We start from the raw sequence: 72,089 nt of genomic DNA on the forward strand, positions 1-72,089 counted from the left end.
TTTTTTTCTTTTTAGGACCACACCTGTGGCATATGGAAGTTTCCAGGCTAGGGATCCAGTTGGAGCTGCAGCTGCCAGCCTATGCCACGGCTTGAGGCAACACCAGATCCTTAGCACAGAGTCAGGCCAGAGATCAAACCTGCATCCTCAGGGATACTGGTCAGGTTCTTAACCTGCTGAGCCACACGGGAACATTTTAACATTTTGATGTCTTTTTTATCTTGATGTCTTTTTTTCATTTCGTTTATCTTTTTGCTGTTCCTTGTGTTTATCATTGCTTTCAGATAGATTTATTTTTCTTTTTGATCTGTATACTGTCTAAGTGATTACTTTCCAACTGTGATTTTCTATTACTTCCAACTGTGATTTTCTCATCCTATATCTTTTTTCCTATTTGTAGGAAACCTTTTAATATTGCTTTTAGAATAGGTTTAGAATTGCTGTAGTTTTTGAGAAATTCTTTTATTTCTATTTTAAACAATAATCTTGCTGCACATTTTTCCCTTTCAGAACTTTGAATATATCTTGCAACTCTCTTCTGGCCTGTAGTGTTTCTGTAGAGAAATGAGCCGATGGCCTTATGCGGGTTCCCTAATATGTATTTCTCTTGCTGCCTTTAGAATCCTCTCCTTTAACTTTTGCCATTTTTACTGTGTCTTTGTGTAGGATTCTTTGGGTTGAACTTGTTTGGGGATCTCTGTGCTTCCTGTACAGCTGAATTCTATTTACTTGTGCCTTCTGTTGTTGAGCTATGTTGTCTTGAAATATGCCGGAAAAATCCAATCTCACATACAGATGTAGCTTTTTATGTGAACACAGGAGTGTTTTCACAGCCTTTTCAGATAATCATGCATTATTCTTCAATACTGTGCCAAAAGTTGACAGTTCATTTCCTAAAGATTACTTGCAATGTGGAAGCAGATAACACAAAGAAATCTTCACTGTTCTATTAAAATCCATTGGCCTACGTGGCATTTTGAATGGTCATCTTGCATTGGTCATCAGAAATACTGGTTCACCACATTAGATCTTTGAAATATTGACACTTTTTAGCATGCCTCAAAAATAATTAATGTTTACTGATATTCTCACTGAATTGATTACAGGTCCAGGTAGTGGGGATACCATCAAACTCATGGTCTCAGACACAAATTTTCCAAAATTCTAATTTTTCTTTGAGAGCTCTAGGCTTATTATGAGCAACAAGTATTTTTACTCCGGATGAAATATAAGGACGATGTCGTTAGAGACAGGTGTCGATGATTCCTTCAGGTAAAAATATTCCATGGGACTTCAGTTTATTGTGAATCTAACAATTACATGCGTTTCATCTCAATGACCATCACACACAGAGAAGATACATTGCTTCTGTTATCTCTCCTTGGTTCGGATCATTCTGGAATGCAAATTTTTTATATGTTCTTGGTATTTCATTACTTAGGATACTTAAATATGTATACTCAGAGATTGAGACTTAGTTGACGACTATCACTACTTTATTAAAGACATTCTTAAGTGAGATTTTTTTAAATTGAGAGATTCCATCAGTAAAGAACACAATGACCAATATAACAACCACTAATAATTTGGAACCACGGCGATGACCTGACTGGTGCTAGGGCATCAGTAAATGAACCTTCTATTTACAACTAAAGCATCAAATTCTTTGGATAAGAACAGGTGCTTTCCCTATGGAAGCATGGTGCTTAATACTTTGGGAAGCCCAGCCTTCTGAAATCGTCAGAATGTATTTTTAAAACTTACAATAAAATATTCATGAGTTACTATCTTAGGAAGAACTTTTAAGCACAGTTCAGTTAGTGATAAGAATATTCATTAGTAAGACTCAAACTACACACCCATTAAACTCCCCATTTCTACTAGTTTTAAAACACGATATATAACTTATAAAACATTAAAATTTTGTACGAACCTGAAAGGTTTTACTTGTGACAGCTTTATCAAAAAAATTTTTTTTGGGAGTTCCCGTCGTGGCGCAGTGGTTAACGAATCCGACTAGGAACCATGAGGTTGCGGGTTCAGTCCCTGCCCTTGCTCAGTGGGTTAAGGATCTGGCGTTGCCATGAGCTGTGGTGTAGGTTGCAGACATGGCTCGGATCCCGAGTTGCTGTGGCTCTGGCGTAGGCCGGTGGCTACAGCTCCGATTGGACCCCTAGCCTGGGAACCTCCATATGCCGCGGGAGCGGCACAAGAAATAGCAAAAAGACCAAAAAAAAAAAAAAAAATTTATTTTCCTTTACAGCTACAGCTGTGGCATATGGAAGTTACCAGGCTAGGAGTTGAATTGGAGAGCCTAAGCCACAGCCACAGCCACACTGAATCCGAGTGGCATCTGTGACCTACATTGCAGCTTGCAGCAACTCCAGATCTTTAACCCACTGAGTGAGGCTAGAGATTGAACCTGCAACCTCAGACACTACATGAGGTCCTTAACCCATGGAGCCACAACAGGAACTCCAACATTTCTCCTTTTAAAAACACCTTTCTAAAATGTGCTATTGTGAGGGTAGGAAATCTAACACAAAGCATACCATTTTGAATATATTTTTTAAAAAATAAATGTTTATTTCAAGTATGAAAAGTAATGTTGACATTATCCAAAAATTGTGTGCAGTTCAACAAGTATAAAACAAGACTTCTGACAAAAAGTTTACAATTCAGTATAAAATACTTAAGAATATACTTTTATGTTCACAGTGAGCATTTCTGAAAAATATGTTTTGCTACTAAGTTTTAGAAACAAAAATATACAGTCCCAGTGGAAATAAGTCCTTAAGGAATAGGTCTCCCTTAGGATGAATTGTTAGTATTTCAAAACAAGATTAGTATAAAAATTCCTTTTAAAATAATGGTAAACTTGGTTCAATAATGTCAGAATTCAATACCTTACAGTTCCCCTGACAAATATCACCTATTTCTTATGTTTGCAACTCACAAATAAGGCTCTCTAGCCAATTTAGTTAGTAATTTCAAAGATACACATAACCTAAGTGGTAACCAAACTGAGAAATGTTATCATGGCACACTTAGTATTTCCAGAAAAATATTCTGAACAGAAAGTGAAATCTTCTGATGGCAATTACAGACCATGAGAAGAATTAAGTCTCAAAATTATTCTAAAGGACTGCTACCAAGACTTCTGCTCCTCTTCTCCATGTACATCTTTTTGTAGGTTTGAAACATTGCTTTTGAATCTTTTACTTGGTTTTGTTGTGTCTCATATCCATCGGCACTGAAGCTTCTCTTGGAGAGTCTTGAATTAGCCAACACATCATCTAAGTAAACAAAAATGTTATTTCTTATTACTCTTAATGTTAGTCAGTATACAATCAATATAAATTGTGAAAACATGAATTCTCTGGGACAGAAAATTATGACAAGAGTTAACTGTGAGAACCATGGCTACAGAATTATCACGTATATACACAAGACATCTTGCCTCTCTCCCTTTGGGGGCTGTTTTCTAACCTCCCCACCTTTACTTCTGTTCTACCTATACCTTGCCCAATAAAAACCTCTTATGAATGTTATTTATATGTATTATAAATGTGGCTTTCTTAACAGCCATCTAAACTAGCAATATCAGGAGCACAAACACAAGCCATTTCCAAAGAATGAATGCAAAGCAGTTTACAGATTCTGGTCCTGCTATGCATTAGGTATTCTAAGAAACATCTGTACTTTTGTTTCTTTAGACCATTTCAGTGCTGTCTTTAGCTTCACTATCCTTTTTCTGATGGGCCCAGCCAGCTTCTTCGCTTTCTGTGCATGTCTAGATGTTCCTCTTTATCTCAGAAGCTTTTCCAATTCTAAATTCCCACACTTTTCATTCCTGCTCTAGCCATTCCTTTCTAGAAAAAAGTCTCATTTTACCTTTCTGTCTGGGTGTGTCAAGTACCCTGTTTCATTTTTATTTATCTTGTTAGCAGAGGATGGTTACTCTCTGTTTCACATTCTTCTCCATCCACTTTAGCTTTCTGTCATGAATGCCGATGTTTGAGCTGGGACACTAAACTGCTCCCCACTGGATTTCTGTCACTTCTGCAACCCCATCCTTATCCACTTCCACTGTTCATTGCTCATGCTGTCTGCAGCTATCTCCATGTCTGTTGTTTTTTTGAGGGGCCATGCATATAGCATGCATAAGTTCTGGGGCCACAGCAACAACACCAGATCCTTAGCCACTGGGCACCAGGGAACTCTCGTGCTGCTCCATGAGCCTCTCTGGTCAGTCTGTGCACACATCTTCAAAGTATATTCAGATTCAGATCCCGGAGTTCCCATCGTGGCTCAGTGGTTAACAAATCCGACTAGGAACCATGAGGTCGCAGGTTCGATCCCTGGCCTCGTTCAGTGGGTTAAGGATCTGGTGTTGCCGTGAGCTGTGGTGTAGGTCACAGATTCGGCTTGCATTCCAAGTTGCTGTGGCTGTGGCGTAGGCCAGTGGCTACAGCTCTGATTAAACCCTTAGCCTGGGAACCTCCAAATGCCATGCACCGGCCCTAGAAAAGACCAAAAAACAAAAAAAACAAAAAAAGATTCAGACTCTAATTATGCCTCTCATCTCTCTAGGAGGCAAAACCTATGTCCCTGCTGTTTTCAAGGGCTTTTCTTGTCCCAACCTCTACACCCATTTCCATATCTCTCATTTTTCACTTCCTGTGCTCCAACTGTGAAGTGTTTTCTACTCTCTCACTAATTAAATTTTCCCCTCTCTGGGCTGTCTTCCTGTTCCAGCTAAGGACGCATTTCTTCTGATTCTTTGATTCAGCCAAGTTTTTTTTTTCTACATGCCTGCTCATGTACATTTGTTTTAAGTTCTTATCAACCTTTCTCACACTTCCTCTGTTTCAAACAATATGCTTGTCTTTATGGTTGATTGTGGCAAAATTCTGCACCTCTCCATTTTCAAAGGAGTATAAACTCTTGTCTTTGTGTATACATTAACCAAAAGTAACATAAAATTCCTGAACCCTAGGCTTCCAGTTCTCAATGCCAAACCCTAAAAAAAAAAAAAAGTCAACCCAGTAATTAAATCAGACACTAAAAACTATGGTTTTCCTGGCTGTACTTCAACCCAAATCCCTCCCCAGCCACAAAGAGAGAAAGAGAGAGGGGGAGGAAAAGAGAGAAAAAGGAAAAGAGAGAAAGAAGAAAGAAAAGAATAATGAGGAACACCAGTCATCAACAAAATAACTCAGAATTCTACACTTAATGAAATGACTTTGATCTAAATTCTCTCAGTGATAAATGGCAATATCTTTGCCTGCCTGGTCTGATAATTAAATGAATTAATTGCAAATTATCTTATCTAGGGGTTGGCTATTAGGGTATGGCCTAGAGCCCAGACTCTAGCAAATTTTGGTAAGTTTAACTGGAACATAGCCCATACCCAGTCGTTACTCTACAACCATTTTCTCACTACAATGTTGGAGTTGAGTATTTAGGAGAGACCTTATGATACGCAAAACCTCACATTTACTGTGTAGCGTCTATAGAGAAAATGTATGCCAAGCCCTTGTGGAGAGAATCTTCTTCTTAAAGGGAAATGGAATCATCACTTCTCTGTCCAGGGCATAACAGGAAGAAAAGGCCAAATGTCCTCTTACTACTCAGGCATACTAACACCAAATCATCCTTTAAATAAGAATATAGCTAAAAGCCAAACTTCATAATAGCTTCATAAATAGAGTCCAGCTTATATATGACAGAGTGCCAGATGAGTAAAACAAAAATATAGATGGTTTTACCTATTTCTTGATTGGGTTCCGGTATCTTTTTCTCCTCAGTCACACATTTTAACCAGTCTTCTTTTGTACTTTTTATTCCTGAAACTATTTAAATATTCATTTTCAGAGCTCTAGATATTGCTGTTCATCCCTTTTAGTACTGCTATAACCAAGGAAAACCATGTAAGCCTAAAATAGATTTCAGAAGGCATCAGATATATTCACACATAACTTTTTTCTTTTCCTTTTCCTCCCTCATTTTTGGCCATCCCCCACATATGGGAGTTCCTGGGCCAGGGACTGTATTGGAGCTGCCTCTATGACCTACGCCAGAGCTGCAGCAATGCCAGATCCTTGCAAAGTCACAGAGACAAGCCAGACCATTAACCCACTGTGCCACAGAGGGAACTCCTCACATATAACTTTAAAAGAGGCCTAGAAAAATGCTTTCTCCTGTAAGTGCCTGAATCTCATAATTTAAAACTTCTATCTCCCACTAGGGCTGAACACTAACACAGCTCAAGGTATTTAAGGATACGTGAGATAGGGAAGGCACCTCACGCTGCTGCACCCACTTCCAATGTTTCTGGTACAACTAGGCCCTCAGATTCTAAGGATCTAGTTATAAGAACCAAGTGTAATCTCACCAATACTTTGTAAAATGAACTTTGCACTCTTTATATGATTACATACTTAATCACAAATCCCTACCACCTTCCAAGAAAGTCATTTACATTGTAACTTTAGGCACCCCAAGAGACACTGTCTGAACAGCAGAGATTCCATTCAAATCCTTTGGTGAATTCCAATCTGGGTTTCTCAACACAATGTTTCATAGGTAATATCACAACCTCTAAGTGTTTACTACTACAAATACTAAGTCCTCTTGTTTTCTCCTATCTTGCACTACACTGAGAAATTTTTTTTTTTTTTTTAATCTTTTTAGGGCCACACCTGCAGCATATGGAGATTCCCAGGCCAGAGGGTGAATGAGAGCTGTAGCCACTGGCCTATGCCTCAGCCACACAGGATCCGAGCCATGTCTGTGACCTACACCACAGCTCATGACAGCGCTAGAACCTTAAACCACTGAGCAGGGCCAGGGATCGAACCTGCGTCCTCATGGATGCCAGTCAGATCCATTCCTGCTGAGCCACAATGGGAACTCTAACATTGAGAATTTTATCCTTCAGCTAACCAATAGTCATGATTGCAATGCTGGGTTTGCAACACTGGACAATACCGCTCCCACAATCCTCACATTGCATATCTGACAAGTAGATTAGAATGTACCACTGTAACTTTAGTGATAACAGTCACCATTTCAACAATGACATCAAACCACTTGTATACATATAAAAATATTTCATTAACAATCATTACATATCTCCTAATATTTAGACCCAAATTTCAAACTCACAGGGCTTTGAAAATGCAAGCCCAAAGGAACAAAAAACAAAAGCAAAGACATGAAATAATGTATATCTAACACTTTTCTAACTTCCCACAAAGAATATTTCCCACTTCTTGGTACAAAAGGAAATCTGTATTTGGCAAACCTTTTTTTTTTTTTTTTGGTTTTATTTGGCTGTGCCCATGGCTTGGGGAAGTTCCCAGGCCAAGGATCAAACCCCATGCCACAGCTGAAGCAGTGACAACACGGGATCCTCAACCCACTGAGCCATGAGAAAACTCCAAAGCTTACAATTTTATGTACCTCTTGTCATTAGTGTGAATGCAGCACAATTTACAACCAGTAGGACACAAACTTAAATTTAACAAATAGTGCCCAATGAACAATTAACCTGGTAAGAAAAGCAAGTACTAGGTAAAAGCACCATGCATTTAAGTCTTTCTAGCTACCCAGGTGTTAAGAGACGTGCTCACCACTTGCTGACCTACAATGCGTCACAATGGTGTGGACATCACCAAAAAAATCATACTGGACCTTGCACAGGAGCTTGCTCTTTCATAGGACAAGGCTGCAGATCCTTCTGGTCTTCAACAGGGTTTGGATTCTTGAACAGTCCATCTGGACATAACTTAAACTCCAGCATGCTTAGTTTTTCTGAGGTATCTTTCCCAGGTACATGGTTCTTGGGCTTATTTTCTGGTCTTTTTTCTTTATTAAGCTTCCTGGGTGAACCATCTAATTTTGTGAGACAAATGCGTTCACGTTCAGTGCATTTAAATCCAACTCTGTTCAGGTACGTTTTCCTTTGATCCTTTGCTTGGGAAGACATTTGGCTGAATTCAGCTTCATTATTTACATTGTTTACATTCTTGTCTGATTTGGTTTTGTCAATCCACATTTTATCAGGTTGCTTTCCACCAACTGTTCCTTTAATATTCCTCAAAATGTGGGTTTTAGAGTCCCTGGAATGATGGATTTTGAGGCTTTTACCATGGTTGGAACTAATAGGTAATGATTCTTTAGTGGTCTGTACATTGCTGTTTTGTCTCTCGGATGATTTCCCACAACTTCCCACACGCACAGGAAGTTTACTGGACTTCTTGTACTGAGAATCACATGGCAGATTTTTCAGACAGTTTTTCTTTAACGTTTTGCCACTCACTGCTTCTTTATGCTTCTGCCTTGCTAGGTACTCCTTTGCTGTCAGAACTCGATTAATTTTAGATGAACCATCCTTAGAGCCTGAAGACTTAACATTTGAAACTGTCTTTTCTTTAGTCATAGCTCTTTCACTTGGGGTTGAGAAATTGTACAATTTAAATGTACCACTTCCCACATTTTTATTCTGCTCTTGTTTATCATACTTCTTCTTCTTTACTTCTGAATCATGTATGCTCCCATCATCCAACTTCCTTTTTTCCAAAACTTTGTGTTTAGAGCCAGCTGCTTTCAATTTTCTCTTTTCTGGTGTTATTGACTGTACTAAAGAAGCATTTTTCACATGCAAATCTTTATTTTTACTCGTCAAAAACCCCATCTTTGGTTTGAGTGGACGTAAATTTTGTGCCATAAGCTTCCTCTGCAAGCTCTCTTGACAAATTTTTATAGTTTTATTAGTGGACTGAAAAGTGACCTCATGAAATTGCAGGGGTTTCTTTTTGTGTCTCTGCAATGGATCTCGTCTTTTACCACCTTTACATAAAAACTGACCAGGTAATTCTTGCTCTGTCCTTAGTGAGCTGTTCTGTTCTGTTTCTGATTTATCATTTATGTTCCGGCCTCCCTCTGTTTCAGGAAAATGTTTTTCCTCAACTGGAAAAGTCAGAGGAAGTTTCTGATTATCTGGAGGATTCTCAAATGTGACAGAGTCATCTCCATCAGAGGTCCTCTCGCCTCGTTTATAACTGTTGGCGTTGGCCTCCAGAGAACACGGATCTTTCCCTTTTTCTTCCTTTGAAGCTGAGTTCTTAATGGAATTACACTGGCACTGAGGTACTCCTTCATAAACCATAGAGAGCCACCCCAAGGCACAGCAACGGACATCATCTTTTTCCGAATCCAGTACAACAGACTCACAACTTTCTTCAATGGTACGTGCCTGTGGGTCACACTGGTTCCCTTCTTTTGTGACAGGCTTTTCTTCCTGAAGTTCTGTCAATCTGTCTACCTCATTGGGTGGACCATCCTGTTCAGGAAATAATTCTTTCATTTGCTCTGAGTTTAGTATTGTAATTTGTATCTGGTCTGTTGAGTCTTTGGAGTCACAACCAGTGTGCTCACAAGTTTGAGGTTTTGAAATGGGGTCTGCCATTTGTTGGACCGCACAACCCTCATGCATGTTCACAGGTTCAATACCATAGGGAAACTCTTTTAAAAGTTCTGACAGCTGATCTTGTAGGTAGAGGATGGATGTCTCATCATCGAGAAGCTCATTTTTTGTAGGATCCTGCGCAGTGTAACTGCAGGACATGTCAGTTTCCTGAGGGCAGTTATCCTGCTGAATAGCAGCTGGTGAAACCACATCATCAGCCAGGCTTTCGATTTCAGTGATTTGTTCCAAGCTGCTTTCCTCTGGAATGCCCCTCTTTGCTTCAGTGTACTTCAAAGATGATGATTCTGGAGGATGCAGTAACATTGACTGATCAATTGTTTCATGGGAAGTATCTGTGCACTGTACAAAGTTATCTTTTTGACAATCAAAGTCTTTACTTTCAGTGACGTCTACTTGTTCATTTTGTTGTCTACTACTCATCACTTGGTGACTCAGTAGAGGTTTCTGTTGCTCAACCTTTTCCAAAGGGTGCAGGTTGAATATCTTTGCTATTTGGGAATTATAAGAGGTATCACCTTCAACAAGAGAACAAATATTATCAATCTGCAATACATCACTGTGCACATCATCACTGTCCTTTGATACATATGAGGTCTGCTGATCACTCACAGGACACTGGACATCTGGTTCTGTTTCATTATACTTCCCTTGACTGGTATTAGGTGTGCCTTCTGAATTAGCATTAGTTGACTCATTTTGTTTTTCCTTCTGAATCAGTGGGAAAATCTTGGTGCTTGTAGTACTTGTCACTGGTTCATGAACACTAACCTTCAAAGCAGCAGTATTTTCTAACTTATTTTGTAAACTACAAATGCTGCCTTCTTTAATAACTGGGTATGCTGTTTCAGGTAAGGCTTCAGGTGTTATACCTTTGACAGACAATGTTTTGACATCTGAAAGAATTAAGGGTGACACTACGGCAATTCCTTTTGTAGTAGTTGAACCTGAAGACTCAAAATTCTGTGTTACCATTGACAAAACTGTTTCCTGTGAGCTGCTGGTGACCTTATTCTGCGAATTTCCCACAGCTGAAAATGGACTCGTCTCACAAACTTCCACAGGTTTTGAAACTCCAGCTGCGGCTCTGTTTGTTTTTGACTCATTGGACTGTTTTTCTACTGTAGGTTCTGAAGGTTGCTTTTTCCACAAAGAGAGACATGTTGCTAGTAATTCCATGGAAAAGTGACCATCGCTTTTCGAAGACATTCCATTTAAGGATTTATGCTCAAACCCAGAAGAGTTGTCTGAAATCTTGGCATTTATATTACAAGCACTTGCAGTTTCCACAGTTTTCAAATTCATTAGGTTACCAGTGTTAGTGGTATTTGGATTCACGTCAGAACTACGCATTTTGGAATCCTTAACAGTTTCAATAGTGTCTTTTAATAATTTCCTCTCAATTTTACCTCCAGGTGCAAGTAAACTGAGAACTAGCCTATTTTTATTTGGATGTTTTGAAATATATTCCTCAAAAGTCATGAACTGAGGAAGAGGAGTTGTCTCAGAATGTGCTGGCACATTTTTTGTGCTATTGACAAGATTTCCTGATGAAAACTGGATGTTATTTGATGTGGCATGGGGAATCTCAACAGTTGACATCTTTGAAGAAGTCACAACTTTCAAATCACGTAACTGTTCTGGAATTGGCAACTTTTCCGAAGGGACAGAATTTAGTAAAACAGAACTGACCTGGTTAAAATGTCTGTCCTGAAGGTTGGAATTCGATGGACTGTGTGTTTTATTTGCTACTTCTGAAGATTCCATTACTATTGGTGATTTATTCTCCATGGTTTCTGGAGTGACTATGGTTACCTGTGGCCCACACTGTACTTTGGCAGTTTGTTTCAGAGAAAACTGAGAATTTTGAGCTGTATTGCTATAAGGGCTACTAGTTGTTTTAATACAACCTGCTGCCATCAAAAGACTTTTATTAATTTTAATTTTCCTTGCAAGGTCCGAAAACTTCTTTTTTATTTCTACTAATGTTTTAATGTCCCTCACTAACTTTTCTTTTGTGGCACGTGTGTCCAATACCTGATTTGAAGTCAGGTTTCCAGAATCTACTCTTTTCTCTTGAGTATTCTGACCAAGAGCCTGGACACTATCCAGAGAAGATCTAACAGGTCTGTTAAAAGGCTGACCAACATTGGTGTTTACTTTCAAGTTGCAGGTATTTCCCATCATGCTGAAATTTTCATTCGAGTTTTGCCACTGCTGTTGAAAGCCTCTACAAAAGTCTTTCCCCATTTCAGGCAAGTACATTTCTTGAGTCTGGGGACCATCCATAGAAGAGCGTTTAACAACATGCTGAATACTTTGCAATGGCTGGCTTGCATATCTACAGTCATAAGGAGGAGGAGGTCTTTCGTCAGTGTGAGTAACTGCATATTGATAGGACGGAATGGTTGCAATCTGCTTTGACTGTAGAGGGAGCACAGGATTTGGAGATGGACTATTTTTAACTTGTAATGACCCAGCTGACATAGTGTTTTGTTTCGGAAGAGTAGGACCTTGCACAAAGCTTCGTGATGAGTAACCATATTGCTTTGGAAGTGGTCTGTAATTAGGGTAAGCCAGTCCACTGGAGGCACACTGCTGTGGCCAGTCAACCTGTTGCTCTGATAAAGGTGGGTTAAGTCTCGGGTTGTCCTGATAAGTTATGGGAGCTCTTCCAGAATTAGAAGGCATCATTTGTAGTTGCATAGAATACGTGTCTGATGTCACAAACTGATTCTGTAGTGCATGTACATTGGGCGGATTTGTGCCAAAACCAGTTTGATGAGATACAGTTGCCCCTGTATGAGAGAGCATAGAATTCCTCATTGGTGAGTTCAGCCACATATCTTGTGTAACTCCTGAAGACACCTGCAAATCCTGATTTAATTGTTTGGGTCCTTTCACATTTGTGTATGTTATTCTTTCTACTGAAGTTTGGGAGGTCACAATTGTCCCACTATGCATATCAGAAATAGGGATTTGTTGAGGAGTTTTATAATTTCTGTTGTTGAGCAATGGCTGTGAAACTGGATTTGAATTACTGAGAAATAGGCATGCTTCTTGGTTACTTCCAGGGTGGTTTAAAGGACTTTGAGATGTTGTAAGTGTGCTTACTAAAGCCTGCTCCAAAAAAGATGTCTGTTTTCTAGGATACTGTGGTGGCAAGGTGACACTCTCTGGTTTTGCATTCCAATTCATTGTTGATTCAATGCAGGAGTAGTGTATTAAAAGCCAGTTGTTTTGAATGTCAGGAATCTGTAGGAAATAAAGATCTTTTGATTAAAAAGCTGTTCTGTCTGTACAGAATTTATGTATCAGTTCACCTTATCAACACTTATTTATAGCCTCATCTTTTTTTTTTTTTTTTTTTTTTGTCTTGTCTTTTGCCCTTTTCTAGGGCCGCTCCAGCGGCATATGGAGATTCCCAGGCTAGGGGTCGAATCGGAACTGTAGCCACCGACCTACACCAGAGCCACAGCAACGTGGGATCCGAGCCACGTCTGTGACCTACACCACAGCTCACGGCAACGCTGGATCGTTAACCCACTGAGCAAGGCCAGGGACTGAACCCGCAACCTCATGGTTCCTAGTCAGATTCGTTAACCACTGCGCCACGACGGGAACTCCTATAGCCTCATCTTTAATTTGGGTAAGAAGAACAGTAAAGGAAGAAAGGAAGATGTTACAATAAATATGGCAAATGACAATAAAATTTTCTATGGTGCTTAACAGGATTTCATACAGTTAGTATTTTGTTACACTAACAAGGCAACTACTTTCTGCCTTTTTTTTTTTTTTTTTTTTTGTCTTTTTGCCTTTTCTAGGGCTGCTCCCTTGGCATATGGAGGTCCCCAGGCTAGGGATCTAATCGGAGCCACCAGTCTACACCAGAGCCACAGCAACTCGGGATCCGAGCCGCATCTGCAACCTACACCACAGCTCACCGCGATGCTGGATCCTTAACCCACTGAGCCAGGGATCGAACCTGCAACCTCATGGTTCCTAGTAGGATTTGTTAACCACTGCGCCTACTTTCTGCTTTTATTTTACCTAGCTATTTAACTAAATCATGCCAACTGAAAGAAAAAAAATTAAATAAATAAAAAAAAAATCGAGCATTGGAGTTCCTGTTGTGGCTCAGTGGTAACCAACCTGACCAGTGTCCATGAGGTCACAGGTTCAATCCCTGGCCGAGCTCAGTGAGTTAAGACATTGCCATGAGCTGTGGCATAGGTCGCAGATGTGGCTCAGATCCCGAGTTGCTGCGGCTGTTGTTTAGGCTGGTGGCTGCAACTCCAATTCAACCCCATATGCCGAAAGTGCAGACCTAAAAACGCGATTGAAAAAAAAAAACATATCACACCCCAAAAAAATCAAATACCTGGGAATACACCTGACCAAGGAGGTGAAAGACTTATATGCTGAGAACTATAAAATGTTAATCAAGGAAATTAAAGAGGATTCAAAGAAATAAAAAGATATTCCATGCTCCTGGATGGGAAAAATCAATATTGTAAAAATGGCCATACTACCCAAAACAATCTATAGAATTCAATGCAATTCCTATCAAATTGCCCGTGACATTTTTCACAGAACTAGAACAAACAATCCAAAAATTTATATGGAACCACAAAAAGACCCAGAATTGCTGAAGTAATCCTGAGGAACAAAAACCAAGCACGAGGCTTAACTCTCCCAGACTTCAGGCAATATTACAAAGCCACAGTCAGCAAGAGAGCGTGGTACTGGTACCAAAACAGACATACAGATCAATGGAGCAGAATAGAAAACCCAGAAATAAACCAAGACACCCACTGTCAACTAATCTTCAACAAAGGAAGAAATAAAATGTGAAAAAGACAATCTTCAGCAGGTGGTGCTGGGAAAACTCGATAGCTGCATGTAAATCAATGAAATTGGAACACACCCTCACATCATGCACAAAAATAAACTCAAAATGGCTTAAAGACTTAAAACGAAAAACAAGACACCATCAAACTCCTAGAGGAGAACATAGGCAAATGCTGTCTGACATCAACGTTACAAATGTTTTCTCAGGTCAGTCTCCCAAGGCAACAGAAATAAAAGCAAAATCAAACAAATGGCACCTAATGAAACTGACAAGCTTTTGCACAGCAAAGAAAACTATAAACCCAAAAAGACAATTTAGAGAATGGAAGAAAATAGTTTCAAACAATGCAGCTAACAAGGGCTTCATCTCTAAAATATACAAACAACTTATACAACTGAAGAGCAAAAAAGCCAACAACCCAATTGAAAAATGGGCAAAAGACCTGAATAGACATTTCTCCAAAGAAGATATACAGATGGTCAACAAGCACATGAAAAAATGCTCAACATCACTGATTATTAGAGAAATGCAAATCAAAACTACTATGAGTTAACACCTCACACCAGTCAGAATGGCCATCATTATTAAGTCCACAGATAACAAATGTTGGAGGGGGTGTAGAAAAGGGTGTGCACTGTTGGTGGGAATGTAAATTGGTACAACCACTATGGAAAACAGTATGGAGGTAGCTTAGACAACTAAATATAGAACTACCATGTGCCCCAGCAGTCCCATTCTTGGGCATATATCTGTATAAAACTTTCCTTGAAAAAGACACATGCGCCCGTATGTTCAGTGCAGCACAATTCATAATTGCCAAGACATGGAAACAACCGAAATGTCGATCAACAAATGAATGGATTAAGAAGATGTGTGTGTATATATATATATATATACACATACATACATACATAATAGAATACCACTCAGCCATTAAAAAACAAAATGCCATTTGTAGCAACATGGAGGGAAGTAGAGACTCATACTAAGTGCAGTGGGTCAAAAAGAGAAAGACAAATACCATATGATTTCACTTATGTATGGAATCTAATATATGGCACAAAGGAACCTTTCCACAGAAAAGAAAATCATGGACTTGGAGAGCAGACTTGTTGTTGCCAAGAGGGAGGGAGTGGGAATTTGGGGTCAGTAGATGCAAACTACTGTCTTTGCAATGGATAAGCAATGGTATCCTGCTGTATAGCACTGGGAACTATGGTCACTTGTGATGGAGCATGATAATGTGAGAAAAAAGAATGCATACATGTATGTGTGACTGGGTCACCTTTGCTGTATAGTAGAAAATTGACAGAAAACTAAATCAGTGATAATGGAGAAAATAAAATCATTATTTAAAAAAAAAATCAAGTATATGCTAAAAAAACTCTTACTATCGCCATCTCTAATGTCTAACTTCCTAAGGGTATTGACTGTTACCTTTTCTTTCAGAAAATTTCTCTACGTAAAAAACACTAAAACAGGTGTTTCCTGATGGCCTAGTGGGTTTAAGGACCTGGCATTATCACTGTTGTGGCTTGGGTCACTGCTGTAACGTGGGCTGGATCCTTGGCCCACCCATGCTACAGGGAACTTCTGCTTAATGTGGATGCAGCAAACCCTGCCCCCACCCCAAACAAAAAAACCCATTTAATCCTTATCTATTAAGACAAACAGAATTCTTTTTTCTTGCTTTTTTTTCCTGGGGTCACACCTGTGGCATATGTAAGTTTCCAGGCTAGGGGTTGCATTGGTGCTACAGCTGCTGTCCTATGTCACAGCCACAGCTATGCAGGATCTGAGCAGAGTCTGCCATATACACCCCAGCTCATGACAAGGGATCAAACCTTGGACCTCTTGGTTACTAGTCAGATTTGTTTCTTCTGTGCAACAACAGGAACTCCAAAGACCAACAGAATTCTACAAAATATGCTGTTAACAGTTTGCCTAATTTTCATTATACCATACTTAGGACACCTTATCATTTCTGATCTACATATATCGATCTCACTGCATAACCTTCCACTTTATAGGTTTATCACAATTTAGCCATTCCTCTTTGGACTGATATTGGGTTTTCTTATGTTTGTGCACACATAATTTTTTTTTTTTTAAATGCAGTTTACTTTTTTATCCTTTTTACCCAACATTGTTTCTTTTTTTTTTTTGTCTTTTTGCCATTTCTTGGGCTGCTCCCGCGGCATATGGAGGTTCCCAGGCTAGGAGCCTACGCCAGAGCCACAGCAACGCAGGATCCGAGCCGCGTCTGCGACCTACACCACAGCTCATGGCAATGCCGGATCATTAACCCACTGAGCAAGGGCAGGGACCGAACCCACAACCTCATGGTTCCTAGTCAGATTCGTTAACCACTGCGCCACAACGGGAACTCCACACATAATTTTTAAATTACCCTATGCTAAGCATTCTTGTATTTATGCTTTTATAGATGTGCTATATGTTTCTGGAAATTCCTACAAGTGAAAACAATGTCAAAGGACATTAAAACTATTTGTGTAAGTAGTGACAAATTACTTTTCAAAAATAATTACACTTACACCAATGGTATACTGATATCGCTAAAAATGAACAAATCTATAACCATAATAATAAACAAATTTAACTTAAACATATTAATAGCACACAATTGCAGATACATATTCATCCCAAATGTACATGGAATTTTTAATGACATTATAACTAGGAGAGAAGTAAATCTCATTTTTGAAGGATTAAAATAATTCAGATTAATCCACAGTGGAATTAATCTTGAAAATAACAGGGAAGGAGTTCCCACTGCAGCTCAGTGGTTAATGAACCAGACTAGCATCTATGAGGATACACGTTTGGTCCCTGGCCTCATTCAGTGGATTAAGGATCCAGTGTTGGCATAAGCTCTAGTATAGGTCAAAGATGTAGTTTGGCCTGTGGCTCTGGCGTAGGCTAGTGGCTACAGGTCCGATTCAGCCCCTAGCCTGGGAACCTCCAAATGCCATGGGGGTGGCCCTAGAGACAAAAAGAAAACCAAAAAAAAAAAAAAAAAAAGAGTTCCCATCGTGGCGCAGTGGTTAACGAATCCGACTAGGAACCATGAGGTTGCGGGTTCGGTCCCTGCCCTTGCTCAGTGGGTTAACGATCCGGCATTGCCGTGAGCTGTGGTGTAGGTTGCAGACGTGGCTCAGATCCTGCGTTGCTGTGGCTCTGGCGTAGGCTGGCAACTACAGCTCCGATTTGACCCCTAGCCTGGGAACCTCCATATGCCGCAGGAGCGGCCCAAAGAAATAGCAAAAAAGACAAAAAAAAAAAAAAAAAAAAAAAAAAAAAAGAAAGGAAGAAAATAACAGGGAAAACTCCTTAAAAAAAAAAAAAAAAAAGAATGCAGTTGAGTTCCTGGTGATGCCAGAAAGATGTTACCAAAATCTGGGTTCTTGTTCATGTAGCTCAAGAATGAGCTTCTGGAACACACAGGCAGCCAGCAAGCAAAGTCTTTATTACAGGAAAACAAATAGCTCTTAGGACAGCTGGGCGGTGGGGGTTTTTACAGAGGTTTTTATCCCTTAAAGATGGGGGTACCAACGTGAGCTCCAGAAATATTTGGATTTCTCCCATTAGCCTTGCCCAATTACCTATATCAGTCCTTGTCCAATAGCAGTCTTAGGGGTGGACATGTCCCCCAAGTCTCATGGTTTCTTTGCCCTTTGCTTCTTGTAAACTGAGAATGGAGGTAGACACACTCCCTATAGTAAACAAGGCCTATGAGGATGTTACTTTCTGGAGCCCATAAGCCAGAAATATTAATCAATAGCCATATCAAAGAATGCATTGAAACCCATGCTCCTACACTGAGTGCCTGAGTTATTTTTCTGCCTTACTGTGAGTTCCCCTGTAGCTCAGTGGGTTAAGGATGCTGGACTTTTCACTGCTGTGGATCGTGTTACAGCTGTGGTTTGGTTTGGTCCCTGGCCCAGGAACTTTACTATGCCAAAGGCATGGTACCTGCCCCAAGAATGCAGTGAGCTCTGCTGTTTCTTGCTCTAACTATGATACCAGTCCAACTGGATCACAGCCCCACCCATATGACCTCATTTAACCTGAATTAGCTCCCTAAAGGCCCCATTTCCACGTGTGGTCACACTGGAGGCTAGAGCTTTAAGGTATGAATAGGGAGGAGAGGAAGGGGGAGACTTACACACAATTCAATCCATTAACAGGCTACCATCCCCATGTTTTCATAAGACTTGGAAATAATTTATAACATAAAAAAAGACCCAGAGGAAGATTTCTTGCAGCACAGTGGGTTAAGGATCCATTGTCAGTGCACCAGCTTGGATGACTAGCCCCAGAATATGCCAGCCAAAAAAAAAATACTTAGAAACACACTCTACATTTATATATGGAGTTAAGAGTAAAAAGTTAATCTAAGGGAAAAGAAGAGTGAAATAAACCAAACAATGAATAAAAGTATAGCGATTAAGCATGTCATGAGTTGGTAAAGAATTTTAAAAACTAAATAAATAAACAATAAGCCTCTGGTAACACAGCCCATTTAAAGAAAAAAAATAAAAATGATATACTGGGAACAGAGTCTATTAGTAGACCCTACAGACATTAAAATGATTATTTTGAGTAAATATTTCAATAAATTTCTTTTTCTTTTTTTGCTTCTTAGGGCCACACCTGCAACATATGGAGGTTCCCAGGCTAGGAGTCTAATCAGACCTACAGCTGCCAGTCTACACCACAGCCCCAGCAATGCTACATCTGAGCCACATCTGCAACCTACACCACAGCTCACAGCAACGTGGGATCCTTAACCCACTGAGCAAGGCCAGGGATGGAACCCACAGCTTCATGGTTTCTAGTCAGACTGGTTTCTACTGCACCACGAGGGGAACTCCTGTTTCAATAAATTTAAATTTTAGGTGGCACAGAAAAATTTCCAAGAAAAAAAAAAAATACCCTAATCAGAGCTGTTGTAATAAAAATACTTTATTTTTTTTTAAAGAAATTACATTTGGGGCGTTCCCGTCGTGGCGCAGTGGTTAACGAATCCGACTAGGAACCATGAGGTTGCGGGTTCGATCCCTGCCCTTGCTCAGTGGGTTAAGGATCCGGCATTGCCGTGAGCTGTGGTGTAGGTCACAGACGCGGCTCGGATCCAGCGTTGCTGTGGCTCTGGCGTAGGCCAGTGGCTACAGCTCCGATTCAACCCCTAGCCTGGGAACCTCCATATGCCGCGGGAGCGGCCCAAGAAATGGCAAAAAGACAAAAAGACAAAAAAAAAAAGAAATTACATTTGGGAGTTCCCGTGGTGGCACAGTGGAAATGAATGCGGCCCTTAAAAAAAAAAGCAGAAAAAAAAATTACATTTGTAATTAAGTATCTTTTCACAAAGAAATGTACCACGAGACCTATGTGGCTTTACTGGACTATTCTACCATTTATGGAAGAAATACAGTAAGTGTCTTTAGGTTAAAAGACAGGATAGTACACAGCTTATTTACTGAGGCTACCAGACCAAAGCTGAAAAGGACAATGAAGGCAATCTCTCTCAGAAACAAACCTGAAAAGTCCTACACAAAATGTTAGCAAATCAAATGGGGTTAATACATGAAAAGGATAACATCATGCTCAAATTGAGTTTCTTTCAGGAATACAGAGTTTGTCATTTGAAAATGAATGAAAGTAATTATAATTATTTTAAAAAGCATATAGAGTTCCCACTGTGGCACAGTGGGTTGAGGATTCAGCGTTGCCACAGCTGTGGCACAGTAGATTACAGTCAGGTTAACAGTCAATCCTTGGCCTGTGAATGTCCATGTGCCACAGGTATGGCCAAAAAAAGGGAAAAAAATCCTATGATCATTTCAATACATTTAAGAACTTTTGATAAAATTCAATCAAAAAGGACTATTATACCAAACCAAGAATAGAAATTTCCTTAATTTTGATAAATGGTCAAATTAATAAATTTAGAACAGCATTATTTTTTTTTCCTTTTTTTCTTTTTAGGGCCACACCCCAGCCTACGCATAGCCACAACAATGTGGGTGGGATCCAAACTCCATCTGCAACCTTTGCTGCAGTTTGTGGCAACATTGGATCCTTAACACACCAAGCAAGGCCAGGGACTGAAACTGCGTAACTCATGGATACTAGCCAGATTCCTAACCCACTGAGCCACAACTGGAACTACCTAGAATGGCCTTATTAATAACAACGAATAGTTTAGACAAAAATGCCACCATCACCCCCCATCTATTCATTGTTGCACTGGAAATCCTAGAAAGTATAAGAATTAGGAAAGAAAAATATAAAAACTATTGCTAGAGGATATGTAGAAAATGCAAAAAAATCTGTAGATATATAAATTATGGGTCATAGTATACTCAAACTAACACTGAAGGTGTGTGTTGTTATTTCTTGATGTGATTCTTGTGCTTTATATACGTTTAACTTAGGTATTTGCTTATAAAAACAAAAAGAGTTCTCTTGTGGGGCAGTTGGTGAAGGACCCAACATTGTCACTGCAGCAACTCAGGTCACTGCTGTGACACGGGTTCAATCCCTGGCCTGGGAACTTCCACAGGCTGCAGGTGAAGCCAAAAAAACCCCAAAAACAAAAAGTGGCAGCCTTTTGAGGCCTGGTGTCAAGCATGGAATAAAGCCTTGACTGGAGATTGACTCCATGCCTTAGAAGGTTTCATTTTAATCACTGCTGCACCTGAACCAAGATCTGTGCATGCTGGTAGGAAGAGGCCCTCATCTTAGGGATATCTTGCCAGGTGACCTAAGGTGACAAGGCTGGCATTAGAAACTCTCTCCCTGGAGTTCCCGTTGTGGCTCAGTGGTTAACAACCTGACTGGCACCCATGAGGATGCAGGTTCGATCCCTGCCTTGCTCAGTGGGTTAAGGATCTGGCTTGCCATAAGCTGTGATGTAGGTTGCAGACACAGATCGGATCCAGCATTACTGTGGCTCTGGTGTAGGCCAGTGGCTACAGCTCCAATTGGACCCCTAACCCTAAAATGACAGAGAAAGACCAAAAAAAAAAAGGAACTCTCCTCTTCCCAAACTGAACATCTGGTCTTGGAGGCTGTAAATACAGGTATGCTGGACTGTCATTTGGATAGAAGTCTTGCTATAACTTCATCTCTTTGTAAAAAGACAGTCTTCACCTCACTGCTTGCAATTCTGCAGTAATCTGGACCTGGCTGCGTGCCTCCTCCAGGAGACTGGTCTCCTGGGCCAAATGGACTTTTCCACTGTGAACGCATGGACTTGGTTCATTTCAAGCACTTTGGTCTCAAGTGGTTTAACTTTCATTCTGCATTTTCACAGACGTCTTTGCTTTCTATTTCTCTGCTATTTCTTTTTCCTTTCGTGCAAAGTCGACGAAACCACTGGTGACTGCTTTATCCTAACCTGTCATTTGAGCGAGGTGGTAAAGAAACTGTCTACTCTTTGAGCACTTAATTTGTCAGGAAGCCAGATGAACCTTATCCAGCAAGACAGCATCAACATTTTGGTTTAAAAACAGGTCCCAAGGGAGTTCCCACCGTGGTGCAGTGGAAACGAATCTGACTAGGAACCATGAGGTTGCAGGTTCAATCCCTGGCTTCGGATCAGTGGGTTAAGGATCCAGCACTCCATGAGCTGTGGTGTAGGTTGAAAACAGGGCTGGATCCTGCATTGATGTGGCTGAGATGTAGGCCGGCAGCTGTAGCTCCAATTGGACTCCTAGGCCTGGGAACCTCCATATGCCTCAGTATATTCATTCTTCACATGCCTTCTCCTTAAGAAGACAACTTATCAGGTAGAAGTGTAATACAAATATAAAAGGAAGGGCTACAATAGTTAATGATAATTTCCCATTAATCCCCTTAGTTGTTTGTTTTGTTTTGTTTTTTTGTTGTTTGTTTTTTTGCTTTTTAGGGCTGCAGGCACAGCAAATGGAAGTTCCCAGGCTAGGGGTTTAACTGGAGGTTCAGGTGCCAGCCTATGCCACAGCCACTTGGGATCTGGGCAGCATCTGCGACCTATACCATAGCTCATGGCAATGCCGGATCCGTAACCTACTGAGCGAGGGCAAGGATCGAACCTGCGTTCTCATGGATACTAGTTGGGTTCGTAACCCTGAGCCACAATGGAAACTCCTTCCCCCTAATCCTTATGTGAGCTTGGATTGTGGGAAGCTGTTACAGACTGAATTGTGTCTCCCCCAAAACACAATTAGGAAATTGGAAAATTCCAATGACTATATTTGGAGACAGGGCCTTTAATTAAGGAGGCAATTTAAGTTGCATAGGTCATGGGGCAGGGGAGGAATGCCTCAATCCAATAGGATTAATATCCTTCTAAGAGATACCAGTTGTATGCTCATACCAGAAAGACCCCATGAGGTGACAAAGAGAAAATAGCTAGCTGTCTGCAAGCCAAGGACAGAGACCTCAAGAGAAACCGAACACCTTGATCGTAGACTTCCAGACCCTCAAACTCTAAGAAACTAGTCATTTAAGTTACCGAAGCTGTGGTTATTTTGTTAGGGAACCTCTGGGGACTAATACAGAGGCTACTGGTAGGAAGAAGAGAATGCACTTCATGAGTAACTGGGGTTTTCCATGCATCCTCCTCCTTTGCTGGCACAGAAAACTGAAGCCTAGAAAATCAACCTTGAACTACCTAAATTAAAAGGAAGAAGTTAAAAGTTTTCTGACATTTTTCCTATCTGCAATCTCAACCTTTGGATATGATATATTCCTAGACCCAATGAACTGGCAATTCACTGTACTGGTGATTACCACAGACAGGATTTCCATGGTCTATTATTTCCATGGTCTCTTTTGCCTCCAAATCCCCACCACATCCTCTTACCACCCCTCACCTGTGACAGCCATGGCACTTACCGGGCAAACTCCAATTAGGCTCAACTTAAAAATCCCCTTATCTGCACAGGAGTAGCCAAAGTTTTCTGAGGAAAACAAATCACACATGTCAACAAGCTGAGTCTACTTCATAGACACAAACGTCAAACTCAACAGTGCCCAAAAATCATAGTTTATTTTGTTAAAACTGTTATTTTATTAAAGTCCGTCATTTCACTTTTCCATTCTCTAAAACCTCTTCTCTGCAACCCAGACTCATGCTCCACCTACTCAGCTTTTATTTCCGAGGGAAAAAGAATAGCACTGCCATCCTACTCTCACCAAATCTTTAAAACACATCCTTGTAAATACAATCTGCATATGCAGAATCAAATCTCTATATTTAAAATCTTACTCCCCCTCCCTTTATTCCAGTAGCAACCTTTTCCTACTGGATTAAGTCAATCACACACAAGCAGAGGAACACATATTCCAGGACTGCTGTTATGCAAAAAATGCAACATATAACTTATATTCGTCAACTCTCCACCAACCAGTGAGTCTTTTAACTTGGTTAAAAATCATAAGCATAACAAGTCAGATTTTAAAAATGCTTAACATCTTTAAAGATAGAAATAAAAATAATTTTTTTAGAGTTCCTCTCATGGCTCAGTGGAAACTGGTATCCATGAGGATGCAGGTTCAATCCCTGCCCTTGCTCAGTGGGTTAAGGATCCGACATTGCCTTGAGCTGTGGGAAACTTCACAGATGCAGCTCGGATATGGTGTTGCTGTGGCTGTGGTGTAGGCCAGCAGCTGCAGCTCCAATTTGACCCCTAGCCTGGGAACTTCCACATGCCACGAATGCGGCTCTAAGAAGCAAAAACAAAGTAAAATTAAATTAAAATTAAATTAAATTAATGTGGAATTCCTTCTGTGGCACGGTTAAGAATCTTGACTGCAGTGGCTCGGGTTGCTGCAGAGGTGAGGTTTAAGGATCCTGAGATGCTGCAGCTGGGATTCAATCCCTGGCCCAGGAACTTCCATATGCTGTGAATGTGACCATTAAAAGAAAAAAAAAAAGTAATGTGTGCCTCCATAAAATGACTAAAAAATATACAGTGAAAAAATTATTAAAGAAGCTAAAATGCTACATTAGAAAACATTCATTTAATGCAAAAGAAAATGGTGAGTATAAAAGATATGACACACAGAAAATTTAAAAAGCACAAACAGGAGTTCCCGTTGTGGTGCAGTGGTTAGCAAATTCAACTAAGAACCATGAGGTTGCGGGTTGGATCTCTGGCCTCGCTCAGTGGGTTAAGGATCCTGCATTGCTGTGAGCTGTGGTGTAGGTTGCAGATGCGGCTGGGATCCTGCATTGCTGTGGCTGCAGTGTAGGCAGCTGTGGCTCAGATTCAATCCCTAGCCTGGGAACCGCCATATGCCTCAGGAGTGCCCCTCCACCAAAAGGTACAAACAGAAAATATGAATCCAACTATATCAGTAACAACATTAAAAGTGACAGGATTAGGAGTTCTCTTGCGGTGCAGCAGGTTAAGGATCTGGCATTATTACTGCTGTGGCTGGGGCTGCTGCTGTGTTGAGGGTTCAACACCTATACCAGGAACTTCCATGTGTTGTGGGTGCAGCCAAAAAAAACAAACGTGAATGGATTAAACAATCCAAATGAGTAACCTTCCTTTCACTGTCCTTGCCCCAAATTCCCACCATAGACCCTTGCCAAGGTTTTCCACCATGACTCTATAAGACTAACTTCCCCTCACAGTCGGGGCTGATGCTATCTTGAGCTCAGCTCACCAATCACAGATGCTTCAGTTAATTTCTTGCTGCACTAATTTTGGCCTCATACATTCCTCCTTCAACAAACCTAACACTATTATGGTTTGCCATAGCCAGGGGTACATTGGGTCAGATGAAATAGTAAGAAAGAGACATACAAGGAAAAATTAGGCCACATTAAGAATTATTTTATATGCAAGGGTAACCATTAATTTAATCAAAGAAAACGGTATTTTTTTTCATTTTTGGCCACACATGCAGAAGTTCCCAGGCCAGGGATCAAACCCATGCCATAGCTATAACCAGAGCTAGAGTAGTGATGCCAGATTCTTAAAACTGCTGAGCCATGAAGGAACTCTTCTAACATTACTATAGCGAAAGATAATGCTATTAAAAGCCAAGATGATAGAGGATTTTAAAAATACAGTCTCAGGGCGACCCAAAAGGTATGTATCTAGACAACTGTCTAGCAGGCTTTGATCAATGTCAAATGAATAAAAGTTGGAGCTCCCACTGTGGTAGAGTGGGTTAAGGATGTGGCGCTGCTGCAGCTTAGATTTGTTTTTTGCTGTTGTTTTGTCTTTTTAGGGCCACACCCAGAGCATATAGGAGTCAAACTGGAGCTGTAGCCACCAGCCCACGCCACAGCCACAGCAATGAGGGATCCAAGCGGCCATCTGCAATCTATACCACAGCTCATTGCAACGCCAGATCCTTAACCCAATGAGCAAGGCCAGGGATCAAACCTGCTTCCTCATGGATACTAGTCGGGTTCGTTAACCACTGAGCCTGCAGCTTAGATTTGATCCCAGACCTGGGAAATTCAATATACTGTGGGTACAGCCAACAAAATTAAATTATTAAAAAGGTATACATAATTGTTGAGCACTAAGTTAAAGAGAAGCCCTATTTAAACTTGTAGATGGGAAAGTCTCCACCCTTCCCTTCACATTTGTATCAACCACAAACATCACATCATTTCATCTGTAAGCATTTCTTTAAAAACTCTCTCATACCTGAAAAAGTCTGTTCCAATTTGTGGTAGCTAAGAAGTGGATTTATTTAGATAGACGCACACCCCGTAGACTAGAATGTGGGCTGTCTCAGAAGGGGAGAGGCCTCTTGTGGTACCTTAAACTAGATTTTCCCTTACAGCATTAGTTACACATCTAAATGTGTTTTTAAAACCACTTATGTGGTTAAATTGAGGAAAGCTAGTATTTTTCATTGGAAAGTGATTTGCAATGGGAAAAGCTATGGATACTTATTTAAACTCCTGAGAAATTCCAAACGTATCAAGATTTACTCAACCGAGTTAGCTTTGGCTTTTGGTGTCTTTAGTCATAGGAGAAATTAAGATTATCAGTCCTTGAATAGACTTTCAAGAATAGATTACTCTGGGGTTCCTGTCATGCATCCATGAGTTCACAGGTTTGATCCCTGGCCTTGCTCAGTGGCTTAAGGATCTAGCATTGCTGTAACTGCAGCATAGGCTAACAGCTACAATTCCATTTGACCCCTAGTCTGGGAACCTCCATATGCAGTGGGTATGGCCCTAGAAAGACCAAAAAAAAAAAAAAGATTATTCTAGGAGTTGCCTTGTGGTTCTGTGAGTTAAGGATCCAGCACTGTCACTGCTGTGGCTCTGGTTACAGCTGTCCCATGGATTAGACCCCTGGCCTGGAAACTTCTGCATGCTAAGGGCACAACCAAAAGACAATAGATTATTCCAAACTATGTTTCTACTACAACTCTATAATTAAGAACAGCTAACACTTGAAAACTTACTGTGCAGAAAAGAACTGTGCAGAGGAGTTCCCACTGTGGTACAGTGGGTTAAGAATGTGACTACAGGTTCAGGTTAAGAATCTGCTACAGAAGTGAGGGTTTGGTCCCTGGTGTAGCATCACAGCTAGGATTCAATTACTGGCCTGGGAGTCTTCCACATGATGTGGGTGTGGCCCATTTAAAAAAAAAAAAAAACTGTGCTGAATGCTCTGATACACTATGACATTTAAGGGTCACAACAAATGCTGGAGGCCAAGCAGTCCTAAGCATGCGCAATGTGGCTTGAAGGGCTTAAAGTCCCACTGTCCTAATCTAAGGTCTGCTCCTTATACTGCTGCCGACAAAAAGGAAACCCTACCGAATGAATTATTACTGAAACGGAAAAATCAACATCAGGGATAGTGTTCCTAGTCCCCCAGGGCAATCCTGAGGTGGATAGAAAACAGGCTGCTGAGAACTAGTCACTTCATAGCCTGCAGCTATATCCCAAGGGAAGGGAGGCTGACTAGGCAGAGGAGAAACTACTTTGCTGCTTTTCTCAGGAAGCTGCTTATCAACTTTTGTAGGACCTGTGGGGTGTCCTGCCAAAGCAAGGGTCAGAGGAAGATTAGCTTTGCCTGTGAGGCCCTCTAAAAAGCTCATGGGGCACCACAGTGGTGAAGCTGTTCACCAACATCTTTACCCTCCCACCCTTCAGGTTATCTGGCTCTAGAAGCACAGGCCAACTCAATCAGAAACCCTGCTTAATTACACTTCCTCTTAGGTAACACTGGGTACGTGGTACTAGACAGCAGCTCTTGGCAGGATGATCAGGCCACAGCCAGATGTTCCAGAGGCCGTCAAGTTTCTCTTCCCTGGGAGAAAGGAGAAGTGCAAATAAATTGCACTACTTTTCCTGACTAATTAATCGAGGTCCAGCTTGGGCTGCTGGCTATCACATATCACGATGGACAGCAAGAAGTTCAGGGCAATATGACTATATCACTGGGGCTAGAAGGTTCATACTAGGTTTGTTGTCTTTATAGCAGAGGTCAGACAAGTTTCAGATTATCTTTTATAGTTGTAAATGGGAATTAAAGATCAGAGAACACACAGGAAGAAGTTAGTTGTCCTTTCTTGGAGTTCTGCCTGGCAACTCATTTTTAGAGCCCTCCAGGTACCCACCTCGAGGAAACATGTTCCAAGGATCCGGAAATCTGACAACTGCCTCAAGTACACAGGACTCATGTTTGCTAGACAGGAACAAGTTGCTATATTCTGTTAGCCTACAAACTGTATCAGAAGACAACTACCACTTATTACAATATGAATGAGCCAATTCTGTGACTCCTGAGGTAGACAAACTCAAGTAGAATTGAACTGTTCTCGGGAAGCATGCTGAAATGCCTCTGAAGAGAAATGTGATCAAATCTCTTCCTTCCTGTTAGTGACTCCTGTCATCAGAGGCACGTTATAACCAGTCTGCTCTGGTCATCCCAGGTTCTGTTGACAGGACCCCAAGAACCTCAACAGGCATTTTGTTGTCATGGGGTTAAGATTCACAGTTCATAAAACTAAGGGTTGAGATTAATGATGGAGTGAGATCTCAAGGACCAGAAGAGAGAGAAATATAGGACAGAATCTAACAAGGTCAGGTAAAGGAAGAGAGAGAGCCAGCAAACACTTGAAATTCAGAGCCAACTCCAGTCTAGAAAATACATATAAGCATTCCACTTCCCCTTAATCAGGAATCCATGAAAAATCATGACCAACAGGATGAGGTTATTCAGGCCTTTGCCCAAGGACACAGCTCCAAGGACATCTACTCCCAAAGTTAGCAGGTGCTCAGTGTGTAAGTGTCCTTAGATTAAGATCTTCCAGGAGTTCCCATTGTGGCTGAGGGATTAAAAACTCAACTAGTATCCATGGGGACACTGGTTCAGTCCCTGACCTCACTCAGCGGGTTAAGGATCTGGCATTGCCATGAACTGTGGCATAGGTCGCAGACACAGCTCAGATCTCATGTTGCTGTGGTTGTGGCATAGGCCAGCAGCTGTAGCTCTGATTTGACCCCTAGCCCGGAAATGTCTGTGCCACGGTGCGCCCCGCCCCCAAGAAACAAAAAGATGTTCCATTGGGCAGCGGATATACTGAAGATGGTGGCAACAGTCTAGGGTAAATTAGATTAACTGTTCCTGTGCACCCCCAGCCCCCATGATCAGCACTGTCTTCCTTCCCCAGCAGCAAAGAGGAGCTGTTCAGGTTTTGCTGGATGAAAAGGAATGGCAATTGCTCGGTTGTAAAATGGACAATCCCATGCTCTAAGCCACCCCAGCCACAACACTTTGTCCAATGACCATGATCACACAGAGGGAAACTCTAAAAGCTGATGGAAGATGCGACAGTGATCTTTAGAGACATAATGAAGCAGTGACCTACCAGAGATGAATTTCTGTCATCCAATAAATAGCCTTTGACTACTTCAGCTATTATGTAGCAAGAAACTGAATGCAGCAGCAGATAAAGAGAATTCAACTCTTTTTTTTTTTTTTTTCTTTTTCGTCTTTTGTCTTTTGTCTCGTTGTTGTTGTTGCTATTTCTTGGGCCGCTCCCGCGGCATATGGAGATTCCCAGGCTAGGGGTTGAATCGGAGCTGTAGCCACTGGTCTACGCCAGAGCCACAGCAACGGGGGATCCGAGCCGCGTCTGCAACCTACACCACAGCTCACGGCAACGCCGGATCGTTAACCCACTGAGCAAGGGCAGGGACCGAACCCGCAACCTCATGGTTCCTAGTCGGATTCGTTAACCACTGCGCCACGATGGGAACTCCTCAACTCTTTTTTAATTAAGCCAGACACCAAAGAGATTTGCAAAAATACAAAGCAATGCCACTCTTTTCACTACTGTTTTTCTGCTGTTTTGGAAAACATTTGCATTAACATGTAAGGATTTATTCTTTGAAATAAAATAATTTAGAAATATTTCTGTTTTAGTTTCTAACAGTAAATATTGCTGTAACCTATGTAAACAAATGTTTGGGGTCTTGAAGAATTTCTACTGTACATAATTGCTTCCTGAAACCATGTGTTCCTGCAGTCTCCAGATGTACAGAAAGCATGTCCATGCAGCTCTCATGAAGGGATAATCTGGAAGCTCGCATTTGACCTCTATGGACCTTGCCTATGCACATCCCCCCACTCCCAAGGCCGTGGAAGCTCCCGGGCCAGGGACTGAACCTGTGCCACAGAAGTGACTCAAGCTGCTGCAGTGACAATGCCAGATCCTTATCCCACTGCTTCACAAGGGAACTCTTGTCTATGCATATCTTTTTCCCATTGATCCTGTTTGTATCCTTTGCTGTCATAAACTTTAGCCAGAATACAAAAATAGAGAAAAGGAACAAATCCACAAGTCTTTGAAAAGATCAACAAAAAAATGATAACACTTTTGCTAGACTGTCCAAGACAGGACTCAAATTATTAAAATCAGGGATAAGGACTTTACTACCCAACCTTACATTAAAAAAACTGAGTTCCCACTGTGGCTCAGCAAGAGGCTGATGAGTTTGTTCCCTGGTTTTGCTCAGTGGGTTAAGGATCTGGCATTGCTGGGAGCTGTGGTGTAGGTCACAGACAGCACAGACCTGGCATTGCTGTGGCTGTGTGGTAGGCTGGAAGCTGTAGCTCTAACTTGACCCCTAATCTGGGAACTTCCATTCGGTGCAGATATGGCCCTCAAAAGCAAAAAAAAAAGAAAAGATACTGGAGTTCCCGCTGTAGTGCAGTGGGTTAAGTATCTGACTGCAGTGACTCAGGTGGCTGTGGAAGCAAGGGTTTGTTCCCTGCCCAGTGCAGTGGGTTAAAGGATCTGGCGTTGCAGCAGTTGTGGCAGTAGGTCACAGCTGTGGTTCAGATTCTATCACTGGCCCAGGAATTTCCACATCTTGTGGGTTCAGGCATTAAAAAAAAAAAAAGTTACTGAAGTTCCTACTGAGACACCAAGGGATCAGCAGCATCCTGGCCCAGTGGTTAAGGATCCAGCATTGCCACAGTCGTAGCTTGGGCTGCCAAGTAACAGCTGGGCTCATATCTGATCCCTGGCTTGACAACTCCATATGCAGTGGGGCAGCCAAAAACAAACAAAAAATACTGTGAGAGATATGATGAACAACTCTATGCTAATATATTCGATCATGTGGATGAAATGGACAACCCCCTGTGATACAGTAATTTATAGTAAGAAATGTTATTTGGTGTTCATCCCCACTTCTGGCACAGAGCTCCTAAAACCGCTGGATTTTCCTGAGTGGTGAGGAGTGATTTTCCCAAGCAGCGAGTGATAAAGGTGTCTTCTGTTATGTCAATGAGGTGACTTTCATTAAGTGAACGAGGTAATAGGGGCTGGATGCAGAGGAGAACCTACCAGAGGATTTTCAGTACCACTCCCACCCTTCCCTCCCCCACCAGGATTAGGAGAGGAGTTGGAGGATGAATCAATAGCCAATGGCAAAGGTTTCATCAATCGTAACTGTAAAAAGGTCTCCATAAAAAACCCAAAAGGACAGGGTTGGTGAACACATGATTTGGGGAGACACACCTTCTGACATACCACCCCCTACACATCTCTTCCATCTGGCTGATGATTCCTACTGTATTAAAAAAAAAAAAAAAAGAGGAGGAGTTCCCATCATGGCTCAGTGGTTAACAAACCCAACTAATATCCATGAGGTTGTGGGTTCGATCCCTGGCCTCGCTCAGTGGGTTAAGGATTCAGTGTTGCCGTGAGCTGTGGTGTAGGTCACAGACGAGGCTCAGATCCAGCATGGCTGTGGCTGTGGCGTAGGCCGGCGGCTACAGCTCCAATTAGACCCCTAGCCTGGGAGCCGCCATACGCCGCAGGCGCAGCCCTAAAAAGACAAAAGACAAAAAAAAAAAGCAAACAAAAAAAACAAGTAGTTCTCATCGTGGCTCAGTGGTTAATGAACCCGACTAGCATCCTTGAGGACTCGGGTTTGATCCCTGGCCTTGCTCAGTGGGTTGAGGATCTAACATTGCCGTGAGCTGTGGTGTAGGTTGCAGACATGGCTTGGATCCTAAGTTGCTGTGGCTGTGGTGTAGACCAGTGACTACAGCTCCAATTCGACCCCTAGCCTTGGAACCTCCATGTGCCGCAGGTGCAGCCCTAAAAAGACAAAAAAAAAAAAAAAAAAAAAAAAAAAACAAAACCAAAAAGACTAACCAGGCCCTAGGTTGCAGCCACATGCCCCCAGGATATAACAAACCAGGATTTAACTATAGTTTCAACATCTCCCAGGAATTACATTTCTGGAATTTCCTGCTGTACACTAGTGAGGTAACCTTGCCTGAAACAATACTTTCTTTTCTTTTGCGAGTAACCTCCTTGTTTCTATAAAAGCCTGCCATTTTGCACCTCTCCCCTGGAGCTCCTATTTACTAGATGGGATGCTCCTCAACTCAGGAACTATTGAATAAAACCAGTTAGGTATTCAAATTTACTTGAATACTATGCAACAACAGCTTGTGCAATAAACAAGTACTCTAGTGAATAGTAAAATGTTTCCGAGTTCTGCAAGCAGCTCTGGCAAATTAACTGAACAGAGGAAAGGGTCTTGGAAACCTCTCATCCATCAGCTGATCAAAAGTACAGGTAACATAAAAAACAAAAAACCAAAAGTACAGGTAACAACCTTGACTTGAGATGGGTCTCTGAATTGCAAGGAGTGGGTGCTGGGAACCTCCAATCTGTACCCAGTCAGAAGCACTGATGACAATGTGGGCTTGTGTGTCTGGAGTAGGGGGTGAGGCAATTTATGGGACTGAGACCTCAATCTGAGGAATCTGATGCCATTTCCAGGTAGACAGTGTCGAACTGAGTTGAACTAAAGGACACCCAACTTGCGTCCCCAGAGAACTGCTTGTTGGTGCTGTGAGGAATAAACTTCCTCCCTCACATACAGTGGAAATGGAAGCAGAAACCAAAAGGACAAACTGACCAAAACTGACTCAAGAAGATAGAGGAAATCTGAGGAGACCTATAAAGAGACTGAATTAGTGATGAAAAAAGAACCCAAGAAGAAATGGTTAGATTCAGATGGCTTTCCGGTGATTCATACCAAGAATTTAAAGATTTAAAAACCCATTCCAAACACCCTTCTGAAACCTAAACAAAGGGAATACTTCCCAAATCAATTTTAAGGCAAGGTAACCTTAATAGCAAGAGCTGGAAAAAAAAAAAAAAAAAAAATCACAATAAAACTATGGACCAACATAGAGGCAAAAATCCTCAACAAAATCCTAGCTAACCAAATACAACAGTATATAAAAATAATTATATGCCATGACCAAGTACCAGCTGGGACTTATCCCAGAAATGCAAGACTGATTTTTTTTTTTTAGGTCAAACCAATGTTATATAATACATCAATATAAGGACACAATCTCAAGCAGAGGTAACAAAAGCATTTACTACGACTGAAATCATATGAATCCTAAAATCCAACACCCTTTCAAATAAAAACTCTAAAAGTAGAAACAGGAGAACTTCTGCAAGTTGACAAATGGTACCTACAAAAACTCTACAGCTTTAAAGACTGAATGTTTTCCCTTGACTAGATCAGGAACAAATCAAGAATTATCTGCTCTATTTATTCAACACTGAGAGGTTCTAGTCATGGAAACCGTCAAAAGAAGTAAAACGCATCCAGACTGGAAATTAAGAAGTAAAATTGAGAGTTCCCATCTTGGTGTAGGAGAAACAAATCCGACTAGGAACCATGAGGTTGCGAGTTCGATCCCTGGCCTTGCTCAGTGGGTTAAGGATAAGGTGTTGCTGTGAACTGCGGTTGTAGGTCACAGACGCGACTCAGATCTGGCATTGCTGTGGCTCTGGTGTAGACCCCTAGCCTGGGAACCTCCATATGCTGCAGATGCAGCCCTAAAATAAAGGACAAAAGACAAAAAAAAAAAAAAAAAAAGGAAGTAAAACTGAAAAACTGACTAGAAAACCTGACTAGTATCCATGAGGATGCGGTTTCAATCCCAGGCCTCGCTCTGTGAGGTTTAGGATTTGGGGTTGCCATGAGCTGAGGCTGCAGACAGATCAGATCTGGCATGGCTGTGGCGCAGGCTGACGGCTGCAGTTCCAATTCAGCCCCTAGCCTGGGAACTAAGACATGCAGTGGGTGTAGCCCTTTAACAACAACAACAAATCCCAGTTGCTAACAGACATGTACACAGGCCAATGAAATTCATTATAGACTTTTGGTAGAGCAACTGGACAAAAGGTATGTTCTGTGCAAGTTGAAGGTGACTGGCTATATACTTGAGAGATATTAGAGTCACCCAATGAAGGGAGGTGGCCTGAGAATGAAGCTTATGCTGAAGACGACAGCAGAACTCAAAGATAGTGTCTCAAGCCTTTAAAACTTTCTTTCAGATTCAAATGCTGGATCCAGCCAAACCTGAAAGGTTAAGCTACATGAATTCAAGTTATGTGATCCAATAAATTCTCCCTGGGGCTTAAAAAACAATCATTTGCTTGTGATTTTTTATTTCTTAAAACCTAAGTGGGAGTTCCCGTCGTGGCTCAGTGGTTAACAAATCCGACTAGGAACCATGAGGTTGTGGATTCGATCCTTGGCCTTGCTCAGTGGGTTGTCATGAGCTGTGGTGTAGGTTGCAGACTCGGCTTGGATCCCAAGTTGCTGTGGCTGTGGTGTAGGCCAGTGGCTACAGCTTCGATTCGACCCCTATCCCGGGAACCTCCATATACCTTGGGACTGGCCCAAGAATTGGCAAAAAGACAAAAAATAAAATAAAATCTAAGTGGACAATATAATTTCTTTTAACACTTTGCAATTTTAACCACAAATTAAAATTTTATTTACAAATGAAGTCTTGTAATTTAATACATCTCAAGAGAATCTTAGTGACTGTCATTAAATCTTTGCAATCATCATAGAAGTATGAACAAAAATCTCACTCCAGACATTTACCTCAGCAGGCCAGCCTCCAAAGTTGTTCTTCCACTTACAAGCACACTTAGGATATCAAGGATAGACACTACATAGCTGCCTCCCAAGAGCATTTAGAACTCTTCAAAAGTCCAGAAGATTACTTCTTTTTTCCTTTTCTAGAGCTGCACCTGTGGCATATGGAGGTTCCCAGGCTAGGGGTCTAATCAGAGCTGTAGCCACCAGCCTACGCCAGAGCCACAGCAACGCAGGATCTGAGCCGCATCTGCGACCTACACCACAACGCTGGATCCTTAACCCACTGAGCAAGGCCAGGGATCGAACGCTTGGTTCCTAGTTGGATTCACTGAGCTAGGACCGGAACTCCTCAGATTACTTCTTTACAAGGCTTATTACAAAGTAAAATTTAACTTACATTTCTATATACTGGGTTGTTCATTGTCTCATTAGCTCAAGTTGAGTCCGATTCAGAGTATGCCAATGGTGGGAGCCAAGGGGTAAAGGGGAGGGTGGAGAAAGCCTGATTTAAATGGGGGGGAAAAATCTTGAAATTTATAAATACCTTTTTAAAACTTGAGTTGAGATCAATTCCCTAAACACTTAGGCTCCTACTGTGTCCAAGACATTACACTTACCATGTACCAGGAGCTCTTCCAAGTGTGTTACATCTATGAAACTCATTAATTTATCACAACAATCCTATGAGGTAGTGTTGGAGACCTCAACACTTTCTGCTGCTGAACTCTGCAGAAAGCAATCTTGTTGTGTGGCAAAGCCAGAAAAGCCATGTATGCAAACGTAACAAGAGTTCTCAAGTACAGTGTCTCCTTCAAAGACGATAAGATTAACCATGTGATTCTATAAACAGCTGCACTACCTCCTAAGGGTATGCACCAGTAACTTCCTCGCTAGTAGTTCAGTAAGTGATAGCTTTGTTTTGCACTCTAGTCTCAGTCACCTTCCCTAATACAAGTCATGGGGGCGCTAAACTCTAGCACCCTTGTTCTGCTGAACAGAGTGCCCCCTGGTACACCACTTTCTAACTGTAAGAGTCTTGTGTGTTTTGTCATAAAGTGCAGTCCCTCTTTGAGGATCTCCGCCTGGAGCACAAGGTAAGTGTTAGGTGGTAAATGTAGATTGGAAAAGAACTAAAATGTTATTAGTTCTTTTGTTTGATGGCCTTGGAACAAAAATAATCTCATGGAGAAACTGTTCAACTTCCCTGTTTCTCACTCCATCACAAACCTGTGCTAAAAACAGAAACTATCCCTTTTCCTAATTAACTCACTTCTCCCTAAGCAGCAGGGTGCCTGAGTTCTCCCTGCTCCTTTTTCCCACTCTATTGGTAGATAAATCTACTTCAGATCTCATTGCTCCAGTCTCTGCCTCCTTCTTCCCCACCGTTCTAACAGTAGGCACTACTGCTGCCCCCATTTCACAGATGAGAAAATTGAGGAAGAACGTAAAGAATTTCCCCAAGATTGCATAGATGGCAAGTGGTAGAGGCAAGACCTGAAATTTAGCAGTCTGATTGCAGGAAGCAGGGTGTTAATCATTACAGAAGGTTTCCTAACACTACTTGTAGTTTATAGGATGGAAACCCTGGAAATGATCACTCTGGCCTTATGTAATATCTACCTGGAATTTTTTTTTTTTTTTTTTTTTTTTTTTTGGTCTCTTTAGGGCCCACCCAGGGCATATGGAGGTTCCCAGGCTAGGGGTCTAATTGGAGCTGCAGCTGCCAACCTACACCAACCAGAGCAACACAGGATCTGAGCCCCTGCATCTGAGACCTACACCACAGCTCAAGGCAATGCTGGATCTTCAATCCACTGAGTGAGGCCAGGGATTGAATCCACAACCTCCTAATTCCTAGTCAGATTGTTTCCGCTGCCCCACAACGGAAACTGGTATTTTATGTAATGGTTCTCTTCTCCCAGAGATGTGCTCTGTGCTGCCTTCCCTCAACCCAATGTGCCACAAACAATTTAAAAAATAAAATAAGCAGCAGACCACATAGAAAACAATCTTAAGCAAACCTCTTCCTCAGTAACTTAGACCAACCACCTCATCATCATCTCCCATTCCTTATCTTGTAAAGATCAACAATTCCCCCCTGCTACGCCAACATTACTTCTCAAGCTTTGTGAAACTCACTGTATCCTGTAATTGAACATTTAACCAATGCTGATCCAATTTAATTAATAATTTTGTTTCATAACAGATACATTAGAATAAACTTCTCAGAGATGGCACACTTACCTTTAAATAGTTACTCCTTCATTATTTTGTATATTCCCATTTCCTTCCAAACATGTCAGTACCTGCATACAGTGTTTACTTCTTTGGTCCTAGGGACAGCAAGAAACATTTTATATAACTGTAGTTTAATATAAAACTTACACTTTATTTATATAAAACTCACTTAAACTTACAATAAAAAATACACGCTAAAAGTTTTACCGTGTATTTTTATTAGCGATGGGACAGTACTGTGCAAAACTGTGTTCCTTAAAGCTGTACCAAAAGCACACTAAGTTTACTGATTTTTTTTCTAAAAGGGTAAAGTAACAAAGAAACCAGGTCTGCCCTAAAATACCTTCACTTTTTAAGTGAGAATTTATGTGCGCTCCTCCTGGCCCATTATTATCCTATTATTTATTCTAAAACACTTTTCTTCATTGGATTAGTAAATGAGAATCCGGCCGCACTGGGAAAAAAACCCAAAAACAAAAAGTAACTAATTCATAAATGTTCACATCCAATAAAACTTCAATTGATTTACAATGAACAGGTGAATCAGGGAAAATCCGCAAACAAGCCCTGCGACCCGCCTATTAAAATGCACGCAGGCTCATTCACATCACCTGCAAGTTTCTTTATTTCGAAAGTAGGCACTTAGAGTATTACAAATAAATTGTTTTCACTGAAACGATTCCCTGAAAGCCTGCTGCTGAACTCGGGTCCCTAAGGACATCTGCTTCGGCAATTCCAGTCCCTGGAGAACATTTAAAATCCGTGCGCATTTATGCATTTAAAAATGCCTCGAGGAACTAACTTCCTCAGGAGCAGAAAGCATCCCCGGCATAATCGCGTTCGCGGGCCACTTGGAGACGTAACCTGAGCAATTCAGTTTTAGGAGGTTCAGGATAATGGGGGGCGGGGAGTAAAGGATCATTCGAGAAACACATACAAAACAAAAAATTTCTTTCCAAGCCGGAGACAGGAAACAATTAAAAACATCAGCTACTCTCACATCCACCAGCCTGACCAATCATCTTGGAGTTTAAGAAAATGCGTCCTCGCGGTCGCCACCCGCTACCTCTACCATGAGGAGTAAGGTGATCCACAGAAAACACCCGGCGAGGCGCCGCCCTCCCGGTCGCGCTCGGCGTCCTCTACTGCTCCGAGGCCGCCCGCGCCGCGGGAGGGCAGCGGGCCGCGGCCGGCGGGCCAGCCGAGCTCTGGGCGGTGGCCAGAGGGGCGCGCGAGCCGCGGGCCGAGGCCCAAGTCTCCCCCGCCACCACCAGCCCCGACTGCTACCCAGTCCCCGCCGCAGAACAAAAGCGCTCCCCGCCGCGCGCCCAGCCCCCGCCCCTGGGCACTTCGGCCCCCGGAGCCCCGCGCCCGGCCGAGGACCAGAGAATAGGAACGAGTGGCGGCCGGGAACCAGGTCTCTCACTTACCGATGGGCGCATAAACCAGCCAGAGCGAGCTGGGAGGACGCGTCTGCGGAGCGGCCCTGGAGTTTAAGTCAACTCGGGTCCGCCTCCAGGGGCGTGTCGAGCTGGAGGCCGGGCTCCCGGAACAGCTGGACTCCGCCCTGTGCGCAAAGGCAGCTGAGAGACCCGGTCCCCCGCGCAGCGCTGTGGTCCTAGTGCCACTCAGATGAAGTAGAGTCCGGGCCATCCCGGCTCACCAGTCATCTCCCGAGCTTGCAAAACATGTTCACGTTATCTGACGAAGAAAACTTCTCCAGCAGTGGCCCTCCGCCTTTAGCTTGCATTAGAATCTCGCGAAGGACTTGTTAAAAGGGTACTGAAGAGCATCACCAGCAAAACTGCCAATTCAGTAATTCTAACTCCGCGCTGAAAATGTATGTTTCTAACAAGGGAGATCATCCATTAATGCAAAGGACCCTTCTGAAAAAAAGGTAATAGGCTCTTTTTCTAGGAGGATTTTGATAGGAGAAAGTTGTGAAAATGAAGGGAAACCTCACCAAAATGAAGTTGGGAGGCCAGAAGAGGGAGCTCTCATGCAGTAAGTATCTCTCCATGTTAATTATAGAAAAAATTATAGGAAATTATAGGAAAAATTGTCAATTATAAGTCCAAACAGGAAAAGATGTACCCTTGGATCTCATTCAAGAAATAGAGCACTGGAGTTCCCGTCGTGGCTCAGTGGTTAAGGAATCCTCTAGGAACCATAAGGTTGGGTTCAATCCCTGGCCTTGCTCAGTGGGTTAAGGATCGCGCGTTGCTGTGAGCTGTGGTGTAGGCTGCAGACACGGCTCTGATCCCGAGTTGCAGTGGCTCTGGCGTAGGCTGGCAGCTACAGCTCCAATTAGACCCGGAGTCTTGGAACCTCCATATGCCACAGGTGCGGCCCTAGAAAAGGCAAAAATACCAAAAAAAAAAAAAAAAAAGAAGAAGAATAGACTACTGATACTAGAATCCAGGTTCTCATTCATGAAGTCAAAGAATGAACTTGGAGAACACACAGGCAAACAAAAGTCTTCATTACAGGAAGGCAGACAGCTCCCAGCACAGACACTGGGAAGGGGAGGAAGAGTTACCATCCTCTGATTTTCTTTTGTTGTTGTTGTTGTTGATAAATTTACTTATTTATTTTAATGATTTTTTTTCCATTATAGTTGGTTTACAAGTGTTCTGTCAATTTTCTACTGTACAGAAAGTCACCCAGTCAGACATATATATATATGTGTGTGTGTGTGTGTGTATATACATTCTTTTTCTCACGTTATCCTCCATCATGCTCTATCACAACTGACTAGATGTAGTTTCCAGGGCTATACAGCAGGATCTCCTTGTTTATCCATTCCAAATGCAATAGTTTGCATCTATTAACACCAGATTCCCAGTCCATCCCACTCCCTCCCACTTGGCAACCATAAGTCTGTTCTCCAAGTCATGAGTTTCTTTTCTGTGGAAAGGTTCCTTTGTGCTGTATACTAGATTCCAGATGTAAGTGATATCAAATGGTTTTTGTCTTTCTCTTTCTGACTTTACTAAGTATGAGAGTCTCTAGTTCCATCCACACTGTTGCAAATGGCATTATTTTGTTCTTTTTTACAGCTGAGTAGTATTCTATTATATATGTATGTATCTCACATCATCTTAATCCGTTCATCTGTCAGTGAACATATAGGTTGTTTCCATGTCTTGGCTATTGTGAATAGGGCTGCAATGAACATACACGTGCACATGTCTTTTTCAAGGAAAGCTTTGCCCAGAGTGGGATTGCTGGGTCATTATGGTAGTTCTATATTTACCATCCTCCAATTTTCTAAGGACGTTTTATCTCTTAAAAGTTGGGTACTTAAAAATGAATAAAAAGTAATTTCTTCCTGATTCCCAAGAATATCCCTAAAGGCAGCATAAATAAAGATTTGAAACTGGAAAAAAAAAAAAGAAAGAAAAAAGACAGGGGTACCAATGTGGGTCCTGGATATCAGTCCTTCTCCCTGTTGGCCTTGCCCAGCACCTGTATCAATCGGGCCTTGTCCAATAGGGGCTTAGGGTTAGGGTATGCTTGGTAAGTTTTATGGTCCTTTTGTTCTTTTCCCTAGACTTAGACTTGCTATTCTTTACATTCTTTTGCTAACAGCCAAAGGTATAGGTCAGAGGTTAATGTCCATCTTGAAGTAAAACAGATGTACTTTCAATAGTTAATCTTCCAACGAGCAAGGCCTGCTTGTCTAGATTTGTTTTTACAAACCTTAAACCATGGACATTAATCAGGGACTATATCAAAGCCCATGTTCCTACACTAACTACCTGAATTCTTATTCTGCTTCACTACCACAGCAACTCAGCCAGTGAAAAAGTGTCATCACCCTCACTTTTCACTAATGCACTTTTCCTTCAAAAGAACTCCTTCCAAATTCTTCCTTTTTCTCCGTAAAATAACTTTCCTTTGTTTGTTGGATTTGCCTGTGGCTTTTGCTATAGCTTACTTGACATGAATTGCATTTCATTACCAAGTCCAAACTCATACCACTTGCTGCCTGACAGGCCAATAATTAAGAGAGATGAGCCATTCAGAGATGGAATGATGACTTTATTCAGAAAGGCAGCAGAGAAGATGGCAGATCAGTGTCCTAAAGAACTATCTTACCCAAATTAGAATTCAGACTTTTTTTATACTAAAAGGGGTGGAGGTGTGGCTGACTTCTTTGGGCAGGCCAGACCCCCTGAGGAGATACGATAAACCTTTGTTTTTGCAGCTATTCAAGTAGGTTTGGTATTCCTGTAAACCTCCCAAACAAACATCATTCTCTTCTGCAACTTTTTAATCTCTGTAAGAATGAAAATTGTTATGGCTTTAAAGGTCAAGCCTGGGAGCTAGAGCCTTGAAAAAGGGCAGTTATGTATATTTCAGACTATAGGCAACATTTTTTTTACTGATTAATGAGGTGAAGTTACAGAGTCAGCATGACTAAGCCTTAACAGAAAACAAAGGTTATAACTAAAGGAATAGATCCAATATGGAGTAAGATTTGTTCTCTGTTACAGTGCCTCTGCTATTCCTGAATAAACTCATTTTTTGCAGGTAAAATAACTGACTTCTATTTTGAAAGTCAACAAAGTAAACAAGGGAATGCAATCTGAATGAATAAGAATGAAAAAGGGCAGAGGTTGGTTAGTTCTTGCAGTATGGAGGGCAGGGTATTCCTTTGCCCTCTTGAAGTTCAGATCATGGCTTGGCCACACTAGACATACAACTTTGGGAAAATCACTTAACCTGTCTCCTCTCAGTTTTTTCAACTGTAAAGTGAGAAACACTAACTCATAGGATTATTAGATGGTTGCATGATTTAATATACAATTAAAAGCAGTTCCTGGAATATTGCGGGGGGCGGGGGTGGCTCTTGGCTCAGATAAGGGATTTTCCAGAGCCTAAGCCACACAGGTCAGCAAATAGAAATGAACCAAGGAAAAGTGGGGCTTTGTTGCAAGAAAGTCTGACTGGACCCCACTTCTATACAGCCTAAGAAAGCCTTAATGCTCAATAAGATTTAATTCCCAGGAAGCTACAACTCTATTTGAGATGAAGTTGCTGATCTCTCTGCCATGTATCCTTGCCCACATTTGTGCTGACTTTCTTCTGTCTCCTACAGGCAAAAGCTTGTCTTATTTTCCAGAAGTGTGGTCTTTACACCAGTCCTAAAGTACAATTGACAGGTGTCAATACAGCAGCCCTTGAAGGGTCACCAGCAAGGAGACTCACAAGGGGAGGACACAATCTCTAGGACCTAAAAGTTGTTTAATCATGGGCTGGACTTTAATCATGCCTTCTCTTTAAGATATTTATAACTCAACATGCCAAAGAATGCTGTTACCCTGAAGTAAGAGTTTTAACTAGAGAAACAACCCTCTACCCCTACCCTCCACCCCCGAAAAGGCAGCTAAGTGCCTGTCAGCAACTTTGATCGCCACCTACTACCTTCTTGTAATCTTCCAGCAACTACGTGCCTTATATCTTTGCTAGCAGCCCTGCTAATGGTGCTCCAAGCATTGCTTATCAGTTTCGCTTTGTAATCTTGCTTGCTCAGCTTCTTAGGCGGGAACTCTGTCTGCTCAGGGAAGGGGGAAGGCCAGGATTGCTTGCCTGGGAAAACCTTAAGACCTGGAATTCTGTATTGTATAAAAGCTACCCAGAACAAAGACCTGGTGCTCAGATTCTGGAAGCAGCTCCTCTGAGCCCTCAATGGTGCTGAATAAACCTTGCTATTCCACATCTCTGAGTGCCCCTTTGTCTGTTTCCGCTGCAACAGTCCAACTTGCCTGGCTGGACAAAGACCTCCCCAAAAGATTAGATTTTTCTATGCTATGTCCCCATCATAAATTGCAGATCTTCTCCCTGTGTTTTACAGCATTGAAAAGCAAAGTTACTTTGAATATTGAGATTTTATACAATTTTTCAAGAGCATAATTTAGTTCAAGACTTGTTAACTCCTGAACTTATAAAACATGTTTTAGAAAAGTGCATGATGTCACTGGTATATCTATAGTAAGAAATTTGTGCAAAAGATGCTTATTATTCATGTAAGAGGTAAATGAGGTCATTGGTTTTCTTCTTCTTTCCTTGGTTGTCCTCTATATTCTGCTTTTCCTTCCTGTTAGGAATATTTAGGGAGGTACCAGGTCACTTAACTGGAGAATATGTTCCCAAGCCTCCCTTGCAGCTAAGTATTGCCACATTTCAGTTCTCGTAATGACATATAAGCAAAAATGTTGCTTGTACTTTCTGCCTAAGGGAATGCCTTCCACTGAAATTGCTTGCTCTCTATTTGCTTGGATTGGAAATAGAAATGGCAGTAACCCAATTTCAACCTTAGGAAGGAGAACTATTCCTGAAGGCAGAAATTCTTTTCCTTTCTTGTGCTATAAATCCCTCTGGCAGTTTGGTGGAGCCAATAGACCCCTTGTTAGAATCATGTTTTAGAATGCTTAAAATATGGGGGAAAAAATGTAATTGTAATGTATACATGTAAGGATAACCTGACCCCCTTGCTGTACAGTGGGAAAATAAAAAAAATTTAAAAAAAAAAAGAATGCTTAAAATAAAATACATAACAGAGTTCCCTTGTGATGCAGTGGGTTAAGGATCTGGCATTGTCACTGCAGCAGTCCCTGGCCTGGGAACTTCCCACATGTGATGGCCAAAAAAAAAAACCCCAAAACAAAACAAAAAAATAAAAATACATGATTACAAAGGAAATTAATTCAATACTAGTTATCAGTTATCAAATCATTTTTTTAAATATGTGGTGTGTTTATTAACAAAATAAGATCTAGCAGCAGATTTAATCACAACTGTGATTTTGAAAGTGATAGACATGATACTTGAAGATTATCTGCATTCGGAGATCCTGGTGGCTCAGCAGTTTAAGGATTCAGCATTGTCATTGCTGTGGTATGGTTCAGTTCCTGGCTCTGGAACTTTTGCATGCCATTGGTGCAGCCAAAAAACTTTTGTAGAAAAAAATTTTTTTTTTTTTTTGTCTTTTGTCCTTTTAGGGCCGCACCTGTGGCATATAGAAGTTCCCAGGCTAGGGGTCCAATCAGAGCCACAGCTGCTGGCCTACACCACAGCCACAGCAATGCTGGATCCCTAATGCACAGAGCAAGGCCAGGGATTGAACCTGCAACCTCATGGTTCCTAGTCAGATTCATTTCTGCTGCGCCATGACGGGAACTCCCGGAAAAAAAAACATTTTTTAAAAAATTCTAATGATGTAAGAATACCTGTGGTTTTTATGGTTAAAAAATTATTATAAATACTTCTATATTTCTGTGGCTTTGCTGCCAACATTTATTATTGAAGGAAATAGTATATTTCAATAAAATGTTAATGAAAATAGAGTTAATTGTTTGGCCATTCAAATTCATGGTATTCTTGAAATCAGATATGGTAGGCTTAAGTTTGGTTGCTGTGACCTTCACCTCCTGGTGTTATTCAATGGTTATGTTACTTGCATACAAAAGGGACTTGACAGATATAAGTAAAGTCACTAATCAGCTGACTTAAAATGAGCAGATTAGCATAAATCATCTGGGTGGGACACCCCAGCATAATCGTAAGAACCTTAAAACCCAGAAAAGGAGGATAGGAGAGGAAGGCAGAGATGCGGCACGGCATGTGGGGAAATCTGAAATTGAAAGCGTAAGAACAGCTCAACTCACTTTTGCTGACTTAAATACAGAGGGGACTACAGAGAAAGCATGAGAAGGAAATAAAATTTGCCAACAACCTGAATGAGATTGGACATGAAACTCTGTGAGCTAAGTAGGTGTTGTTTAACCAGCTCAGTTTGTGATAATTTGTCGTGTCAGCAACAGAAAACCAACATAAGGGACTCCAGGGTATAAATAACCCCTGCTCCTTTGTTTAAGGCGCAAAACATAAGGAAATTAGGTCCTGAAAGTTTTGTAAAGAAGAGCTCTTCAACAACTGAGACCAGCTGGACTATTAATAACAGAGCAATAAATTGCTATCTTTCATAAGTTAATAAAGCTCTGCTTATGAAACAGTATTTTTTTATGTCAAGTGTGGAACAAGGAAAGGCCCAGAACCAAGTCTTGAAAAACTCCAGTGTTTAATGGTGACGGAAGATACACCTTAAAGAAATGTGGGAAGAGCCAGAAAGAGAGAAGAAAAACTAGGAGAATGATATCACCCAGGCAGAGAAGGAGAGCCATTCACATGCGTGAAAAACGTCAGCCCTGTTAAAGATCAAGTAAGAATAAACTGCAAAATACCCTTTGAATTTGACCAGATGGGTAAGCCCGAGCCTGGAAACAAACACGAAGGACCAAGAACAGGCAAAACAATCCTGAAGAAGAATAGTTAAAGGACTTCCACAAACTGATTTAAAGACTTAGTATACAGAGAACTCTACCCAATATTCTATGATAATCTAGGTGGGAAGAGAATCTGAAAGAGAATGGATATGTGTACACGTATAACTGAATCACTTTTTCGTATAGCGGAAATGATCACAACACTGTAAATCAACTGTACTAAAATAAAACTTTGAAAAAGGAAAAAAAGACTTAATATATTATAATCAACAAGTGTAGTATTAGTGTAAGGATAAACCACTAGCTCCCCCTAATCCATGGGCACTTCAGTATTTTCCTCCATGCTCATTTAACTATGTGTTAATATACACACAGAGTGATTTTACTCTCCATTTTATTAAATAGAATATGATTCACACTTCTCTGATTCTTACTTTAGTCAACGAGCCTTAGCAATCCCTCCACGTCACAGTAATAGCTCTAAGTCGTTTTAATAATTACTTAAAATTCATTGCTATCCTTGTGAAACTGGCTTTGTTTTCGATTTTTGCCACTTGTGAACAATCGGTAAGTATTGGAAGGATTCCCAGGAGGAAAATCGTAGGTTAAACTGTAATTTCAACATAACCACTATTGCCAGATTACTTCCTTTTAAGACTATAACAATGTTCAGTAATGCCAAGAAATTTATCCTTTCTCATTGACAATAAGTATTTACTTCTTAATCTGTGTAAAGTGATCTTATTGTTGTGTTTATCTGAGCATTTAAAAGGATCTGGTGAGTTGAATTACCATCTGGAAACCAAAATTCAAGGTCAATTTGGAAAACTAAGAACAAAAAGTGAGAAGGTAGCCACAAAATTTACCGATCAGAAAAGGAAATAGCCCAGCAATTCACATGCTGAAAGCTTTGAGTCTTGGAGACTGCTACTAACTTGTCAATTCATTCTTTTCTGATTCATGGTTAAGGGGGATAAATTCTGCCACTACAGGCAACCGGTTTTTAAGGACTGAACTTTAGCCCAGTTGTGTCCGGTCTTTTCATTCTCAGAGGTGATATCCAAGGTGATATTGAAGATTGTGAGAGACTGAAGGACAGAGAATCTTCCACAGTGGTCTTCTCATGGGACAGTGGTCCTTGTCCCTGCAACAGTTCCTCCTCACCCCTTTTTGCACTTGACCATAGCCCTTACCTATCACCCCCATTCCTCTTGACAAACAATGGCTACCGATTCACAAGAATTATTCCTCTCCTTCCCAAGGAACCATCTTCGGCCATCAGTTCCCCAAGTTAGCCAACTTCGATGGACCTCTCTTGCTAAGACGACATTCTTTCACAAGTTAGGCGGCTCATACCCAGCATTCTCCAATAAAGATTTGTGCTAATAGTGTTTTGGCCCATTTTCTTAAATTGTAGTGCTTCAATTCCAATCAGGATGGGACTCTCTGCTGCTTGGCCCCCAACTACGTGAAAGAGAACAACACACCCGAGACTCCTTTTCACATCCCCTCAAGTTGCAAGTACTGGATGGTTGAGTGAACCCTACTCCTGACCTGCTGTCTGTGTTGAAGAGCTACCTAGACCTTTATTCTTTTTATTGTCTGTGGTGCAATCCTCTTGATTTCATTTGTTTTCACCATCTGGGTTCTCATAGGTGAATTGGGCTCATATGGTCCAAGACATTTTCCTGGCCCACTTATTCATGTTTGTTCTTATCATTTGAATATGGGCTCAGAGTTGTGGGGAAAAATAACACTAAATGTTAGAAGCTCTGTCATTGTACAAGTACAGGTGTGATAAATCCATTGAGTAATGAAAAATAAATAATGAAAGAAAGAAAGAAAGAAAGTAAGCAAGCAAGCTCTGGCAGAATCTTACCAAGAACATTTTAGAACTTGAGGGGTTATTCTGGGGAAACTGAGACATAAATAATATAATCCATTTCCTTGCCATTTTAGACACAAATGGTTGGAAGATTCCAACATTTCAATAATCTACATTTTAGTTTTTTATTTTGTTGCTTTTTAGGGCCACACTCGTGGCATATGGAAGTTTCTAGGCTAAGGGTCAAATCGGAGCTGCAGCTGCCAGCCTACACCACAGCCACAGCAACTCAGAAGCTGAGCCAAGTCTGCAACCTACACCAAGCTCATGGAAACACTGGATCTCCAACCCACTGCACAAGGCCAGGGATCGAACGCGCATCCTCATGGATAGTAGTCAGATTCGTTTCCACTGCGCCAAAATGGGAACTCCCAATAATCCTTATTTTCAAATGGGACTGTTAGCGAGACAGTAGTAAGGAAGGAATGGGGTAAAACAAGACTATATCACATCATTCAGAAGTTGAGTATCGGGCAGAAATAGTAACACACCCAGGACAAGCTTAATAACCAGAGTGTGAATTCCAGAACCTTTCTGTGTTCTCTTTACTGATGACTAGGGGAAAGGTAACCTATGGTTTCCTAGGTCTTAATGTGGAAACAAATAATAGGTCTCAGTAATCAATGATTTCAAAAAGAACAAAGAAGGTGGGAACAAATAGAAAAGATAATAAGTCTATCACAAAGACTCTCAGTTCTCTTTCAAAGGTAAAGATCAGCCTGAAGCACATTCTTGTGCTGTTTTACAGGATCCAAACCACCTGGAGCCCTCAACCACCAGACTAAGTGGAGCCTAAGGATTGATGATACTGACCCTTGTGACTTCACTTAATTAGGTGCCTGGATCTCATCAACCCAGAATATCCTTTGCCTCATTTTAATGCTAAAATCTCCGCCCCAAGGGCAGGGCTTGTTTTGAGCATGCAAAGTCTATTCCAGCCTGTTATCACACTGTTCATCTAGAACATCTCTGCAGGGAAGATCATACTTGCCCATTTGAGAATATGCATGTGCCCTTAGCTTAACACTGCCCTGAACTTGTTCAGAACAGTGCTTTGAGAACTCTCTCCCTGTCTCCTTACTTGTCACAAGTTATAAATTCTTCTGCTTTGTTGGAAAGTACTTGACACTTCAGTTGCTATGCAGTCCAAGCAGTGGACCTATTTGTTACGTTTATTGAGGAAGGAACGCACAAGGTGGAGTCGATAAAGCAAGAGAAATATATTAAGGCATCTGGAACAAATGGGTTGAGCTCAAGATGATATCAGCCCAGACTGTGAAGAGGAGTTCTGCTTATAAGGGGCTGGTGGTGGGAAAAATGTGACAGAAACAATGTACCAAGGAGGGACGTAGCAAAGGAGTAAACGTCTCCTCTCTGTGTCTCATGTCCAAATATGTGTTGCAGCCACCCTGCCAAGGGCAAGGAGTGACGCAAGCAGGCAGAGTAGTTAAGCCTTAGTAATGCATGCTTCACAAGCGACCTTCCATATGTCCTTGTCTGCGCTGCTCAACCGGAACAACCACATCAGCTGTCCCCTTAGAACCTATCGCTGTTGAGCCAGACAACAGCATGAAGAGCCCTCCAAAGGAAAAATAATGGGAGTTCCCACTGTGGCGCAGTGGGTTAATGATCAGGCTCTTCTCTGGCATTGCAGGTTCATTCCCTGGCCCTGGTGCAATGGGTTAAAGATCCAATTCCAGAGTTCCTGTTGTGGTGCAGCGGAAATGAATCCAACTAGTATCCATGAGGATGAGGGTTTGATCCCTGGCCTCACTCAGTGGTTCCGGGATCCAGATTGCCTGAGCTGTGGTGTAGGTCACAGACACGACTTGGAGCCCGAGTTGCTGTGGCTGTGGCATAGGCTGGCAGCTACAGTTCCAGTGTGGCTCAGATTCTCTCCCTGGCCCAGGAACTTCCACATGCCATGAGTGTGGCCAAAAAAGGAAAAAAAGAAAGAATAATTATAAAATTCCTGCCATAATGACCACCTCAGGAAAGGCGAATAAAAATATGGAGGATCTTGGAGTTCCTCAGTGGCCCAGCAGGTTAAGGATCCAGTGTTGTCACTGTTGTGGCTCAGATCACAGCTGTGACGTGGGTTCAGTCCCTGGCCAGGAACTTCCATATGCCAAGGGCAGGTATGTTCCCCCCCGCGCCCCAGTGTGGAGTAGCTAACAATCCAACCTTAAAATTTCCTAACCCTAGATTGACTTTCCTCCTTAACCCCTGTACCTTGGTCTCTTCCTCCCTCTCATTTTTTTTTTTTTTTTTTTTTTTTTTTTTTGGTCTTTTCTAGGGCCGCACCTGCTGCATATGGAGGTTCCCAGGCTAGGGGTCTAATCTGTAGTCGAAGGCCTACTCCAAGAGCCTACTCCAAGGCCTACTGCAAGAGCAACTCAGGATCCGAGCCATGTCTGCTACCTACACCACAGCTCACAGCAAAACCAGATCTTTAACCCATTGAATAAGGCCAGGGATCAAACCCGTAACCTCATGGTTCCTAGTCAGATTAATTAACCACTGAGCCACGACGGGAACTCTCTTCCTCTCTCTCATTCTGCTCTTCCTCTTCTTTCCTAGATCCTCTTCCCTTCACTCCATTACTCCTTTTTTCTTCTTTTTCTTCTTTTTTTTTTGGCCGCCCCGAGGTATATGGAGTTCCCAGGCCAAGGATCAGATCTGAGCCGCAATTTTGAACTATGCTGCAGCTGCAGCAACATTAAGTGCTGGTCTGGGGATTGACCCTGCCACCTGGTGCTGCAGAGATGCCACCAATCCCATTGCACCACAGCAGGAACTCCCCATTGCTCCTTCTTAAACTAAACAATGTACCCCTTTCACTAAACAATGTCCTTCATAATGTCTTATAACATAGGTAAAGATGATGACCAAGCACCTGACATTTTAGCTTCAAACTTTGGTCAAGATCAGATTTGCATGATGTAGTTAAGAACTTTCTAAATCCTTCTAAAAGGGAAATTCATTGAAGAATTTACAGTCATTTTAGAAATTTATAGTATGGCATCTCTGACTTCTATCAATTACTTCATCCCTTTATGAGACCCAGAGATAGGAAAACTCTTATATAATGTGGAGTCTTCTGTTATGCTCTCCAGATAGAAAGTCTTCAAGAATTGATTACCTATATTTGCACATTAGGAACATAACTTCTCAAAGGATAAACTCCAATTTTCAGACCAAAGTGCATTATGTTGGTCATAACATCATCACACAAAATGGGAAATCTTTTCAGAGAATGGAAGCACTTCATAACTTTACCTGGCTAATTACTGAAGCATAACTTAGAAGAGTTCTTGACTCATGGGATATTGTAGACATTGGATTCCTGACTTTCTGTACTGGCTGCCCCTTTGTATGATCTTAACTAGCTGACACACCTGAATCCTTGCCCTAAATAGATCTGCTATCCTTGGACTCCCTAATTTATCCTAAACCTTTCTTTCTATTTCCATACAGAAAATCAGGACAAGAGTTTCTGTAGTGGCTCAGTGGAAGTGAACCTGACTAGCATCCCTGAGGATGTGCATCCCATCCCTAGCCTCCCTCAGTGGGTTAAACATCGGGGTTGCCGTGAGCTCTGGTGTAGGTTGAAGATGAGGGTTGGATCCCATATTGCTGTGGCTGTGTCATAGGCCAGTGCTATAGCTCCAATTCAACCCCTAGCTTGGGAACCTCCATATGCTGCAGGGGCGGCCCTAAAAAGACCAAAAAAAAAAAAAAAAAAAAAAAGGTTAGAATGCTAAATGCTGTGGTGGGTCTTTTCCTCTAAGTTTTCATTTTCAGACTAAAGTAGGCAGGATCAGGAGTTCCTATCGTGGCACAGTGGAAACAAATCCAACTAGGAACCATGAGGTTTCGGGTTCGATCCCTGGCCTCAGTTAGTGGGTTGAGGATCTGCCATTGCTGCTAGCTGTGATGTAGGTTGTAGTTGTGGTGTAGGCCTGCAGCTGTAGCTCCAATTAGACCCCTAGCCTGGAAACCTCCGTATGCTAAGGGTGCAGCCCTAAAAAAGCAAAAATAAATAAATAAATAAATAATAAAGTTGACAGGATCATAAATGATACAAGTAGTATGATGTCTTTGGAATGTGTTAACTGAAGTTCAAACTACCTTTCTCAGAACTTCTTTCCTGGCATGATTCTTAAGTTACGGTTGGCCACAGGAGAATTACAGGCATGTTTGGGAAGGCCTAAGCAAAGAAGCTCTTGGTTTTTTAGATTGAAAGTCAGTATATAGTGTGTCAGGCATTGTCTTAGTGAGTACATATTGTCATCCGTCTGCTAACATGCCTTGTGGGGGTACAGTAGCACCCAATCCATAGCTCCTCAAGCACACCCCATATCTCCTCCTTCAGCTTTTCCTAGTCCTGGGCCAAATGCTTGGGTAATTCCATGGCAAAGGGTACCAACTTCTCCTGCAGTTCACTCCACAGCATGGTTTAGCCTTGTGGTTTCAAGTTTATTCTTATGGATTCTAATTTTTTTTAATTAATTTTTTTTCTTTTTGCTATTTTTTGGGCCGCTCCCGCGGCATATGGAGGTTCCCAGGCTAGGGGTCGAATTGGAGCTGTAGCCCCTGGCCTCCACCACAGCCACAGCAACGTGGGATCTGAGCCAAATCTGCAACCCATACCACAGCTCATGGCAACGTCAGATCCTTAACCCACTGAGCAAGGCCAGGGATGGAACCTGAAACCTCATGGTTCCTAGTCGGATTTGTTAACCACTGAGCCACATTGGGAACTCCCCTTCCTTATGGATTCTAGTTCTTGCTTTTCCCTACTTTGCACCCAGCTTCCCTGATTAGCAGCCTGGATGACTTCAAGCCCTATACAATACAGAGGTAATAGCCTTGCATTGACTTCTCAACCAGCTACCATAACTGTCTAAGGTCTAACACCTATAATAAATTCTTTAATAAATTATTCATGGTATTTCTGCTTCTATCATCAAAACTCTGCCTGATATAAGGAGTCAGTACTGCTATGAAATAAATATCTTCTAAAGAGGAACATAAAATTTTACTTGCAGCATTCATCATTTGCCATGTGCCAGACATCTTGCTAAGTGTGCCTTATCTCTTTTGATCTTTATAACGCTATTTTAAAGGTGAAGAAATTGAGCTCAAAAAGATTAATAAATTTGCCCCAGAGCACACTGCTAGAATATGAGAGTTTCTGTTCATAACTGCTGTCATCCTGCCTCCCCAAAGAGCATAAACTCTGCACAACAATGAATTCTGTGTACAGAATGTTGCTTTTTTTGTTTTTTTTTTTTTAACGCCATAGGTATTTTTACTATACTCTCTCTTTCTTTTTTGGCTGTGCCCACGGTATTCAGAAGTTCCCAGCCCAGGAATCGAATCCAAGCCACAGCAGTAACAACAACAGATCCTTAATCCACTGCCCTACTAGGGAACTCCAACTTTATTCATTTCTCTTTTGTGAAACAGAATAAAGGAAACTTCATTTAAAATGGAGTTAAGAGACCAGAATGGGGAGCCCTCAAGCATGACCACTTGTCTTCAGTTACAGACTCCAACAGGAAGCATCAATTACAGACCTCAACAGGAAGATTTCTTCTTGCCCAGCAACAAGCTCAGCCAATGGGAAAAGCTGGGCCACCCTGACTTTTGTTCCACTTTTGTTCAAAACCACCCCTCCCAACTTCCTCTTCTCTTTATAGTAACTTTCCTCTCCTTTGCTAATTGGTCTTGCCTATGGTTTTTGCTATAGCTTGCTTGTCTCTAATTGCAATCTTTCTGCTATCGCTGAATAAACCTATTCTGCTGGTAAAATAACTGGTTGTGTTATTTTGTAGGACAGTCATTTGAAAGGGATCAGGATATGCCACCCCAATATGCCATGTTGGCATAAGGATTATTTTGAACTGAAAGCATTAAGAATCACCTCCACCCTCACCCCAACTGGGAGAGAAGAGTGGTTCTCATCAAAGACAGGGAGCCTACACCAAGATGAATTTGCAGGAGTTCTCATTGTGGCTCAGCAGTAATGAACCTGACTAGTATCCACGAGGACATGGGTTTGATCCCTGGCCCTGCTCAGTTGGTTAAGGATCTGGTGTTGCCGGGAGCTGTAGTGTAGCTTGGATCCTGCGTTGCTGTGGTTGTGGCATAGGCCAACAGCTGCATCTCTGATTCAACCCCTAGCCTGGAAACTTCCATGTGCCATGGGTACCGCCCTAAAAAGACGAATTTGCATAAACAAAATCTTGCTAAAATAGCCCTTATTTTCTATTAGTTTCACTTCCCTACAATTTTTTTTTTCCCTTGAAGCTCAACCCCCCTTTTTTGGTTGAAAGGGCATATAAGCTCTGCCTCATTGAGTTTCACTTCTTTTCTGTGAACCCCTCTGCACATTTAAAAAATGTGCCTTCTCCTGTTAATCTGTTTTTTGTTAGTTTAATTAGTACATTTCCAGGCAATAAATCTAAGGTAAAGTTTTTCCTTTCTAAGTTAAAATGGATTTTTTCCCAAATAAACCATCTGAAGAATTTGTTTAACACAGTACAGAAATGTTTTTTCTCTTCCTTTTTTTTTTTTTTTTTTTTCTTTTATTTGACCACACCCAAGGCATGTGGATCAAACCTTCACCACAGCAGTGACCTGGGACACTGCAGTGACAATGCAGTATCCTTAACCCGCTCTACCACAAGAGAACTACAGGATTTTTTTTTTCCCCTAGTCAAAACTTAAAGGAGTTCCCGTCATGGCACAGTGGTTAACAAGAATCCGACTGGGAGCCATGAGGTTGCTGGTTCGATCCCTGGCCTTGCTCAGTGGGTTAAGGATCTGGCATAGCCTTGAGCTGTGGTGTAGGTCGCAGATGCAGCTTGGATCCCGCCGTTGCTGTGGCTCTGGTGTAGGCTGGTGGCTACAGCTCCGATTAGACCCCTAGCCTGGGAACCTCCATCTGTCGCGGGAAGCGGACCTAGAAAAGGCAAAAAGATAAAAACAAAACAAAGCAAAACAAAAACAAAAAAATTTACAGAAGACCTACTATCTATGTAATTCAATCACAGATTAAAGTGTGAACTTGCCCTCCTTCACTTTTTATTTTTATTTTTTGTCTTTTCTAGGGCCGCTCCCTGAGCATATGGAGGTTCTCAGGCTAGGGGTCTAATTGGAGCTGTAGCTACCGGCCTACGCCACAGCCACAGCAACGCAGGATCCAAGCTGCGTCTGCGACCTACACCACAACTTAAGGCAACGCCAGACCCTTAACCCACTGAGCAAGGCCAGGGATTGAACCCTCAACCTCACGGTTCCTAGTCGAATTCATTAACTATCGAGCCATGACGGGAACTCCTCTTTTTTTTTCCCCCCTCGTTTAAAAAACCCAACTATCAGATATTCATTATGTGAGGTAAAATTGCTCAGTATGTGGAGGATCACCAATTACTACTTCTTTGGAAAAGCCACAGGAGGCCAACCTATTGCATTGCACATCTTAAAAAAAAGAGTCAGAGCATGCTGAGACATGCTGTTTTGTTTTCCTTGTCATGAAAATAATAAATGCTCATTAGATGATGAGAAAAATTCTGAAAGATAAAATAAAATATTATCATTAAGCCATTACTTACAGATAATAATCACTGATATGCTGGTTGATGGAATAAAACTTATGTTTTCAGGCAGGATAAGAAAATGTAACATATTCCTTGCTCATATTGGACCCTTCTAACGTGCAATGGGCACCTGCATTATAATTAACTAGACCGCAAAGATGGGAAAGTGTGCTTAGGCATAAAGATCAACTTCTTTTTCCTTATTCTGACTGCAGCAACGTAAACTCCTGAGATGATAACCTTCTTTTCCTAGTGCGGTGGGGAGTCATGGTGACCTCTTGCTCTCTTGGTACCTGTAGATCTAGGCTATGTATCTTTGGTGAACTTTATGTAAAATGTCAGTGTGTCATTTCGATGGGCAGTCCTTTGTGTCTGAAATGTATATAAATGTGCCTTTGGGTTCTAACAAGTGGAACAGTGTGCAGAGTTTCCTGAAAGACTCTCTGTCTCTTGGGTTATGATCTTCAGGTTGGCTCAAATAAAATTCTGTTTCTCCAGTAGATCAACGATTGATTAATTTTTCTTCAACGTGATGTTTTTCCCCTCTTGCTTTTTTTTTTAGGGCCTCATCCTCAACATATGGAGGTTCCAAGACTAGGGGTCCAATCCGAGCTGTAGCCACTGGCCTACACCACAGTCACAGCAACTTGGGATTGGAGCTGCATCTTTGACCTACACTACAGCTCACAGCAACCCTGATCCTTAACCCACTGAGCAAGGCAAGGGATCGAATCTGCATCCTCGTGGATGCTAGTCAGGTTCATTAACTCTGAGCCATGAGGGGAACTCCTATGTTTATTCTTCTATTCGAAGTATGTTATTTATAAAATAAAATTTAAGAAGAAAAAAATAAAAATAGAAAAAATAAGTTATTTTTATGAATCTGCTCTTCCAGATATTCTTTTTTTATTAATAAATTATATTCTTCTGAAGTTCCTGGTAGCCTAGCAGTTAAGGACCTGGCATTGTCAGTGCTGTGGTTTGGGTTCAATCCTGGCTGGGAACTTCCACACACTGAGAGTGTGACCAAAAAAAATTACATTCTTCTGAATGAATGGGAGTAGAATTTTGGATTCATAGAATACATTCAATGTCAAACTATTTTTCAAAGAAGTTGTATCACTTTACATTCCCAGCACTGGTGCATACAGGTTTTTTTTGTTTTGTTTTGTTTTGTTTTTTATTACTCAAAGAATTTATCACATCTGTAGTTGTATAATCATCATAACAATCTGATTTCACAGGATTTCCATCCCACAGCCCAGGCACATCCCCCTACATAAAGGTTTTTATTGCTGACTTTCCCACCAACATGTGGTTTTATCAACCTTTTAAAATTCAATCATTCTGGTGGGTATATAGACACACCTTACTATGGTTTTACTGATTATTATGAGGACTGGTTTGCATCTTTACCTGTCTATCCGTCATTTGGAATTTCTGTGTGCTGTGATGCCTTTTTAAGATTTTAATACATTTGGGAGTTCCCATTGTGGTGCAGCGGAAATGAACCCAACTGGGAACCATGAAGTTGCGGGTTTGATCCCTGGCCTCACTCAGTGGGTTAAGGATCTGGCGTTGCTGTGGCTGTAGTGTAAGTCGCAGAGGCAGCTTGGATCTGGCATTGCTGTGGCTGTGGTGTATGCCAGCAGCTGTAGCTCCGATTGGATCCCTAGCCTGGGAACCTCCATATGCCTTGGGTGAGGCCTTAAAAAAAGCAAAAAAAAAAAAAAAAGATTTTAGTACATTTTATTTTGATTGTATGTTTACATTCTTGATCCACCTGGAATTAATTTTGGTGTAAGATAAATTCTAAGAGTATACTTTCCAGATGGCACTTTGTACAATACTACTCACTGAATAATTCATTCCAGATAATTAATAATATAGAATCAATTTTTTTGTCTTTTTTTGCCTTTTCTAGGGCCACTCCTGTGGCATTATAATCAATTTTTTTGTGAATGCTTTCAAACTTTTCAGTATCAAACTTCATTTGCAAAAACTTTGATACTGAAAAGTTTGAAAGCATTCACAAACTGTGTGTACATGTGTTTGGCTATAGTATATGTGTGTATAAATTCTTTTAAGACATTGCACAGAATGCCTAGATAAATTAAAAGAAAACTTCCTTGGTTTTTTGTTTTGTTTTGTTTTTACATTGAGTCCTCCACTCCAGGAGCACACAAAATCTCTCCATGTATTCAGATATTCTTTTATGCCTTTTAATTTTTTAATTTATTTTATTTTATTTTATTTTTTGCTTTTTAGGGCCATACCCATGGCATATGGAAATTCCCAGGCTGGGGTCAAATTGGAGCTACTGCTTCCAGCCTACACCACAGCCACAGCAACGCCCAATTTGAGCTTTATCTTCAACCTACACCACAGCTCATGGCAATGCCAGATCCCCCACCCACTGAGCTATGCCAGGAATTGAAACTGCATCCTCACAGATACTAGTCAGATTCCTTTCCACTGTACAACAGTGCCTTTTTACGCAGTGCTATAATTTTTCAGTCTTTTTACACAGTGCTATAATTTTCTTACTAGATAGTCTAATTTCTCTTGCTGTTATAAAGGAGATTTTTTTTTTTGCAGGAGTTCCCTGGTGGCCTAGCAGTTAAGGATTTGGCATTGCTGTGGCTCTGGTTTAATCCCTGCTCCTGGACTTCTGCAGGATGCAAGCATAGTCAAAAAAAAAAAAAAAAAAAGACTTTTTTGCATTATGCTTTCTGATTTCATCTTTTTTCTATACACTTGAGAGAATTGCGGTAAAATATATATAAGAAAAGTATAACACTTTAAGTATAAAATTTAGTGTGATTAAATACATTCACTGTCTTAAAACAGTCACTACCTTCCTCTGATTTGTTACTATACCCTATTTATCTTGTTCCTGGCTATTTTACAAGTCCATACTTCTGAGAGCTCTTGGTATGCAACTTCAATTGCAAAATCTTTGATACTGAAAAGTTTGAAAGCATTCACAAGCTGTTATGTTTTCTATAAATTAATTTTGTAACTGAGAGGTTTCCATCAAGCCTAAGGTAAGGTAATAAAGGATTGTTACTTGAGGAATCTAGTTTAATCAAGAAATACTGCATTTCGGAGTTCCCGCCATGGCTCAATGGTTAACGATTCCGACTAGGAACCATGAGGTTTCGGGTTTGATCCCTGGCCTTGCTCAGTGGGTTAAGGATTCGTCATTGCCGTGAGCTGTGGTGTAGGTCGCAGACATGGCTCAGATCCCACGTTGCTGTGGCTGTGGTATAAGCTGGCAGCTACAGCTCCGATTGGACCCCTAGCCTAGAAACTTCCATATGCCTCGGGAGTGGCCCTAGAAATGGCAAAAAGACAAAGAAACAACAACCAAAAAAAAAAAAAAAAAAAAGAAAGAAAGAAAGAAAGAAAGAAATATTGCATTTATAATGGATAAGCAATGATATCTTACTCTACAGCACAGGGAACTATATCCAGTCTCTTGTGATAGAACATGCAGGAAAAAAAAAGAAAAAAGAAGAAAAAAAAAAAACATGCAGGAAGATAATATGAGAAAAAGAATATATATATATATATACATATATATATATGTAAGACTGGTTAGTTTGCTGTATAGCAGAAATTGACATATTATGAATCAACTACAATTAAAAATTTTTTTTCAATAAAAAAACTTTTAAAAGATCATGAAATTAAAATCTGGTTCTTTGAAAAGAGCAACAAAATTGATAAACCCTTAGCCAGACACATTAAAACAAAAAAAGAAGACTCAAATCAATAAAATTAGAAATGAGGGAGTTCCCACTATGGCCCAGCAGAAACAAATCTGACTAGGAACCATGAGGTTTTGGGTTCAATCCCTGGCATCACTCAGTGGGTTAAGGATCTGGCATTGCCATGAGCTGTGGTGTAGATCGCAGACATGTCTTGAATCCTGTGTTGCTGTGGCTGTGGTATAGGCCTGCAGTTACAGCTCCTATTGGACCCCTAGCCTGGGAATCTCCATATGCTGTGGGTGCAGTCTTAAAAAAAAAAAAAAAAAAAAAAAGAATTAGAAATGAAAAAGGAGAAGTTACGATGGACATCACAGAAATACAAAGTATCATAACTCAGTAGTAACCAACCTGACTAGTATCCATGAGGACACACGTTCGATCCCTGACCTTGCTCAGTAGGTTAAAGATACGGCATTGCTGTGAGCTGTGGTGTAGGTCACAGACACAGCTTGGATCTTGCACTGCTGTTGCTGTGGTGTAGGCTGGTAGCTGCAGCTGTGATTCAACCCCAAGCCTAGGAACTTCCATATGCCAAGGGTAAGGCCCTAAAAAGACAGAAAAAAAAGGGGGGGGATCATAAGAGACTACTACAAACAACAAATGCCAATAAAAGGGACAACTTAGAAGAAATGGACAAATCTTAGAAAAATACAATTTTCCAAGACTAGACCAAGACAAAAATAGAAGAGATGAACAGACCAATCACAAGTACTGAAATTGAAACTGTGATTAAAAAATTTCCAACAAACAAAACTTCAGGACCAGATGCTTTCAAAGGTGAATTCTATCAAAAATTTAGAGAAGAATTAATACCTATCCTTGTGAAACTATTCCTAAAAATTGAAGAGGAAGAAAACTCCCAAAGTCATTATTTGAGGCCACCATCACCCTGGTTTCAAAACCAAAGATACCCCCAAGAAAAAATCACAAGCCAATATCACTGATGAACACAGATGCAAAAATCCTCAGCAAAATTCTAGCAAACTGAATCCAGCAATACATTAAAAGGATTGTAAAGTGGGATTTTCCCCAGGGATGCCAGGATTTTTCATTATCCACAAATCAGTCAGTGTGATGCACCACAGTAACAAACTGAAGAACAAAAAACCTCAATAGGGGAGTTCCCATCATGGCTCAGTAGTTAATGAAAATGACTAGCATCCATGAGGACTCAGGTTTGATCCCTGGCCTCGCTCAGTGGGTTAAGGATCTGGTGTTGCTGTGAGCTCTGGTGTAGTTTACAGTCGCGGCTCAGATCCACGTTGCTATGACTGCAGTGTAGACCAGTGGCTACAGCTCCAATTCGACCCCTAGCCTGGGAACTTCCATATGTCACAGGTATGGCCCTAAAAACGATAAATAAATAAATAACTCAATAGATACAGAAAAAGCTTTCGAAAAAAATCCAACACCCATTTCTGATAAAAATCTTCCAAAAAAGTGTGCATAGAGGGAACCTGCCTCAACATAATAAAGACCATATATGATAACACAGCTAACATCATTCTCAATGGTGAAAAGCTGAAAGAATTCCTGCTAAAATCAGACCAAGACAAGGATGCCTGCTCTTGCCACTACTATTCAACATGACTTTAGAAGGTCTAAGAGAAAAAAAGAAAAAAGGGAATCCAAATTGGAAAGGAAGAAGTTTGCAGATGACATGATACTATACCTAGAATATCCTAAAAACATCATCATAAAATCGTTAGAGCTCAACAATGAATTTGGTAAAATTGTAGGGTACAAAATCAATACACAGAAATTGATGGCATTTCTTTATACTAACAATAAAAGATCAGAAAGAGAAATTAGAGAAACAATCCCATTTACCATCGCTTCAAAAAGAATAAAATGCCTAGGAATAACTTATCTAAAGAAACAAAAGGGAGTTCCCCTTGTGGCACAGTGGAAATGAATCTGACTAGTTTCCATGAGGATGTGGGTTTGAGCCCTGGCCTCGATCAGTGGGTTGGGGATCAGGCATTGCTGTGAGCTGTGCTATAGGTCGCAGATTTGGTTCAGATCCCACGTTGCTCTGGCTGCGGTGTAGGCCAGCAGCTGCAGCTCTGATTCGACCCCAAGCCTAGGAACTTCCACATACCTCAGGTGGTTCCTAAAAAGCAAGAAAAAGAAAAGAAGAAGAAAAGAAACAAAAAGCCTACACTCTGAAAACTATAAGATGCTGATGAAAGAAATCAGAGATTACACAAACAGATGGAAAGATATACCAATGGCATTCTTTACAGAACTAGAGCAAAATATTTTAAAATTTGGAAGAACAAAAACCCAGAATAGCCAAAGCAATCCTGAGAAAGGAAAATGGAGCTGGAGGAATCAGGCTCCCTGACTTCAGACTATTCGACAAAGCTATAGTCATCAAAACAGTATGGTACTGTCACAAAAACAGAAATATTGATCAATGGAACACGATAGAAAGCCCAGACTTAAACCCACACACCTACAGTCAACTGATCTATGACAAAGGAGGCAAGAATATACAATGTAGAAAAGAGAGTCCCTTCAATAAGTGGTGCTGGGAAAACTGGACAGCTACATGTAAAAGAATATAATTAGAACACTTCCTAGAAATTCCTCTTATGGCTCAAAAGTAACAAACCCAACTAGTATCCCCTGAGGATGCGAATTCAATCCTTGGCCCCACTCAGTGGGTTAAGGATTTGGCCTTGCTGTGGTTCTGGCATAGACTGGCAGCTATAGCTCTGATTTGACCCCTAGCCTGGGAACCTCCATTTGCCACAGGCACAAAAGGTTAAAAAAAAAAAAAAAAAAGTCTAAGGCAAGACAACCTGGCTAAGATACTCTGATCCAAATAAAATCAATCTCATTTCCTGTTTGGTTTCTGTCTTTTACGCCTGCAAATGAATAGTATATCCTAACAGGAAAAGTCATGCTTAAGCCACTAAAGCCATCTTTTCTTAAAAACTTTAGCTGCAAATCCATTCATTACTTTGTAATACATAGGAAGGGAAGGATATATTTATCAGAGCTATCCATAAATGATTTATCTTCTTCCCAAGGCCTAGCAAAATTTTATCATAGGAGGAGTATAAGAAATTGAAAATTTGATGCTAGTACTACTGGGAAATATTAATTACATCCTCAGGAATTCATCCAGAGAGATCATCTTACACAGAATTATTAGGATGTAGCTAAACATCTTTGTTTAGCTGAGTTTGTGCTCTCTTATCCATTCACTATTGAAGTTGGAGTGTGTAATGAAGCATATTGTAATGTACATATCATTAGTTTATGAATCAGAAGATCTAGATTATAGCTCCAGCTCTGGTACTAACTTTAATAATTTAACCTTTGAGCATTTGATTTTTTTTTTTACTTTAAAAATTTAAGGAGTTAAGGAGTTCCCTGGTATTCTAGTGGTTAAGGATTTAGTGTTGTCTCTGCAGTGGCTGGGGTCACTGCTATGGCACAGATTTGATCCAGGAATTTCTGCATTCATTGGGCATGGACAAAAAAAAAAAAAAAATTCAAAGAGTTGAACTAGGTGGTTTCCAGGTACTTTTCCAAGCTAAAGTCACAGCATTGTACAATAGTCGGTAAATGGCAGAGCATTTTTCTCAAGGAAATCCAGACTCTAAGCCTCTCTTCTCTACATCTGTCAAGTAACTAAATGTAATTTTTCATTTTTTCCCCTTTTTTGGGGCCATGCTTGAGGCATGTGGAACTTCCCAGGCTAGGGATAGAGTACATGTCATAGCAGCAACCTGAGCCACAGCAGTGAAATACTGGATTCTTAACCTACTGAGCCACCAGAGAACTCCCGACTTTTCATTTCTAAGCTACTTGCTTTATCCTTTTGCTTCTCTTTTCTTTCCTTCCCTGATTCTCCCCTTTTTTCCCCCTTTCCTAGTCCCCCACCCCCTTTTTTCCCCCTCTTTTAGGGCTGCACCTGAGGCATATGGAAGGTCCCAGGCCTATACCACAGCTACAGCAACACAGCATCCAAGTTGCATCTGTGAACTTCTCTGCAGCTTGTGGCAAGGCCAGATCCTTACCCACCAAGTGAGGCCAGGGATTGAACCCACATCACCAAGGATACTAGTCGGGCTCTTAAACAGCTGTACCACAACAGGAAATCCCCCTTCCCTTTTCTCTTCCTTTTCAAATTATTTTTCAGGTGTTCCCATCATGGCACAGCAGAAATGAATCCAACTAGGAACCATGAGGTTGCGGGTTCGGTCCCTGGCCTTGCTCAGTGGGTTAAGGATCCAGTGTTGCCATGAGCTGTGACGTAGGTTGCAGACGCGGCTCGGATCTGGCATGGCTGTGGCATAGACTTGAAGCTGTAGGGCCAAGTAGATCCCTAACCTGGGAACCTCCATATGCCATGGGTGCTGCCCTAAGAAAAGAACAAAAAAATTACCTTCCTTTTCTCTTCCCTGCCTCATTCACTCCCTCCCTCCTCCCTTCCCTTTTCCTTTCCTTTCTTTTATCATCATGAGGAAGTTTATTATCTCACATAACGAGAGGTTCACATAATGAGAGGTAAGACTTTCTGCCTTTTAATTCTTTTTTTTTTTTTTTTTGTCTTTTTAGGGCTGCACCCTCAGCATATGGAGGTTCCCAGGCTAGAGCTCTAACTGGAGCTACAGCTGCCAGCCTACGCCGGATCCTTAACCCACTGAGCGAGGCCAGGGATCAAACCTGCAACCGCATGGTTCCTAATTGCATTTGTTTCCACTGCGCCATAACGGGAACTCCTGCTTTTTAATTCAATATGACATTCACAAAATTTTTTGAGTATCTTTTGGGGAAAGAAAAACACCTTGTGATTTTGATTACCCATAGGATGTCCTAGGTAAGGCTTGGGGATTTATGCACCTTTAGGGACCCTCCTAGAGTAAGCACTCTAATTATGGTTACTCCTGTCTGCTATGTTCAGAAGTAGCCATTTAAATAATGCTGCCACCTGAGTCCTCTGTCTTCTAATCCTCCCCGGGGATTTATTAAGTTCAGTTGTGAGGGACTCTTTTTACAAGACCAGTCTTTATGTTTAACCATCACCCCTTACTAAGACCCCACAAGAGGACTCTACAATTTCCAATCCACTGAACTAATGCCAAATAAAAGGCAGATTTTTTTAAAATATGATAGAAATTTGTGTTGTCCAAAAGAATAAATTTTGCCTACAAGTTGAGTTCTATCAAATTTGGATCCTCAGTTACCTCTTCCTAAATCTTTTCCTGCATCCAGCTTCTCCTTGGTTTACATCAACCCTTTACTTACTCTTACCCCACCAGATGATGGTCTGTTGTCGCTCAGTCTAAAGTTCATACTCCTCTTCCTTTATTTTTTCCTCTTTTTTTTTTTTTTGCCTTTTCTAGGGCTGCTCCCGCAGCATATAGAGGTTCCCAGGCTAGGGATCGAATCGGAGCTGTAGCCACCGGCCTACATCACAGCCAACAGCAACATGGGATCTGAGCCTCAGCTGCGACCTACACCACAGCTCACGGCAACACCGGATCCGTAACCCACTGAGCAAGGCCAGGGATCAAACCTGCCACCTCATGGTTCCTAGTTGGATTCGTTAACCACTGCTCCACGACAGGAACTCCTATTCTTTTCCTTTTTATGGCTGCACCTGTGGCATATGGAGGTTCCCAGGCTAGGGGTCAAATCAGAGCTGCAGCTTCCAGCCTATGCCAGAGCCACAGCAACACTGAATCCGAGCTGCAACTGCAACCTACACTGCAGCTTTCAGCAACGCTGGATCCTTAACCTACTGAGCGAGGCCAGGGATGGAGCCAGAATCCTTGCAGACACTACATCGGACTCTTAACCTGCTGAGCCACAACAGGCGCTCTCATACTCCTGTTCCAACCCAGTCTTCGTACTGCAGTCTCACCTACCTCACATACACCACATGTGCTGTGGGAATAAAACATGATATAAACCCTGACCTCATGGAGCTTGAGATTTTAGAGGAAGCAAGATATGTGGACTGAAGCTACGACAAATCAATATGAAGAGTTTCTTTGAAAATAAGAGCTGATAAAAAGTGGAACGTTGGCGTTCCCGTCGTGGCTCAGTGGTTAACGAATCCGACTAGGAACCATGAGGATTCGGATTTGATCCCTGGCCTCACTCAGTGGATTAAGGATCTGGCGTTGCCATGATCTGTGGGGTAGGTAGCAGACTCGGCTCAGATCTGGCATTGCTGTGGTTCTGGCGTAGGCCGGAGGCTATAACTCCGATTAGACCCCTAGCCTGGGAACCTCCATATGTTGTGGATGCAGCCCTAGAAAAGACAAAAAAAAAAAAAAAAAAAAAAAAGTGGAAACTTCCTCATTGGGTGCTGTGAGTAGTGAAAGATTTTAAACTGAAAAGAAGAGGAAGCATAAAGAAGACAAGGGAATTTGACAAACTATAGATTTTTACATTTGAAGATGTCTCCAAATTAAAAGACAAAATGGAAAAAAAAATTAAACATGATATAAGCTTGGCATTCCCTTCGTGGCTCAGTTGTTAACAAACCTGACTAGGATCCATGAGGATTCAGGTTTGATCCCTGAATTCACTCAGTGGGTTAAGGATCTGGTGTTGCTATGAGCTGTGGTGTAGGTACATATCCTTTAAAATCCTTTGTAATAAACTGGTAATCTAGTAAGTAGTAGCATTTTCCTGAACTCTTTGAGCTGCTTTAGCCAATTAATCAAACCCAGGGAAAGGGTGATGGGGTTTTTAATTTATAGCTGATTGGTCAGGAGCACAGGTAACAACCTGGATTTGCGATGGGAGCCTGAAGTGGAGGTAAGGGGAGAGCCTTGTATGACTGAGCCTTTAACCTGTGGCTGTGATATACGCTGGCAGCTGTATCTCCTATTAGACCCCTAGCCTGGGAACTTCCATATGCTGGGTGTGCAGCCCTAAAAAGCAAAGCCAAAAAAAAAAAAAAAAAGAGAGAGAGAGAGAGATAAAAGCTTAATATCTTCAATATGAGGAGCTGAGTATCAAAAAGTCCTTATGCTCCTGCGAAAGTGACAGTTCCATACCCATGATAACAAGAAACCCTCATAAATCAATTTGCTTTTGTGAAAGTGCCCTTGAAAACTGACCAGAGATAGCCCCCAATATTCCTGAAAATCAGCTACCCAGAAAGTCTGGCCAGAATAACCCACTCTCATATCTGTAATTAGCTCAACTCACATTTCTAAAGGTGATGTAAAACCCACTCTTGCCTCTACAATCAATATAACTACTAGAAACTGCTTCCCAAGAACCTTATAAGATCAGAAGTTAGCTTTCCTCAAGGATATTGTGCCAGATCAGTATTGTTCTACTTGCAGTCATAAATTTATGTTTAATTATACACATTGAGTAGTAATCTTCCCCTTTGACCAAATCAGGTATAAATATGTAAAGATGTAGATAAATATGTAATGGATATGAGACAGTAAAACATAAAGGAGGAAATCCAAATGCCAAATCCAATGCCGAAAAAGAGGGTGTGTTCAACCTTACACAGGAATTCAAAATAAAACATTGAGATACTTTTGTTTCCCTCCATAAGATTAAAGGAAGAAGGAGGATGACAAGGAGAAGTGAGGGGGAGGGGGAGAAGAAGAAATCTGAAGAATAAAAAGCTTTATGGGCAAACCTTTGCTTTTTTTTTTTTCCTTTGTCTTTTAGGGCTACACCTGTGGCATGTGAAGTTCCCAGGTTAGGGGCTGAATCAAAGCTGTAGCTTCGGGCCTATGCCACAGACACAGCAACACCAGATCCCATCTGGAACTGTGATCTACACCACAGCTCATGGCAGTGTTAGATCCTTAACCCATTGAGTGAGGCCAGGGATCAAACTTGCATCCCCATGGATCCTAGTAGGGTTGGTTACCACTGAGCCACAAAGGGAACTCCACCTTTGCTTTGATAATAGAAAATATCAGACATCTTTGCTTTGGTAATAGAAGATATGACATACTACCATGTTTGATGGTCAAATTATAAAATGACAAGGATGAGTGAGCCAGTAATAGTCTTATGTTTTTATCTTGATCACTGCTAGCACCCGTTCATTTCTAAAAACGCTATTTCTATTGAACTGTATTGTTTTCTCATTTTAATATTTACACACTGGCTTTCTTTTTGCCTGGTAAATCTTTTCCATCTATTTACTTTCTATGCTATTCTTTTCTATTACTATTTACTTTCAGCCTTTCAGCAGGCAGAGGTTCCAAGGTGGTGCAGTGGATTAAGGATCCAGTTTTGTCACTGCTGTTCCTTGGCTTACTGTTGTAGTTCAAGTTTGATCCCTGGCACTGGAACTTCTGTATACTGTGGCCCAAAAAGCTTTTAAAAACTGACTGAAATCTTACAGGCAGCCTACAGAATGGATTTTATTTTTTAAAGCATTGTTTATTTACAAAGTTGTGCCGATTTCTGCTGTAGAGCAAGGTGACTCAGTCATATATATATATATATATATGTATATATATACATTCTTTTTAAATTTTATTTCTTAAAATACTGTTTTCTATCATGGTCTATCCCAGGAGTTTGGATATAATTCCCTATGCTGTACGGTAGGACCCCATTGCTTATCCATTCTAAATGTAATAGTTTATATCTACTAACCCCAAACTCCCAGGGCATCCCACTACTCCTCGGCAACCACCAGTCATTTCTCCATGTCTGTGAGTCTGTTTCTGTTCTGTCGATAGGCCATATTTTCAATTCCACATACAAGTGATATCATATGGTATCACTTATATATCCAACCTCACTGCCTATCTCTAGGGAGGAGAGAGGGGTTAAATGTTGAATCAGTCACTGATGATCAGTGATTTAATCAGCTCTGCCTACATAATAAACCATGGACTATAGGGCTTGTAGCTCTTCCAGGGTGGACACATGGAGATGCTAGGAGAGTTGTACCTCCAGAGGGCACAGAAGCTCTACACACATTTTCCGTAAACTCTAGGCCCTATGTATGTCTTCTTCTGGCTGTTTATCCATATCCTTTAATATCCTTTGTAATAAACTGGCAATCTAGTAAGTAGTAGTGTTTTCCTGAACACTTCGAGCTGTTTTAGCCAATTAATCAAACCTAGGGGAAGGGTGATAGGGGTTTTTAATTTATAGCTGATTGGTCAGAAGCACAGGTGACAACCTGGATTTGTGATTGGAGTCTGAAGTGGAGGTGAGGGGAGAGCCTTGTGTGATTGAGCCCTTAATCTGTGGGCTCTGATGTTACCTCTAGGTAAATATTGGCAGAGTTGAATTAAATTGTAGGACATCCAGCTGGTGTCACAGAATAGCTAGGTGTATGCTGAAAAAACTAATGAACATAAATCTCAAGTAAATAGAATTGGGAGACCAGAAGGAGGGGCTCTCATGCCCAGGGATGATAGAAGATTCCTCCTTGGCCATCCTCAGTCTTCTAGTTTAGTCAAATACACTTATAGCATTATTAGGACTCACTTGGCAAAATCTGTAGGAGCCCTCCAAATTCCTTGGCCAAAACATTGCTGTTGGTCCTTCTATATCTCAGATCCACACCTTTTGGAACTCATAGACTCTCACCCTTGGAAACAGCCACAGGACCTCCAAGGCACTTGGCTCCTGATTCTTTTGACTCATAATTGATTAAAGGAGAGACAATCCAATATTGCAAAGGCTTAATTGCTTCCATTGTAAATGATCACACTTCGCTAGAGTGATCTCACAGTGCACCCTCGGGAGACTGAAGACCTTAAGCATCAGACCTTTGGAAATTGGAAACTTGTCTATTGGAAAAGACACTTCCAAAAAGACTCTCCTCAGGAGTTCCCATCGTGGCACAGCAGTAACAAACCTGACTAGTAGCCATGAGGATGAAGGTTCAATCCCTGGCCTTGCTCGGTGGGTTAAGGTTCTGGCATTGCTGTGAGCTGTGGTATAGGTTGCAGACGGCTCTGTCCCCGTGTTGCTGTGGCTGTGACAGAGGCCAGCAAATGAAGCTTCGATTGGACCCCTAGCCTGGGAACTTCCATATGCTGTGGGTGCAGCCCTTAAGAGAGAGAGAGGGAAAAAAAAAAGGACTCTCCTCAACCTCCCTGGAGAGGGCCCTATCAAATACTGATAATCAAACCCTGGCGCCACCAAACTCCAAGGAATAGACTCTTGCATTCATGTGACAAACATAAGGAGAGTACTGAATCCTGACTGGACCTGCACATCTAGTGACCTGAAAGTTAAGGTCTCCCAGAATTAAAACAAATGACATCTGATTGGACAGCTTTCCCAAGATACACAGATCAGGCTTGAGGAAGGTTTGTTGACAAACTTTTAATGATGACGTAACTGGTGTTCTCTTGTGATGCATCCGGTTAGGGATCTGGCATTGTCACTGCAGTGGCTCTGGTCGCTGCTGTGGTGCTGGTTTGATCCTGGCCCAGGAACTTCCACATGCTACAGGATCAGCCAAAAAAAAAAAAAAGATGACATAATGCTTCAAAGGATCTACAATGTGTATGATCTTGATTACATATGAACTTTAGATAAAAAAGAGTTCTACCCTTCCTTGTTCCTTGAATGTGACCTCAATAAGTTTCCAGTCTGTTCTTTCCCTCTGATATGAGACACTACAACCAGGACAGATGCTTCCTAAAACCGAGGGACAAAAACCTGCTAAAACTAGAAAATCTGACTCTTGATCTGGGATGCCTTCAGAAAAAGAACTTGATCAAAAGGGGAAAACTTAAAAAATGAATAAAGAGAAACTTCAGTTGTATAGCATTGAGAGACTGGAAGGAGGATTATGTCCTGTGATGACAGCAAAGTCCAAAAGGAAGAAGAAAGACTCCTCTTCTTTCCTGGCAGAGACTCAGCCAATGAAGAGCTGAGTTTACCACAGCCCTCCCGACTCCCTCTTCTCTTCACACATAAATTGTCCTCCCCGTTCTCTGTGGGGACCTGCACATGGCATAAAATGATTGCAGATCCCAAATTGCAATTCTCTTCTGATTCTAAAAAACTCATCTTTGCTGGAGAAATGGTTGGTACACTACTCATTTAAGATCAATGTTTGGAAAACCTACACCAGATCTGTTAAGTGGACAATCTTGCATACTGGAGTGCTCTGAATATTTAGAGATTATTGTGTGAAATATAAATGAAAACAATGGCATTTTCCTTTCTAAGACTAAAAAAAAAAAATCTTTCCTTTTCTGTAGCTCTTTGGAACTCCTTTTTATTTGCTAGACGGGATGCAGCCCAATTCATAAATTGTTTTTTTCTTTTTTAGGGCTACACATGCAGTATATGGATGTTCCCAGGCTAAGGGTCAAATCGGAGCTGCAGTGCTGGCCTACACCACAGCCACAGCAATGCCAGGTCCCAGCCTACACCGTAGCGTCTTTGACCTACACCACAGCTCATGGAAATAAGGATCCTTAACCCACTGAGCAAGGCCAGGGATCGAACCCATAATAGTCGGATTTGTTACCAGAAACTCCTTGAATTTTGTTTTTGTTTTGTTTTGTTTTGTTTTTCTTTTGTCTTTTTGCCATTTCTTGGGCTGCTCCCGCGGCATATGGAGGTTCCCAGGATAGGGGTCGAATCGGAGCTGTAGCCACCGGCCTACGCCACAGCCACAGCAACGCAAGATCCAAGCCGCGTCTGCGACCTACAGCACAGCTCACAGCAATGCGGATCTTTTAACCCATTGAGCGAGGCCGGGGATCGAACCCGCAACTTCATTGTTCCTAGTCAGATTCACTAACCACTGAGCCATGACGGGAACTCCTGAATTTTGTTTTTTAACAGAAACCTCAAAAAAAATTTTTTTTCCTGTTAGTGATGGAAAGGCTTAAAAGTGGAATCTGGTTGTAAAGGAAAACTCTGTAATTTTCACGTATATTAGACACAGTAATCTCTGAATATTCAGAGCAATCCAGTACCCAGGATTAATCTACTTAACAGTTCTGGTGTGGGTTTTCCACATGTTGATCTGAATGAATAGTCTACCAGATATTTCCTCAGCAAAGATGGGTTTATTTGGGAATAGCAGAGAATTGCAGCTTGAGGGGAGGGGGGTGCAACCAAAGTCATAAATGACATAAGGATTATTTGCAGGCAAGATTTTCCTTGGGAGACAAAATGTTAATCAAGTGGACTATCTCACTGGTGATGACCAGGATACTCAAGATTGTCCAGTTAAGATTACAATCTTGGAGTTCCCGTCGTGACACAGCGGAAACAAATCTGACTAGGAACCATGAGGTTGTGGGTTCAATCCCTGGCCTAGCTCAGTGGGTTAAGGATCTGGCATTGCCATGAGCTGTGGTATAGGCCGGCGGCTACCCCTCCAATTAGACACCTAGCCTGGGAACATCCATATGCCATGGGTGCGGCCCTAAAAAGACAAAAAAAAAAAAAAAATTACAATCTTGGGTAAAATTGAAACTGCAATTAGGTTAGGTAATAAGTCTCAGTTTGGTGATGTGGACTTAGCACAAGTGACTTCATTTGGGGCCTGATGTTCATTCACTGGTTCTTTCTTTCCTTCCTTCCTTTCTCTCTCTCTTTCTTTCTTCCTTCTTTTCCCCTTCCTTCCTTTACTCTTTCCTTCCTTCCTTTATTTCATTCCTCCCTTTCTTCTTTCCTTCCTTCCTCCCTCCCTCCTTCCTTCTTTCTTCCTTCTTTTTTCTTTCTTTCCTTCTTTCTTTCTTCTTTCCCCCTTCCTTCCTTTCTTTACTTCTTTCTCTTGCTTCCTACCTTCCTTTCATTCTGTCTTTCCCTCCATCCTTTCCTTCTTTCCTCTTTCTTTCTTTCTTTCTTTCTTTCCACAGAACCACATACAAAGAAGGTTTTTCATAAACTCTCCAGCCCTTAAGCTACTTTTCTGGAGCATACCTCCCACTTTTCTTACCCATCCTTCAAGACTCATTGATTTAACTTATCTTCTCCTGGAAGTCTTTCTCATAACCCCCAAGACACACTAAGGGCAGAGGTGACTAAAATTCTAACTAGGGGAGCTTTAGGGTGGCAATCTGTTTGGGCAGTTTGAAATGTCTTAAGGGATTTAATTTTGAGTCATTTGCAAAAAGTGGACACTGTTTTTCCTTAAAAGGAATAGTATACTTCCCCCCCCCAAAAAAAGGAATAATGAGTATGAAGTTTCTGAAATGGGAGTAATCTTGGTATTGGAGAATAAATTTATTTATTTATTTATTTAGTCTTTTGTTGTTGTTGTTGTTGCTATTTCTTGGGCCGCTCCTGCGGCATATGGAGGTTCCCAGGCTAGGGGTTGAATTGGAGCTGTAGCCACCGGCCTACGCCAGAGCCACAGCAACGGGGGATCCGAGCCGCGTCTGCAACCTACACCACAGCTCACGGCAACGCCGGATCGTTAACCCACTGAGCAAGGGCAGGGACCGAACCCGCAACCTCATGGTTCCTAGTCAGATTCGTTAACCACTGCGCCACGACGGGAACTCCTGGAGAATAAATGTAAATTCTCTAAGAAAATGGAAGACATCCA

General features: G+C 41.4%; 1 protein-coding gene and 1 long non-coding RNA gene across 13 annotated transcripts; one reads left to right on the forward strand and one right to left on the reverse strand.

Annotated features, from left to right (window-relative positions):
• Window positions 1–2,563: 2,563 nt before the first annotated feature.
• Window positions 2,564–38,524, reverse strand: RESF1 (retroelement silencing factor 1). 10 transcript variants are annotated; one of them, NM_001243821.1, is given in 6 exon segments: window positions 2,564–3,296; window positions 5,772–5,855; window positions 7,699–12,748; window positions 23,250–23,314; window positions 37,036–37,124; window positions 38,460–38,495. In NM_001243821.1, coding segments are annotated over 3 exon segments (5,241 nt in total). In that variant the 5' UTR covers window positions 12,692–12,748; window positions 23,250–23,314; window positions 37,036–37,124; window positions 38,460–38,495; the 3' UTR covers window positions 2,564–3,132.
• A 90-nt stretch (window positions 38,525–38,614) lies between these two features.
• Window positions 38,615–53,022, forward strand: LOC100511509 (uncharacterized). Of its 3 annotated transcripts, none has more exons than XR_001308761.3 (3): window positions 38,615–39,033; window positions 47,954–48,040; window positions 52,678–53,022. It is a non-coding gene; the product is annotated as an uncharacterized LOC100511509 (long non-coding RNA). The 3 variants fall into 3 exon arrangements; XR_014803661.1 differs by having other exon boundaries at window positions 38,615–38,926; XR_014803662.1 differs by lacking the exon at window positions 47,954–48,040.
• The last annotated feature ends 19,067 nt before the right edge of the window (window positions 53,023–72,089 follow it).

The sequence above is a fragment of the Sus scrofa genome, chromosome 5 (genome assembly GCF_054392235.1).
Source record: "Sus scrofa isolate SSC_HxYL_T2T_F1_AM1 chromosome 5, Sscrofa_HxYL_maternal_Yorkshire_Landrace_v2.0, whole genome shotgun sequence".
Taxonomy (NCBI): domain Eukaryota; kingdom Metazoa; phylum Chordata; class Mammalia; order Artiodactyla; family Suidae; genus Sus; species Sus scrofa.

Bases quoted from the DNA above. Each gene is read 5' to 3' on its own strand.
- RESF1 (XM_005664006.4), bottom strand. From the start codon at position 12,691: ATGAATTGGAATGCAAAACCAGAGAGTGTCACCTTGCCACCACAGTAT. The intron at 5,856-7,698 runs GTCCAGTATGAT...ATATTTAAATAG, and splicing joins AGAGCAAGCTCCTGTGCAAG to TTTCAGGAATAAAAAGTACA. The intron at 3,297-5,771 runs GTAAAACCATCT...TTGTTTACTTAG, and splicing joins GGAACCCAATCAAGAAATAG to ATGATGTGTTGGCTAATTCA.